Source organism: Oryza brachyantha, chromosome 1 (genome assembly GCF_000231095.2).
Source record: "Oryza brachyantha chromosome 1, ObraRS2, whole genome shotgun sequence".
Taxonomy (NCBI): Eukaryota; Viridiplantae; Streptophyta; class Magnoliopsida; order Poales; family Poaceae; genus Oryza; species Oryza brachyantha.
The window spans coordinates 8,387,125-8,458,887 of NC_023163.2; the positions used below are offsets into that span (position 1 = coordinate 8,387,125).

Sequence of the window (71,763 nt, forward strand, 5' to 3'; positions counted from 1 at the left end):
TTGGAGGAAGGTTGCCAGAAAGAAGGGCCGCAGCCAAGGTGCCAGCAGGGCGCTTTGATCCAACCAAACAGGGTTTTCATACTGGGGACGTGGTTGGTCCCCTATACATTCACAGGTCAGTTGGCAACAAAGGCAGTATGACCAACTGGAACAAGAAGGTGGAAGATCTTGTGAGGGCCAGATCTCAGAGTGGGCCAGATGCGACAAGGTCTGCCTCAGATAGTCGCTTCTGGACCAAGTTTCAGCAGGACTTCTATGAGACAGTGATCATAGCAAAGCAGCACAAGACTGTCCGCATACAGTGGATAGACTGGGATGGTCTGCGCCGGCTGGATGTTCCCGTGGTCAATGAGATCATCAGCATCTGTAGGCGTATGTACCTCTTAGAGATCATGGAACTTGAGCATGATTGGTGTGAGGAAATATTAGCTCAGTTCTATGCCACAGTGTACTTTGGAGGACCTGAGGGGAACACCATGTTTTGGATGACACAGGGAAGGTGGTACAATATCACCTACAATGACTTTGTGGTCCTTTTCGGCTTTGATAAGTACCTTGTCGACATCTACAACAAAGTGCACAACGAAGATGTTCTTGCTGATGGGATGTTGTCCCGCATGTATATTCCTGGAGGCAGTCCAGACTTGGGGGCAGTAAAAGAACTCAAGCCTACCTTTGTCTATCTTAACAGGATGTTGAGTAAGACCCTTACTCCCAAGGATGCTGATGCTAGCCACATCAACTCCTATACTCGCAACATTCTTCGCAGGATGAGGCTCTGAAATTCCTTCAATGTGCCTAGGTTCATTTGAGATGAAATATGTAATACCTCTGTCTCTCATAGAAAGGGTCTGGGCTACTCTCCTTACATCATGTTTATGATTGAGATTGTCACCGGGGCCACCTTTGTCAAGGAAGTCAAGCACACCAAACTTAGTCTGCGCCTGGATCAGCCAATCTATGAGTCTGGAGGAGAGGGGGAGCAAGGAGGCACCAGTCAGGCTGGTGGTTCTAGCCAGGCTGGCAGATCCCGACAGCGTGACATTCCTACTTTCCGGGGTCGCGCCAGAGCTTCGAGTCAGCAAAAGTCCTCCTCCCCAACCAAGTTCCTAAAGAAGATTTTCAACATCTGTTCCTACAACCACAGCATTTTTATCAAAGAAAGGAATGCAAGAAAGAAGAACACTCAGAGGTTGAAGGAGATCCAGAAGCATCTCAACTTGCCACATTCTGACACTGGATCTAAAGGACAAGTGAGTGAGCCAGAGGTGTGGCAGTGGGAGTCTGAAGAGGAGTTTGATCCCGACACACATGCACACCATAACTGAGTTCTCACCATGTTCCTTCACTTCTTCTCTTTTTGGTGTCTTGATGCCAAAGGGGGAGAAATAGTCTATCTTCTATCTTCCTTAGTGTCGAGTTGGTTGGAATACTTGAACTATTTGCATTGCATAGCATTCATCGAACTATCTGCATCACATGTTTCATGTGCATTGTCCATGTAGTGGAACACTTGCTAGTTTCTATTCGTTTAAGACTATGTGATGTGATGTAATATCATTTGTGAGCTTGCTATTTCTATTGCTATATCTATGCTTGTTCACATTTATGCTTACTGTGAGATGCAAGGTGTAAGGGGGAGTTACTCCATGTGTATAATGCATATCTCAAGGGGGAGCTCAATCTTTACCTTATGTCAAAATTTCGTCAATTTTATTCAAATATCTCTTGTGAATCAAATGGTTGTCATCAATCATAGAAAAGGGGAAGATTGAAAGTGCATCTAGGCCCCTAATTTGTTTTGGTGATTAATGACAATCAAATGATGAGGACTAATGATGTGTGTGAGAATATGAAGATATAAATAGTCCTCATCAAAAAGTTGTTGTTGCGCCGCCCATGTGAAAAGAGAAGTAAAGTCAGTATATTCGTGTTGCGTGTGTATTTACTTTGAATTTGAGTCAACTAGGAATGCCGTACTATAAAGAGGGGTGTGCAAATGAAATCTAGGAATGAATCCGGTGCTCGAAAATATTTTTGAAGTGGATCTTTTGCTATCTTTTTGAAGTTGTGTTGAAATTTACGGAAGTTTCGAAGGTACTGTCGGAACTTCCGAAGGGGCCAGAATCGGTTCTGTAAGATTCACGGAAGTTCCGAAGGGTCCAGAATCGGTTCTGTAAGATTCACGAAAGTTCCGAAGGAGACTTTCGGAAGTTCGAAGGAGCCAGAATCGATTCTGTAAGATTCACAGAAGTTCCGAAGGTCTTGACCGGAACTTCCGTTGACTTGACTTTTCATAGTTGACTTAGAATTTTCTAAGTGTTGGGGGCTGCTATTTTGACCTGACCGGAAGTTCCGAAGGAGACCTCCGAAAGTTCCGAAAAAGGAATCTTTTGCCCCCAATGGGTAGAAATTGAGAGGAGGGTATAAATATCCCCCAACCCCTCAAGCTAGGGTTGCTGCTTCACATGTTCATCTCTATGCCCTTGGCTTACTTTTCTTGAGATTCACTTTGAGCCTTGCTTTCTCACTTCCTCCTCTCCACGGATCTCAGTGTTTTGGATTTTTTGTGTGTGAGAGTTGGTTGTTTTGAGTTGGTTTGAGTGCTTGGTGTTGACTTTGTGAGAAATTTCGTGAGCACTAGATTCATCCCAAGATCTTTTTGCTAGCTTGTTACTCTTGGTGGTTGAGGACTCCTAGATGGCTAGGCGTCGTTCCTCGAGCCACCGAAGCTCTTGTGGTGCGTCGGGAAAATGTTTGTGATGGTTAGATCTCACCTCCAAAAGGAAAGAGATACCTCGAGTGAGGGGGAGTGCACGAGTGTAACCCCGAGGAAAGGGTTGTGAAACCCGGCTCAAGTTTGAGCTCCTCAACGGAGAGTACAGTCCCCTTAAGGATTGGAACTTGTGTAAAAAGTCTCCGTCTACACTTGTGGTGAAATCTCTCTAACTTGTTATTTAAGCTTTACTTTTGGTTGCCGTGCGTACTCTAGTTGCTGTTTGTGCAAAGCTTGGAGGTGGTTTGTTTATTTGAGGTTTGGTTGGCTAGATCTACTCCTTTCCCGTTCTAGATCTGGTGCTGTCGGAAGTTTCGACGATCAACGAAACTTCCGAAGGCCGGAAGTTCCGAAGCCACTGACCGAAACTTTCAAAAGTCTCAGCTTCCGCTTTTTAGGTTTATTTTTTAAATCGCCTATTCACCCCCCTCTAGGCCTTGATATACTCTTTCAGTGATGAGACATGTATATTTTTGAATTTTATTTTTGAAAAATCATGAGAAAAGGTATATATTATGAAAAGTGTCTTCATTCAGAGCTAGGGGCAGTCGCCTGTCGGTGCAAAAGATGGGAAGTGAAGGAGAAGATCTTGGCAAATTTGGAAAATCACATTTACTCGAAAAGAGTGCATTGACATTGAAAACTTTGTGAAATTTTTGCAAAGCTAATAAATTTCGGGGCAAATGAAATATGGCAAGCAAATTTGTGGCACACAATACCGTGCCAGCCTTAATTATTTAAGCATTGGCGATGATCATACAAAGGAAAGTTTGACATGGGAGAGGATACTGAAGTTACATCATCTCTAGAGTTCCCATTGTCATGGATGATGTACACGCCAGAACCAAGTTACCTGTTCTTGATGGTAAAATGACGAGATCCATCGATAATCTCCACTGAAAGCACCTACCATATTCCTCATCTGTCCATTGCATGCACATGTCTATGCTACAGTTGTTTGACAGAGCTGTCTTAATAATTGAGCAACCAAGAAGTGGTGGGATCAAATCCCGTTACTTTCAAAAAAAAATATTCATTGAGGTGAGAAAAAAATTGGTACATGCCTATGTAGAGAGTTCATGCAACACGTACAATGCATACCACACCATGATGTGTTTTATGATGATCCCATACTATACTACCAATAGAATTAGTCTGGGCAATCGATTAAAAAGGATATTTTAGTACTTTGTTAATTAATCGATCATTAGTATTTTATAATTTAGATTTTTTTGAAAATAAAAAGGTAATACGTACGTGAGTTTTTGTAGCCTAGCAGAAGAGAAGATCATTTCGTCCGTGTGCGTATCCGCGGTGGCGAGGCTGTGATCCAAAGCAGCCTGGCAGGAGAAGATAATACGTACGTGACTTGCAGGCTCATAATTAAAAGACAATAATACCCCTCTAAATTTTTACTACTCCTAATATCAGTGGTAGTATAATTTAATCACAACTATTCGATAAAGATAGATCAACTATGTTGATTATATTCTACTATTAGCAGAATGTACCGGAAAGGACTCGTTTTACAATGGTCTTTATTGGCAGTAGAAATCAATCTAGACCATTAATTTAGTATTTATATTATGTAGTGTCCGTAGTAATACCTTATATAAGTACGTTCCAAAGTAAAAGAAAAAAAAGAAAGGAGGAAAAACTCAGGCAATACACTGGCACAAATGACAGAACTAGGGAGTACAACGCAGTAAGAAGTGACTACTGTGACAACACAAGGAACATTCCACCTGAACTCTGACAAGTGACAGCACAAGGGACATTCCATTTGCTCCCTGCAGAATTAAGGGCGTTTTTAGTTGGTGAAATGAAAATTTTTGTATGTCACAACAGACGTTTGATCGGATGTCGAAAGGGGTTTTCGGACACGAATGAAAAAACGAATTTCACGGCTGGCGTGGAAACCGCGAGACGAATCTTTTGAGCCTAATTAATCCATCATTAGCGTATGTGGGTTACTGTAGCACTTATGGCTAATCATATACTAATTAGGCTCAAAAGATTCGTCTCACAATTTCTCACATAACTGTGTAATTAGTTTTTCGATTTATCTATATTTAATACTCTATTTAGGTGTCCAAAAATTTGATGTGATGTTTTTGGGTGAAAATTTTTGGGAACTAAACGGGCCTTAATCAAACCTTGCAGCTAGCAGTGGCCTGTATATCTTCACTGCATCTCTGGGCAATATCTTCACAAGGAACAAGGTATATAGCATTATATATATTTATATTCCCCCCCAAAAAAGGGGACGATTCAACATTGCCTCCAAGCAAGCAACCTGCATTATTGGAGTAGAGTTGTTCAGATCATGAATAGGGAATGGCTAGCCCAATCACAGGACAGGACCATACCTCAGCCCTGATCTCTTGCAAGTGTGCGTTTCTGCTCTTTTGCCGCTGTAAGCAAGCAAGCATGCTGCATGCAGCACACCGTGAAGTGGACCACATGTGACTGGATGGATTGGACATTGCCATGGCGTCCAAAATCAAAGGAGAGAGTGACTGATTGGCGCGCATGTTTTCAGCAACCTTCTTGTCGGAAGAATCGATCGCCGATCTGACGGGAAGACTTTGTGCTGTAGATGCGTTTTCCGTGCCTTCAGAAAGTGTTACTGTTCGGTCTATGGCAACTTGCAAGAAAGGAGCTGCAGGTTCTGATTTCAGAAGCTCTTTTCTACAGGTAAAGAAACAACAAATGTTCGTGTGTGCCCGTTATGTAATCACTGTTCTATTGCAGTTAGCCGCGGAAAAACAGAAGTAGAAGAAATTACTGCTAATTGTCCTTATGAGATTCAGGGTTCAGACATTTGTTGGGGACTGCATGGACTGGCCGTACCTGAACTCATCAGATTGCTTGGCTTGCACGAGCCACAATTTTTCTTTTTGTCTGTCTAGCTGTGAGTATAATAGCATCCTTGAACTAATTATTGAATGCCTAAAGCCTAATTATACTTCCTGAAGAGAGAGATGCAATTATCCATGCTGTTGTCTTCATGTAGAGTTACATTCAGATCATAGACATGGTTTCAACCACAGTATGTTAAGCATTATCAAAACAAAGCTTGCATAATGCTGCTGAAAACTTTCAATGATAGGCCTGCACCCAACACCTTGCAACAAACTAAGCTAGATTGGATGAACCATCGCTTGAGCCTAGTCAGATGCCCATAACCGGATCAAAAATATGCAGTAAGAAACAAGCATTGCACAAAAGAGAAGAACAAAATAAGCAGACAAGCAGGTACAGTGACATCAAGCACGGACCGCAGAGCCTGAATGGTGTGCATAAAGGCATTAGAACTTTTGTGCTCTGCTGCCTGCCTCACTGTTTGTTTGGCTTTACAGGCTCTCCCTGCCCCTCTGCTTGCTGCTCATTTCAAAGATTAAGATCAAGCATATGGTAGAGAGAGAGAGAGAGGGAGAGAGGAAGCTAGGTTTGCCAGGGAATGTTTTCTTTGGTGAACAAAAGCTGCAAAAGATGGTCTCCCCCATAAAAACTGAGAAAAGGGGGGCGCCATTGCAGATTAGAGAATCTCACAACCAAAGTTTCACAGGAGTGGGCAAGCCTTCTTTTATTTTGGAGCACTTCAACCACCGGCCAAATATGGACTGTAGCCATTGTTATCTTGGCAAATTCATGGACCGGATTCTGAGATTTTCTAGTACCTGCCTGTCATGCAGTGCAAGGGTTCATCATCATTTTGAAATGCTTCATTTTTTTTCTTTTGATCAGAGGGAGCACCCATCCATGCATGCAGAAAAAGGTTGCTGTTTTGAGTTTCTGCAAAGAAGATGGACGTGGATAATAATTGCATCAATAGAAGATGAACATAAGATCGAGAATGAAACGGTACGCACTGTTATTTGTTTGCTGCATACTTGGAATGAGCGTAGATGGCAACTTTGAGCATAAAAAGTGGAAAGATACCCTGCCGAGTACTCAAACATAGAAATCTCAAATTGTCGTAGCTTACATTAGAAAATGACAGAAAATCATCTGCTTTTTGCATGATTAGGTAGGTATATATACATAAGAAGATCATTCTCTAATACTATTAACCTGTATTATTAAAGGTGTAGTACACACGCAATTAGACGAAGTCCATTCTCACTTGACACCAAAGATCACTTAACGTCCATAATTCTGAAAAATGAGCGATTATGGTGGAACTGTCCACCTGTGGTAAGTCCTAATATTAATATGATGTTCGCATTTATAATTAATAAAGTTTTACTCTTATCCTTCCTTCTGTACCTCGAGGTACTAGTATCTTGAGGTACCAAATTGTTTCTCACTATTGGACCTAGCTAGATAGGATGTGCACTGTTGAATCCAACGATCAGAAACGATTTGATACCGAAAGGAAGGATTGGAGTAAAACTCTAATTAATAACTCTTTTAGTAGTTAATGATGTACACTTTAACAACAAGGCCTCTACGATGACTCTGTACAGAGTGTTAGTGTTATTTCTATGTTCCGCAGATAATTAAAAAGTAAAGCACATTTCAATATTAGAATATATATTAACAATCAAACATTAGTAGGTGATGATACATCCTCATGAACTAGCTAATAAAACTTTCGATAACAAATCATTTCAAAACTTTCAAGGACTATTAAAGTGTAATTACATTGTAATTTATATATAATTATAATATCAGTTGCACGTAAATTTTGAAAAACGCGCACTAGTGTAGAGATAGAGCGAAGAGAGATCGCCGGATCAAATCCCCTCACCAGCGTGTGCTGTGAATTTCTCCATCCCTTCTTGCACAAATCTGGTTCAACAAAATTCAACAACAAATGCTTCCTTCACAAATTTCAGAGGCTCAGAGCAAATCTAGCTGCACAAAACTTTGACAGGTTTTCTCCCGGATTGCTGTCGACATAATTAAATCTACCAATGCCGTCCAAGAATATTTCCACACGACGGCAGCATGCAGCATCCACGTTTTTTCTTTTGTTTTGTTTTGTTTTTTTTTTTTTTTTGGCAGTTTTCGCGTTGAGCTAGCTACCTCGATCCTCAACATTGCTGCGGCCCGCGGGCGCTGTTTCTCGTTCATTTTCAAAGACGAATAATTGGGCCTCCGCTAAATGGCTAACTGGGCTGGTTATGCTGAGCATGACCGGGCAGGCCCAGCCCAACATCCTCTGGCTAGGCTTTAGCAAGGCCCAGGCACCACATGCCCAACTCGCCGGAGGCCCTAACACATACACAAGTTTTGGGTCGTTTTTTTTTTTTAATTTAAGAAACGCCTTTCTGTATCCCAACACTCACTAGGAGGTTGTCTTAAAAAAAAATGCCATTACAGTGGACGTTTTTTGTGACACGGCGAAACAGACGTCAGCCCTGACGAATGGCAGGCTAACGGTGCCATGTATATTTGTAGGTGGCTCTCTTAATGACTACTAGCAAGCTCATCGTCTCGATCGGGAGGGCTGGAAGGACTAAGGAGATGACAATAGTCCTAGTGCTATCCAAACGTAACTTTCACTGCACATAAATTTTGGACAAGTACACCAAGTTTCAAATGGCTAAGGTGAACACTGAGCATGCACAACTGGAGCTCGATGCCACAACACCGGAGGGTATCGAGCTCCTCGGAGACACGGTGATCCAATTCATATTGTGGCACCGTCACGATATTATCCTCCTAGGTTCCTTAGTGTCATTGGGACCATAGGTTCGGATTTCATGCGCCAGTCTCTTATATTCTATTTTTTAGGTTTAGATCTCATATACTACTCAATACTCAGCCTCTATTTCTAGATTGAATTGTACTTTATGTATTGGGCAATACCAATTGATGGCAAAGACCATCCCTGCCCTAGCTCCTAAATCTCTACCTGGGGCTTCATCACCACCACAATGTCCTTCCATCCCCTGCCGAAAGCCATCTCCACTAACAAATCCACCACCCCCATTAACGCCCTGTATCCCCTATTAATAAGAAGCCATCTCTCCCGGCAAGTCCACCATCTATCTCACACCTCCTTCACCCCCAATTTATACAACCAACAATATTTGACGAATGTCATAATGGCGAAAAAGCTCCAACTGTTGAGACGGTCATTCTTAAAAGAAAAACCTAGGTTGACCTCCAAGTAGACCCAAAGTCAATGGATGAGGACAAAAAGAATATCATGGTTATGGCTTTCAATGAGAGAGAGGTAGTCTTGACAAAAGCAAAAAAAATACCCTTAACATATGCCCAACAGTTAGTGGGTTGTGTCAAAGACGAACTACAATCCTAGGTGCCCTGAAGAAGTATGTAAAGGGCAAACCCTTTCTACCAAAAAAACATAATGGATGAGTTGTCATGGCACGCAAGTTTCATATACATGAGGTGAGTAGGAAGAGTCTGAATTACATAACTGTCAAAATACCAGAAAATAGAAAATGCCTTCATGATTAGACCACATGAGCTATATTATATTGATTTCGAATAAATTCAACGTTCCTATACCAATTAGAGGGGATGGAAATTAACATTATCGGTGCATGGTGCTTGTAAGAGAAAAGAAGATTATTCTTTTTACTGAATGCCCTAATAAATAAACAAATAAATTATTGATTATCTCTTTTCTCTTTAGCTCCTAGTTCCACGATACTGATATAACGGTGTAATACCCTGAATTTTGCTAAATTGTAAAATACTGATAAAATGTCAAGACTATAGAAACCACTTACGTACTTATGGCCGATATTCAAATTCGCATTCAAAATGCACGCTAACTGCCGCTCGTCCTCCTCCTTCCCTCTGTTGGGCCAACTTGCCCCCGTGCATGCCACCTGGGCCGGCCTACTCCCCAACCTTCCTCCGTGGGCCACGCGCACCATTGGGCTGGCCACCCGCGCACTAGGCCGCCTCGCGCCGCTCCCCTCTTGGGCCGTGCGGCCGCACTTGGGCCAAAATCTCCTTTCTTTTTTTTTTTAAGGAAACAGGTCCATTATATTTTACTAGTTCATTTTAATTACTCAAAACCCCTTATCTTTTAAACCGTATATCCGTTTTAAGCAAAGTTTGAATCTACATGACACTAAAAATAAAAACTAAATTTTAGACCCAATTTGGGTTTGTTTGGATTTGAACTTTCGTTGATTTAAGTTGAATTCTCATCAAATTCAAATCTAAATTGTTCCTTCAAATTTATTTTTATATCCAAGTGAAGCGGTTGAGTTGTGTGAGGATCAGGACCCGCCAAACTTCGAGCAAAGCAAGTTATCACACCCTTTGACCATATTGTGCCTAAATTACGAAATCATTTTTATTTCAAATAAAATGCATGCAATGATTAATGTCCTACTTTTTATATGCCATGCCTTGATACTTGATTACCCTTTTACCTTGTATCCTAATTTATACAATTATAATTCTAGTTAATTTATGAAAATGCTTAGCTTGCTAATAGTTGCGTTACTTTTATATTTACTCACATGGTATTATTGGGGCAATTATGATCACCGGGACATGACATACAATTGGCTAGACTATCATTTAAACTTGATGGGATGGTTGATGCATAATACTATATTTTGGTCTGGAAGACCATCTTTTTGAGAAGCAAGAAGTTGGTGATCATCCAGAAAATCATGACGAGACAGTGGCGGGAAGCCATCCTAACGAGGATCTTAAATGATGGACAGGACCACCGCTGTAATTAATGAAACCATGGAATAAAATATGATGCTAGCTATAGGTTTTTGAAAGATAATTGTGAACTGGGCTTTTATGCAAAGAATTAAAGCTTCCTTGATAATACCCCTGCATTTTGCATAATTCCGTGGTAACTTGCTGTGAGTATTGTAGTTGTACTTCTTGCTATATTACCACATCAATGCTTGAGGATGATGTTGCAGTGGGTCCTTATAATCACTTTCCAGGGTGATTGGACGACGGCGTCTAGTAGACCTTAATCCCCGGACGTTGCTTGTGACAAGTTTGTATCGTAGGCTTGTAGCCTACCTTTTGTTGTCGTGATTTCAACTACTTTTGCTTGTATCTGAATCTGTCAGACGCTAGAACTTCTACTGGACACGGGGCCCTATGTAATGAACCGTTTGTAATGTTAGAGATATGGATAGATACGGTTAGAGATAACAGAGTCCAATATAAGCTCTAGAGATAAAGATAAAATCCTAAAGAGATACGATAGAATATTTATGTTGTACTTCAAGTTTCTATCTCCTATGTACCCTATAAATATACTCACGAGGGTCAGTATAATATACAACAGAATACAACAGATCATATAGTTTCTCTCCATCTAATATTTTTCACATGATATCAGAGCCTAAATCCTAATAGAAATCGTCGAATTCGAGTCAAAGCCGGCCCGCCGGCGGCAACCCACCGCCGGCGAGCCCATCCAACCGATCGGCAAAGCCTGCTTGCGGCAAGATCTGTTCTGGCGTGCGGTACAACGACGAGAGCTGACCGGCAAGGACGCTAGCCATCCATCGCCGACAACGCACAAGAGGACCAGCAACATTGGCCGACCATTCAGCGACGAGACGGCAACGATGCCATCCGTCCATCCCTACACAACGCACGTCACAGTGCATCTTTTTGTTTTTTTCTTTCTTTAATTAGCTATGTAATTCTCATATATTATCTATAGATTAGATTATTTTTTTAATAATTAGTATTAGATCAATTTCTTTTTAGCCACCATATATCATATATAGATTAGATTAGTTTCTTCTAGCTTCAAAACTTTCCAAATTCTAGCGGTAGAAGCAGAGGTGCGGCGACATCGATCAACTAACAAGCAAACACTACATCAAGCAACAGACGTCTTCATCAAGTCTCCACGTCCGCCATCAACATGGAAGTAACACCGTCGATGATCTACCTCAACATGGGAAAAACACGAGCCGCTTCGTCCATAACGATGGACATTCATCTCGCGTCCTCTGACAGAAATCTCTGCAAGACGCTTCATCGACGACGGCATCGACCGCGTCATCTACGACGGGCAAAGACTGCATCAACCTAGCATCACTATGGTGGTGACCTCCTACACGACGTACGGAGTACAACTAAAAGTTGATGACCCGACGTCAACGGCGTTCTCTGACATCTGCAAGATGACCTAAGGGCATCCTCTAACATATGCAAAGACGTTTCCAATGACATCCTCTGACATCTGCAAGGTGCCTCATCTATGATCGCAGCTCCGTCTTCAAATATTTTTTCGCCTTCGGCTATATGCGGCTACATCAACTACCATATCTACAACGACCACGGCTATCACATGATCGGCTACCTCGACAAAAAATATATCAAATCATCCTAGACAACTCCAGTCAAAAGCGTCCGTGTCACCGCTCTCATCCATGACACTCCCGCTATGACTGCGGGAGGGAATAGAGGAGAGAGACAAGGGACGACACAGAAGGGGACGCAGTCACCAAGGTGGAGAACCGAGACGACATAGAAGGAGACGCAGTCACCGAGGTGGAGGATTATCCATCAGAGATGCAATTGATGATGGAGAAATAAAGAAGAGAAGATGGTGAAACACAAGATTTTAAATCCAGTCGCAATCGTTCGCTTTGCTCCCGTTACGACTGAGGGGGAATGTTAGAGATATGGATACATACGGTTAGAGATAACAGAGTCCATATAAACTCTAGAGATAAAGATAAAATCCTATAGAGATACGATAGAATATTATTTTGTATTCTAAATTTTTATCTCCTATGTACACTGTAAATATACCCACGAGAGTCAGTGTAATATACAACAGAATATAACAGATCATATAATTTCTCTTTATCTAATATTTTCCACATGTAAGACTTAAGTGTATGTGCTATGTGATGCTATGCTTCGAAATTGTGTTACCATCTACTTGATTCAGTAAAATGGTACTGTTATGCATCAGCGTTGTGGCTATAGACGATAAGTACAAGTTTCTAGAGAGTGGGACAAGAAATACGATGATTGAACTATTTTCCCGGTCGTGGCATGGAGCGTTTGTAACCAAATTTTATTGATTTCCTGAGTTTTTCATATTTGTGTCCTTCTGGAAATATTGAAAGTACCAGTTACTTATTCTTTAATATGTATGTTATGTTTGAATGTATATGAGTTATTTATGGTGTAATGGAAGTATTTTAATTTTTTGAGTAAATTATTTATCACAAGACAAAAAAAATTGAGAACATAAAAAACATGAAAAACTGAATTGATTGCCCTAGTCGATTATATTTTGTATGCAGCTGTTTAAGTGGTCCTCCTGAGATAATGGATCTTGGCAGACGGTTGGGTGGTCCGCCTGCATATATGGTCATGCAAATATTGATTCTGGTTGCATGCAAATAAGGTTTGTGTTGCAGTGTTGATGTGCATCTTCTGGGTAACAAAAAGAAACAAATCTTGGGGTTCTCAAGGGCATGATCTTGGAGCTGGAGCTGCGCCAACGCAGACAACGGTGAAAACTGATGCCAAGCCTTTTCCTGCCGAGGAAGCGCAGTGGCTATATATGTGGCCCATGGGGAAGGTCAGTGCTCGTGCCAAGTGCATATTGATTTTCTTTTGTAGGATCTCTTGATTGTCTGAAACAAAAAAAAAAAAAGTAAGATATCTTTCTGGCAACACACACAGTTCATATACGGATTAGTATATTTAATCGTTGGAGTGTAACTGATCAGTAGAGCTGTCTTTCTGTTTCATTTAGTGTCGTATTTCTCTTAGTTAGCTAGCCTGGTCCCGACAAACAACCAACTGTACATCTTTGTCCTCAAATAAGGTACGTAAGGGCATCTATAGTGTATAATTCATTCAGCATATCGGAGGAGCGGGATATTAATTATGTGCTTGGTGCTACATTCTTAAAATTGGTTACCAAGAATTTCTTATTCCATTATGGTCGCGTGTAACACATACTACCACGTCTGTCCCAAAATAAATGTTAGTTTTTAGATAGAATGCTCGACTCTTTTTCTTATTTAAATATTTTATAATTAATATTTTTATTATAGTTAGATGATAAAACATAAATAGTTCTTTATGCGTGACTATTTTTTTTAATTTTTAACTAAAAAATACTCTCTCTTTTTTAGACGGAGTGGTACTATAGATTTGGTGGTTAGAATATCTGATGGTTCATTTAGACTTTTTGTTGTTTTTTACTGTCTAAAAGGGTAGTTAGAGATGTGCCCCATCACTCTTAGCTTTTTGTTTGTTTAAAACCCATTGGTTGTTTGTCTTATGGCATGGGCCAGTGATGCAGAACATTTTCATTATCTTAAAAAAATATCAAACAGCGAAACCTCGAGACACTGTTGTAGTGTGTAAAATAAGCCTTGACATTACACAATTTTGGATTCAGTTGCATTAAAATAAAGCAAAGATAAAGCCATGAGCTTTCTCCAACTTACATTCAGCCAGTAAACACAAACACGTGGGCCCAAGCAAGTTCTCTACCCACATGAATATGCACTATGAAAAAAACACGACGATGTATAGGAGTATAGGTCCGACACTACACTTTTCTCTGTTACTTGATACATTTATATACAACATTGTAGATGTTCTTAAATATTGGGGGTGATTCTTTAGCTTTTGAGAAAAAACCAAACGATATATTTAAAAATAAAAAATAATTTATAAATAAAACTTTGATATGCATGTTCTTAGGCTCCTAGCGATTTATAAGTCTAGTCTAAAAACTTAATTATGATGAAAAACAATCTAAAATTAACTTCTAATTTAAGGTTAAAAATTCAAATTTTAACTCGCATGTATAAGAAAAACGAAAAGATAAGGTGTCACTCTTTAAACATTATATATTTCACATTATTCCGATTTTAGTATACGTGAAAGTTCATTAGAATACGAATGTAACAATATCACATATATGACGATACTATGTACTTTCTTCGGTTATACATATTTAATGTTTAGAAAAAAAAATCTGACCAAAGTTTAGAACTTTGACCTACATTGATATACTATCACATATTAATCTGTGTCATCAAGAGGAATGTATCTGCAATGAAAATTCTGGGTAGAGAATTCTCGCGAATCTGATAGAAGAATAACGGTGCAAGCTGATGCCGGCACGCCGCTCCAGAGTCTGAACCATAATCAGAAATTTAAGTATGGGATTTGATATTTGGAAATTTCGGAAATTAAGTATGGGATTTGATATTCGGAAATTTCGAAGCATTCATAGCCCACAATGGCCCAGTTCCCGGTCATAGAGTCCAGGCCTGTTGCTACTGGCAATAAGTTGACTTGGGCTTACGTTAGGCCATAATCTTGTTGCGACAGAGCATTCCAGCTGGGTCTTTTTTTTAACACACTTTTAAAAATTTGTTTGTTACCTCCAATAATTAGACACTTTATGAAGTTGTCATGATAACTAGAGAAAACATTCGATAGGTTTATATATCGACCCATTTCGATGGGACATAACTGAGTCAGACAACACACGTTCTTATCTTTTCGCTTATACTTATAAGTTAAAATTTAAAATTTTAAAACTTAAACTTTAAATTTATTTTAAGGTTTTTTCATCGTATTTTATTTTCTAGCATTTGATTTTCGATCATTGTGAATATATATATATAAACGTTTTACCTATAAATTATTTTTAAATTGTCAGTAAATCGTTTCGCTTATGTTTAATATGAACCTAGAGATGAGACTGATAGTTTTCCATCTCCTTTTACATTGATTATCATCGTACTACTAACTTGTACTCTTCCATGTTTGGGGAAACAGATGTACTCAATGCACCACTAAACAATTCACATGCTAGGCATTAAGTTTTGTCTAGCAACAATTATATTTACCATATTAAAGGTATTGTTGTCCATCATATCGGCCAACTCCTCTCACGAATCATCCGCCCTATGTGTCTCCTCACGACAAAACAAGAAAAAAAATCAAATGGTTAATTAGTTAAAATACGCTCCATTTCTCCTATTGGCGCATATATGTTGAAATGTGTCTTTGCTTTATTGGACCATGTAGCTCATCTTTACATTCGTACAGGTCTACTACAATATACGGATATGTCACTAGTAGTCACTTTACATACCACCTTTGACTCGAACCACCCGTAAAATAAGACGAAAATGGTTCATAATCTTTTTGGATTCAGGACTAGTTTTTAGAAATGAAAATCATCGGTTGGATTTTTTTAAGAATTTATCGGATACCTATCAGGGTACTACCCATTGAAAATTAAAATCGGTCGGAAACTTTTCGGAATTTTTCTCAGAAATTTTTCAGATTTTTTCTCAGAATTTCCGCTGTCATGTATACCATAAATCCACAATATTACCCCAAATAACCTAGCTCACTTCAGCATATTAACCTTAAGTCCTTAATTGGTCAAAACATATACACAAATATTTTACTTTGTAATAACTTGTATGATGTGCACCCTACTTTGTAATATGATACGTGAACTTTGTAATAATATGTGAGATGTGCACTTTAATATATAATAATTTATAAACTATAGCCCTTATTTGATAAGATCATTATCAAAGTGATATATGAACTTTATTGTAATGCTAAAAAGTGGTATCGTTAGTTGGTAATTTTAGAAATTTTGATCTATTGCTTTAGAAAAAAAAATGGAAGCTCGGTTTGAGGGTTTTTATACTGCGATAAATTTCCGTTACCGTATTCGCGCCATTTTAGTATTCGATTCCTTCTTCGTATCTTATGTCTCAGATATCGATTCCGATTCCAAAGATGATATGGAAATGGAAACAAAAATAGTAATGGTGGTTTCATTCGTTTCCAAGCCGTTTTCATCCATAACAATTCTCTTGTTTTATCTCTAGCCACACTTCTATTCTCAAACATTTGTCATTCAATAAAGAGTATCTCGTTTTTTTTTAATTTCTTACTGGTTGTACCCATACCTTTCTACTATCTCCTTTCCAAAATATTTCATTCTACATCCTTCCAAACATTTTTTATGTTTTTAAATTTGTACCATAATAAATTATTTCTAGGGCATTGCTTTTAGTACACGGAAAAACCCTCATATTTTCAGAGAATCAAGTACATGGAAAGATAATATAGGCAATTCAACTTTTTTAAAAAAATTACTGAGGTGATGGACAAGGAATCTTTGCCTAATCTTAGTATTTACTAAACACCATGAAAACTGTTATATCTTGAAATAAAGCGTGGAGTGCCTAGAATGATAATCGTTTCGGAACAGAAGTAAAAAATCTTCTCATTGAGTTGGAAGACATCGCATGGATGATTTTTTTATACCATGCAATGGGGTGATTGTTTGCTAACAAAAAATAATTTATGAATAAAAATTTTATATACGTACTCCTGGCTATCTAAAATCCAAGTTGAAAAATAAAACTTAGGTTGAAAAACCACAAATCAACTTTAAATTTAAGGTTAAAAATTGAAAATTTTACTTACAATCATAAACAAAAGAGAAAAAATGTTGGTGATATACGTAATCATATATTTATGTACAATAAAGTTTAAACACAGTAGATGTAGTCATGCACCCAGAGCCAACAACCACACAAATAGTGCTTGCTAACCATACAATGAGTGGTTCAGTGGGTTCTTGATTTGGCATGTAGTTTCGATAGCTGAGAGACCAACAAACTACGCAAGATGTTTATACTAGATTTATCTTTTGGATGTACATATAATAGAAAAGATCACTAAATTTACAGGCAAAGAAGCATCTTTTCAACGAAAAAAGAATGCTCGGCATTTCCTGCATCAAATACTATGGGCGGTGATTGTTGGGTTATTTCAGATAAAATGTCAAATGACATATTTATAAATAAAAAATAATTTATGAATAAAACTTTTATATACGTGCTTTTACCGATCTAAAAGTTAATACTGATAAAAAATTATAGTTTTAACTTTAAATTTAAGATTAAAAATTTAAATTTTAGCTTATGAATATAAAAAAAAAAGGGAAAGACGGGACGCAGATCTTTTTTGAGCAGCTATTGCCACTGAATCGAAGAACGTGATGCCGCAATCAGTTTCCTTGTCCTCGCGCGCACGTTCGGCTACACAAGCTCGTAGTCATAGCAGTCAATGCAAAAGCGAAGACGGGACATAAATACAAATCGATCGATCGGTCGAACAGAGGAACACTTGCATGTGCTCCGTTTCAATAGCGGCGTTTATGAACAGCAACAGCCAGATCTCCAGCTCCGTCCAGCTTTCAATTCCTGTCTCTTTTTGAGTCCCTTTTCCCGCGACTTGTTCGTTTCCCGCTAAATACCGTACACTGTTCACTCCTCACGGGAGCAAACCGAGCTGAGAGGGGGACCAGGTGGCCGCCATTGTCTCGTCGTCGCAATGGCGTCGTCGTCCCCTCGCCGGCTCGGGTTCTTGCCCACCCTCGTGTGTGCCATTGCCGTGTCGGTGTGTTGTGTTGCCGGCGGTGGACGGGAGCGCGGGCCGATCACCAGCAATGGCGGGAACTACACCAAGGTGTGCGACCCGGCGAGGTTCGCGGCGGCGGGGCTCGACATGGCGGGCTTCCCGTACTGCGACGCGTCGCTGCCGTACGCGGACCGGGTGCGGGACCTCATCGGGCGGATGACGCTGGAGGAGAAGGTGAGCAACCTCGGCGACCGGGCGGCGGGGGCGGCGCGGGTCGGGCTGCCCGGGTACCTGTGGTGGGGGGAGGCGCTGCACGGCGTGTCGGACGTCGGCCCCGGCGGGACGTGGTTCGGCGACGTGGTGCCTGGGGCCACCAGCTTCCCGCTCGTCATCAACGCCGGCGCGGCGTTCAACGAGACGCTGTGGCGCGCCATCGGCGGCGTGGTGTCGACGGAGGTCAGGGCCATGTACAACCTGGGGCACGCCGAGCTCACGTACTGGAGCCCCAACATCAACGTCGTGCGCGACCCGCGGTGGGGCCGCGCCAGCGAGACCCCCGGCGAGGACCCCTTCGTCGTCGGCCGGTACGCCGTCAGCTTCGTCCGCGGGATGCAGGACATCGACAGCGCCGCCCCAACCGCCGCTGCCGCCGCCGGCGACCCGTTCTCCAGGCCCATCAAGGTCTCCAGCTGCTGCAAGCACTACGCCGCGTACGACGTCGACGCGTGGAACGGCACCGACCGCCTGACGTTCGACGCGCGCGTCCAGGAGCGCGACATGGTCGAGACGTTCGAGCGGCCGTTCCAGATGTGCATCCGCGACGGCGACGCCAGCTGCGTCATGTGCTCCTACAACCGCATCAATGGCATCCCAGCCTGCGCCGACACGCGCCTCCTGACGGAGACCGTCCGCCGCGACTGGCAGCTCCACGGCTACATCGTCTCCGACTGCGACTCCGTCCGCGTCATGGTCCGCGACGCCAAGTGGCTCGGCTACAACGGCGTGGAGGCCACCGCCGCCTCCATGAAGGCCGGGCTGGACCTCGACTGCGGCATGTTCTGGGAGGGCGTCCACGACTTCTTCACCACCTACGGCGTCGACGCCGTGCGGCAGGGGAAGCTGAAGGAGTCGTCGGTGGACAACGCCCTGAGCAACCTCTACCTGACGCTCATGAGGCTCGGCTTCTTCGACGGCATCCCGGAGCTGGAGTCCCTCGGCGCGGGCGACGTCTGCACCGAGGCGCACATGGAGCTCGCCGCCGACGCCGCCAGGCAGGGCATGGTGCTCCTCAAGAACGACGGCGCGTTGCTCCCATTGTCGCCGGAGAAGGTTAACTCGGTGGCACTGGTCGGGCTGCTGGAACACATCAATGCCACCGACGTCATGCTTGGAGACTACCGAGGTAAAAATATTTTTACAGTTTATTCGCTCTGTAAAAATATGATTTTTTCTGCAGAAAAAATTAATTTTTGGTTTGTACCAAGGTAAACCTTGCAGGGTGGTGACGCCGTACGACGGCGTACGGAAGGTTGCAAATTCCGTGGTGCTCCATGCGTGTGACAAGGGGGCGTCGTGCGACACGGCGGCGGCGGCGGCGGCGGTGAAGACGGTGGACGCGACCATCGTCGTCGCCGGCCTCAACATGAGCGTGGAGAGGGAGAGCAACGACCGGGAAGACCTCCTCCTGCCGTGGAACCAGGCCAGCTGGATCAAGGCCGTCGCCGAGGCGTCGCCGAGCCCGATCGTCCTCGTCGTCATGTCCGCCGGCGGCGTCGACGTCTCCTTCGCCCAGGACAACCCCAAGATCGGCGCCATCGTTTGGGCCGGATACCCCGGCGAGGAAGGCGGCACGGCCATCGCCGACGTGCTCTTCGGCAAATACAACCCAGGTACAGAATTGAGTGGAGTGCAGATTCAACGTGTTCTTCGATGCATTTCTGAAACATCTTTTTGATGGGTTGGGTGTCCAAATTGTCAGGAGGAAGGCTGCCGCTGACGTGGTACAAGAACGAGTACGTGAGCAAGATCCCGATGACGTCCATGGCTCTGCGGCCCGACGCCGAGCACGGCTACCCGGGCCGGACCTACAAGTTCTACGGCGGCGCCGACGTGCTCTACCCGTTCGGCCACGGCCTCAGCTACACCAACTTCACCTACGCGTCCGGCACCGCCGCCGCCGCTCCGGTGACGCTCAAGGTCGGCGCCTGGGAGTACTGCAAGCAGCTCACCTACAAGGCCGGGGTGACCTCGCCGGCGTGCCCGGCCGTCAACGTCGCCAGCCACGGGTGCCAGGAGGAGGTGAGCTTCACCGTCACGGTGGCCAACACGGGCGGCCGGGACGGCGCCCACGTCGTGACGGTGTACACCGTGCCGCCGGCCGAGGTGGACGACGCGCCGCTGAAGCAGTTGGTGGCGTTCACGAGGGTGCAGGTGCCGGCGGGCGCCGCCGTCGAGGTGCCGTTCGCGCTCAACGTCTGCAAGGCGTTCGCCATCGTCGAGAAGACGGCGTACACCGTCGTGCCGTCGGGGGTCAGCAGGGTCCTTGTCGGAGACGACGCGCTGTCGCTGTCCTTCCCGGTTCAGATCGACCTGGCAACATCATAGATTCTTGGAATTATTCAATTCTTGGAATTCATCCATTGGATTCTTTTTTACTGAGGGTAAAACTCGAAGCAAGTGTAATTAGTTTACACCACGCTAAAGAGGATCAAAAACACAAGCACATTGCACCATTGGGAATTAATTGGAAACATTTTTTTTTTTACATTTTTGTTCAATGTATCACTGTATTACAGTGATGGCATAGTTATTCACAACAATGTTAGAATCTTATTCAATAATGCAGACCAAGCATTAGCAGTGTTACATCATTAATCGTTCGTACACATGATTATTGGTCCAAACGAGTGTATGCTTTTGGACAAGGAGATCCCAAACACTTTCTGACATAAAAATGCAGTTAGAGACAGATGACTTGTGAACTGCTGCCATAACTTTCGCGCCGCTCGCTCACGTGACACTGATCAGTTTGGCAGCAACCTTTGAATGCTGCCAAAGTCTGAGATTAGTCCTCCACAACTCAGCACCGACGCAGCTGATTCTCCCGTTTCTGTGGGCCTTATTAGTGGGCTAAAATGACTTGCATGAGGGTAGAAGCCCATTTCAAAGGGCCGTCATGTTTTGTTTATGAAATCCGTTAAACGTTTGTGTAAACCATCAAATCCTAGTTAAACGTCTCCTTGAAGGAACAAATGGTTTAGGGAATGGAATTTTTAGGAAAAAAAATTGACAGTAGCCTCCTGGGATGGACTCGCCCCGTTTGAAAATACAATTATTTCTACAATTCAAAATTGGTACAACACTATAAATATTTCTAGCATTATTTATAGTATAATATGTCCCAACAATCATCTTATATTCAATTTTCTTCATATATTACCTTGAGCCATCATCTGACCCCAACCATATTATTTTATGAGGGTCACCAAAATATCTATAAATAACAAGAAAATGCTTATATTTTGTAGTAAGAATGTTCTATGGTTTGTACGGAATTGTTGTTGGAATAGTTCAATGCACATAATTTTGCAATAAATAGTAACAAAACTATAGACCACATGGGAAGTTTCTTTCGGTTTTTATGGACACTCTTTTCGTCAAATTCATGCAATATTTTAGTAGAGCATCTATTTTTGATAAAATAAGTTGAACTAAAAATTAATAAATGTGGAGTTTAATCATATTAGTATGGATGATAATGGGTCGGGTCAGGTACGGGTAGAGCAGGAACATACCTGACCCGATACCTGTATTTATATACCCGACCTGTACCCGAAATGTTTCATGGGTAAAAACTTGTGCCCTTACTCGTACCCGACGGGCGTGGGTACACACCAGCTGCCCGCCGTTGCTCGCTTGCCCGAGTCCGTCGCCGGTCGCCGCTGTCGCTGGCCTCCCCGCCACCACCGCGTTGAGTCCCCGCCGCCGGCCGCGGCGTTGAGTCCCCGTCGCTGGCGCTGCCCAAACTGTCGCATGGAGTCCCCGCCGCCGCAGCTATCTGCCCAAGGCCCCGAGTCCGCCGCCGCCACCGTTGACCGTCGCGTGGAGTCTCACGCCACCGCCGGCCGCCCAATCCACTGCAGCCGACCGCCACGTCGAGTCCCCGCCGTCGCCCGTCGCCTGCCCGAGTCCGCTACCGTCGCCGCTGGTCGCTCTGCCGCCGTCGCTGCATGGAGCCGATGCTACCGTCACCGCATGGCCGCATGAAGCTGATGCCGCCGCCGCTCTTGAGGGATTAGTTGGTTAGGGTGTCCTCTGTAAAGTATTTAGGGTTTTCAAGATAGTATATATATGGTTTTTATATGGTCCATTGGGCTATAATAGAAAAAGTCTATTAAACATATTCCATATAATTTTCGGGTTGGGTATGGGTTACATACGGATAAAATTTAAAACCCGACTGCTACCGGTTTAGTATTCGGGTCACAGGCGGGTATGCCCACGGGCAAAAATTTACTCCCCTACCCATACCCATCGGGTCGTGTACCCACGGGTACCCGTACCCGTGGATAAAATTGTCATCCCTACATATTAGACTTTCAATTTAGCATATTATTAATTTAATTTTAAAACTCAAAATAATAAATAAATAGTGAATCGTATCTAATCATGTAGTTTTCATTTAATCTAGCTAATTCCCTATGTACTTTAAAAATTAACAGATATATTCAGCATACTAATACAATTTAATTTAAAAACATCAATAATAGTAGTCGGTATGATGCATGGTTTTGTGACTAGTTAAATCAACCAGCGCTCTCTCGTTTTTATGTAGAATGAATTGTCATCCGGTCCGTGCACGGTAATTTCGCTCCCGCGTTATTTGGCCAGCAAAGAAACGGTCACCAGGAAATGTGGCAGTTCATTCTAAGATACACTTTATCAAAGAAGAGATGAGTAATAAGAGAGGTACTACAATATAACACGTCGCCAAAGATAGCATGATTCTCATGAACAAATGAATAGTTTATTAAGAGCACAGCATTTACTGTTTTTCATATGAAATTGTAACGCCTGATCTACTGGCTTTTCACTCCTCTTCATATGCCTGAAAATGTTCTCCCATCAGCCTGTATTGCCTCTACAGTCTACAATTCTCTCCCAAGAACAATCTTGTGTGTTATTACCATAGCATTGGTATAGTAGCCACAAGAAGTGCAAGAACTGTTAGAACATTGGGGAGAGAGAGAGAGAGAGAGAGACATATATCATAGGTAGCTTAGCTATGGGGGATGATAGCATGATCACTGCCTGCTTACCTGTCCTTGCCATGGTGCTGGTTCAACTGGCGCTTGCTGGTCTGAATGTGATGTCCAAGCTCACCATGGCCTCTGGCATGAGCCCCTATGTGCTCCTCGCCTACCGGAACTTCAACGCCGCGGCGTTCCTCGCTCCCATAGCATTCCTTTTTGAAAGGTACATACATTCTAATTAGTTTCATGGCAATTATAAGATTTCCATTGGCTTAAACTTTTTATTACTCTTGTCATATTTTCGTAATTAATTGGTACAGTATGTTCTTCCCAACTATCATAGGCTAGTATAAGTGGAGATTTTTTATTCTTAAATATCTATGATATATGTGATTTAGGCCTTGCTGGGCTGCTCAAAATGAGTGAGGAGTTGCCTCAAAATGGAGACGTTGATATGTGGGGCTAGGACCGGGAAGCCATTAATGTCACTTTTGGGTGGCAAACTGATCTCTCCTGTCACTTTTATATGTCGTCTCGAACAACAAAATTATATGATAGCTAACTCATTTTGTTGGTCATCGACGACAAGTATTTCCTTCTAGCGGTAGTATAATTTATTTTGCTAGTTATTTCATTGTGTTCTAGTACTTTAATACATTTGTTTCTTTTGCTTAATTTTTCTTATTATTTGCACTTTTTTATATTTTAAGAACATATCCTTCCAAAACACACTCTAAGTGTGATAACATTATTTGGCCACGCTATTTAGGTGGCATAGCAAAGGTTTTGGCATCACAGCTAAATTGGCATGACAGAAGACACTGCAATACCTACTAGCATGATGTGACAGTGTTGTCTAGCCACGTCAAATGGGTGCATAGCCAAAATGTTTGGATCTATAAATAAGTTTTGGGAGATTTTAGTTATAAAACTAAAAAAAAAGGCTCAATTAATAAAAAAATACTTTCACTTCAAGTTGGTACTACTTTTTTTATAAATTTATATTTATATTATATTTTGAAAGTATAATTAAAAACATGGTATATAATCTTCACATATATATCCAACTTTGCTAATGCTCGAAGTAGTATTTTTAAAGTGGAATGAAATTCTCACATATAAATGCTAATATTGTCATTCAACCTAAATTTAAGCCCTCTTTGGTACTACGATGGATTATGTTGAAGGATTTCTCCTCAAGCAGGGGATCGTGACGAACCCCCCTTTAGGCTTTGTTCGGTTATTCCCCAAAAGAGATGGACTGGAGAGGATTGACGGGGAATAATTCCACACCACAATAGGTGTGGAATAAATTCCTTCCTAATCCCCTTGAATCCCCTATGATTGGCATTAACCGAACAAGGCCTTAGGGTTTGGAGCAACGGAGTTGTCATGGATGAGCTTGAGAAAAGATTTATGGAAAATGGGAATTGCTTTTGGCGAGGAAAGGGAGTCAAGTGAGTACATAGGTTCAGGCCACACGGGGGCGTAATACCCCACTCTTATGGTGTGGATGATTGAGTGTGTAAAAAACATATACCCTTTTCCTTAGGCTTGGTCCTCCTTTTATACTCCTAGAGGTTACCAGAATGCCTAGTTGAGAAGGTAATTATAAGAAATAAAAACAACATCCATGGATTGGACAACTACAATAGGCTATATATATATATATCATTTATGACTAGCCTAGGAGCCATTAAATATCTCCACATTGCTCCTGTTGACGTGCAGCATGAAGGCACCCAAATATAACTGACATACTCTTTCTGCACCCATCCTTTGATAGTCAACGGTTTTCAAGCTAGCTGTCTCTGCCTCGTTGCATCCCTGGATAAGACAGATAGTGCCTCTAAAGTCGGTGGTAATAACGACGACAAGACCAATGTAGTGAGGGTGTCAGTGGCGTTTGAGCTCGTGATCGTCCTTGGTCACTAAACACACATGCCCATTAAATACCCTGTTAAGGACTGACATATGTCATGGGCCAATCTAAGATCTGATATGTCTGTGAAACAACACTCGAATCCTTTGGTAATTAACTGGAAGCATGTGGTTGGGGCGTCGGGTGTTGAGCACCCGACACCCCCTCCTTTGGTTCGTCAAAGTTGAGCTTTGGGCTGCCCGACGCGCCCACTTTTTGGGTTGGCTTTGGGGCAACCCCTATTTTGAGGATTACCTGCCCTTGAAAACAAGGACCCCGGTTCCTATATCACCGATAGATTCAATTCCAGTCACTATCCAAACAACATATATCTATATCTATATCTATATCTATATTGTAAAATTAGAACCAAGTTGACTTTTAATTCTATTCAAATTGGTAAGGTGAGTTTCTTGTGTGACTGCAGGAAAACTTGGACTGCAATTAGTAAGAAGATATTATTCCAGATTTTCGTATGCTCCAGAATTGGGTATGTGTTTTTCTTTTATGTACTTCAATGAAATTATTTAATAGGTACACCACATAGAATTTAATCTAGCTAGTGCCCCTTCTAGTAGAATAAACTAATCAGAAAGATTGTATGTATTCCAAAATTAAGGTTATGCCAAATTTAAACCATTTTCTAAATAATATATGTGCGAACAGATTGAACCATGGCGTAAACACCCAATGCATAAAGGGTATTCTTCCATTACTACAATTATGAAGAAACAAATTTAGCCTCCTTTGATTCCAAATGTAGGTCATTTTAGCCTTTTGCAAAAAGTATTATAAAAGGCTCCAAACTCAAATAAATTTGTTAACCTCTATTTATACTGCATTGAAAAATGAATTATTTATTTGTGTGATACTATATTTATAAACACAAATACATGATAAAAGATAAAAGAAAGTGCACATATGAATTCTTTAATGACTTTCATTCTAATAAAGAGATGAAAAGTATAAAAAAAATAACTTACATTTGGGGTTAACTAGAACAAAGCTTGTCAATTCCATCCTAGTCTATTTTAGTTCGATTTATGGAATGTAACATTGTGATTGTTCCAAGGCTTAATAAACTAATTAATATAAAGTTAACTTGTATAATATTTACATGTAACAATGCTTAAAACACAATGGTGGATCAAATTAATATGACAGATAAATGAGATCATGGTTCAATTAAACATGGCTCAAAACTTCAATGAGCAGCATGTATAGCTTATTTCAAAGTAGGGTCACTCATAGTTAATTGGGATGGTACTATAATGAGTAATACGGTAATCTTGCCATTTCTGCTATACTATAATTGATCAGAACAACCGGAGTTGATTGTACTCGGACTAAAACGATATGCTAAGGGCATGTTTAATGGTAGAATCTATTATGGGCTCTATCTTAAGCTGACTCTTCATAATTACAGACTAATTAATTTTCGTTCGTATTCCATATGTCGGCGTCTCTGATTAGAGTCAGTATACATATAAAGCAGATGTTCTGGTTGTCTCTTCGTTTTATACGCCAAGAATCGATGTTTTGCTTACTCCATACAAAACAACCACTTTTCTCTCTCCTATCCTCTCTTTCTTCCACATCAGCCAGCATGCAGCGATAGAGACAACAATTAGAGCTCTTTGTATGTGCCCTATTAGTTGTGCATAGGTTATGGGACAGAATTAATGACAGACATTTGGGATGTCGGTCAGTACCGGAATGGGTGATTGGTATTTGGCTAATATGCATCTAATCCATATATCTTCATAGCAAATCACGTGTATTTGGCTAGTTTACTAAACAATCTAGGAATTCTTGGAATGGGTGATTGAAAGTAGTAGTATAACTTTGTTCTCTTTCTTCGCTGAACTATATATTGCTCTTCACTTTGCGGCCAAGCTTGTTATATTCACATTATGAGGAATATTGTAATGACTATAACATAATTTTGTATAACCCAACCCATCTTATTACCCAATTGGTAAACATACATTGCCTTGTCCATAGCATGCATGAGAATGGCAGTGTGATGTGGGGGGTTTTAATCCATTTTCCTGAAGAAAAAGTGAGTGTGAAAAATTAGTGATGTAGTGCCGCGTACTTATTTTGAGTTCCAGTAGTCGACACGGCAAGCCAATTCCACTCCAAAAATTCCAAATAATATCAGAACATATACATACACAATACATGTTCGTTCGTTGGCAGTGCAACACTGAACCAGGTGCTCTACTTCGTCGGCCTCAAGTACAGCAGCCCCACGGTGGCGTCGGCGCTGAACAACACGCTCCCGGCGGTGACCTTCCTCCTGGCCGCGGCGCTCAACATGGAGCCCCTCGAGGGGCGCGCCGGCCGGGCCAAGGTGGCCGGCACGGCCGTGTGCGTGGCCGGGTCCATGCTCATGACCTTCTACCGCGGCCCTCTCGTCAGGACCCTGCCGGCTTCCCCCGTCCGCTGGCCGTACGTCCAGGGTACCATGGCCGCCGCGCACGCCGGTGGCCACGCCGTCGTCCTCGGCGCCGTTCTGGTCATCGCCTCCAACGTCGCGTGGGCCATCTGGTTCATCATCCAGGTAATTAATTTCTGATCGTACGTGCAGAAGAAGAGGTGTGTATATATGGATGATCCGATCGTCATGCGTCCGTCCTGCGAAAATGGTGAATTGTTTCTCGGCGTTCGCGTGCAGAAGACGCTGTCCAAGAGCTTCGCGTCTCCGTACACGAGCACGGTGTTGATGGCGCTGATCGCCAGCGTCCAGTGCGCCGCCATCGCCGGGGCGGCGGAGCGGAGGCTCGCGGCGTGGGAGCTCGGGCTCGACATCAGGCTCGTCGGCGCGCTCTACGCGGTAATGGCTCAAGAGATCTTCACATCACGCGCACACACCATGGCCGGAATTAACTGATCGATCGATGAGCACGCATGCAGGGGATCGTGGCGTCAGGGATAGTGTGCACGGTGATGTCGTGGTGCATCCAGGAGCGAGGGCCGGTGTTCGTGTCCATGTTCAGCCCGCTGGTGCTCGTCGTCGTCGCCGTCGTCGGGTGGGCCATCCTCGGCGAGAAGACACACGTCGGGAGGTATATTATATCACTGCATGAGCAGGGTTATCTCACCGTGGAGAGCAAGTGTTATGGTTTTAGGCTGTTCCTAGACACGATCGATTATCATGATAATCACAGTAACCGTAGTGAAGAAACCGTCGATTCGTCTACCATGTGTATGCGTTCTTGAACAGATTACCTATCGACCGTACATATGCTTTCTCACAAATAAATTACTACTAACTGTGCTTAATTTCTTGGTGGCGTACGTGCGGTGTGCAGCGTTATCGGCGCCGCGCTGATCGTCGTGGGGCTGTACACCGTGCTCTGGGGCAAGGGAAGAGACATGGATGCCGCCGCCGCCGCAGCCGCCATTGCCTCGGCCGGCGACGAGGAGATGGCCGGCGCCATTGGCACGGAGGACTTGTATAGCGCGGGTGTCGGACAGACGCGCCATGCATGACAGCATAAAGTAGCAGCGTAGGTGTTACCGCCTTGTGAACAAACATATATATGTCGTGTTCCAATCTCCCGTAGAGTTATAGGGGCTGTTTGATTCGAGGTTTTACATGGTCCATTGACCACTTGGTACTAAGATACTCTCCGTGTATTTTTCATTTAACGTAATTGACTTTCAAATCTAAAATGATGATTCATCTTATTATTTAAAAGCTTGGTACAAATATGCATAATTATTAGTCTACCTTTAATGATAAGATAAATCATAACAAAATGTAATTATTATTATGTAAATAGATGAATAGTTAAATGTAAATGCGAAAGGAAACTACATTAAATAAAAAACCAGATGTAGTAGGTTTTTTTCTTGTTCTAAAAAGATACAAATGTACATGTTTGGTGCCAGTACGTAGCATGTTTGGTGTGAGGAACATAATAAGTTGATCCATCATCATCTCATTCCTCAAAAGTACATCTTCTGTTTTTATCGACGCTGTTAACTTTAAATCAAGGTTTGACCGTTCATCTTATTTTAAAAATTTATATAATCATTAACTTTTTATGATTTAATTTATTACTAAAAGAAATTTACAAATGACTTATATTTTATATATTTGCAAAAAAAGTCAAATGATCAAACATAGATAAAAAGTCAATGACATCAAATAAGAAAAAACAGAGGGATTACTAGGTGAAGCAACATGAATCCAGTCATCTCCGAAATTTTGGAAATGATTCTACAATGGATCATTTTAAATAGATGGTATGGTTCTATCTCCCCGTTGATTCAATTAAGGCAGTAATACTGTAGCTAGTTCATTCAAGTGATCAAGAACAAACGAATTAACTTTTGACTAATTCTTTTCACAATTTCAAACTAGTACTTAGAAATTTATATATAAGATCTACTTAGAATTTTATTTTTTACTACCAAAATAATTAAATATTTAAACAAAAAGTTCAAATTGGTATAGAGCATTAATTTTAGTTTGAGTAGATATAAGGAAAACTTAGGAACCCTAACAATTTAGCGACAAAATCAAAACTAGAATTGGAAAGTTTAACTGAAGTGCACTCTTCATTAATCTATGTATTTATAATTTAAATTAACAAATATAAATTTATACTCTACTTGGAATCCCAAATATTGAATTGGAGTTTAACTGAAGTGCACTTTTAATTGAAAAATACGAAACTTATTTTAGTAAGATGTAAGTAATGTGGGCATACAATCATTTTAATATAATTTGTTGCAATTTGGTCTTACCTAGATAGCTGGCCTGGTTTAGTCACTATTTTGCGTTTAAAGTGAGAACTTTTTGCACTCAATTAATATATTTATATAGAATACCTCTGATGTTTTGATGTGCATGTGTCGATTTACTTTTATTCTTTTCTATCTCACTAAAATCAGTGTACGTACTTTGCGTCAGGATTTTTTCTAAAAAAAATACTTAGTCTATTTGTATCAATCGAGGCCCCAAAGGTCTAGGGTCGGGGGACGGGGTCACTGGGTGTGTTTGTAAAAGTTACATTTTAGACTTTTGTGTGGTGGGATGCCTTTGTTCATTTTCTTTACTTCCGGATTACATAAGATGCATTCCATATATACATCCGTCGATTATTTACCCTACAGTAGCCATAGTATAAAAAACGGACCAGCCCTACAGTACAAGAGAGAGAGAGAGTCAGCTCCTCTAGTGGGTCAATTTGCTTAAAGGACCGGACACACAACTGCACCGGTGAGAAACAAATAACCTTGACGGTTTTTGGTAAGGAATAAGTCTACATGAGATCCCTCAACTTATCATCTGGTCTGTTTTTCATCCTTGGACCACAAAACCGGATATAGCCGGTCCTCGAACTATCAAAACCGGCACAAAAAAAGTCCCTCGGCGGTTTTGAAGGCAGTTTTGGCTGACTTGACGCCTACATGGTTGTAGTGCCCTAAAATCACCATAAGTTTAAAACGTTGTTTAATCCGAATTTCAAGAAATTTTAAAAGATGAAAAGAGCCTCCAACAGTTAAAAATGACCAAGATTGAACTCAAATGGGCTTGTGGGTATTTTTAATAAGTTCCCCATGCCTCAAAATATGTAAGTAATTTTTACTGGAATTTTCAGAGCACTCTAGCTAATTTTAATGCAACAAAAACCATTAAAATAGTATACTAAAAAGAAAAATCAATTTAAATCGCTCTCCCTCAACTTGGGCTGAAAGTTGGCCCAAGTCCTCCCACCCCTCCCCTCTGTGGGCCCTCTCTCCTAGCCGGCGGCCCAACTCTTCCTTCCCCTTCTTCTCTCCCTCTTGGGCCTTTTCCCGGCCCACTGCGCCTCCTCCCGGTGCCGCCCGGCCCAGCTAGCCCATGGGGGAAGCGCAGCACGCACGTGGTCGTCTTCTATCTCCAGACCGGCGTCGACGTCTCTCTCCCGTGAACCCTAACCAGCGCCGCCGCCCGGTTCACCTCCTCCCTGGTGGTTTCCCTCCAAAATAAATAGAACAACGGAATCCCCACCTCTGCCTCTTAATTTCCCTCTTAATTCCACACTCAATCGTGACTTAAATCGCCGGTTGTCCTCACTCTTTATCTCGCCGGCGTTTTCATGGACGCAGTGAAGAAGCTGCCGGCGTTTCACCTCTCCCGCGACCTTCCACCTCCCGGGACCCTATAAAATGGAACACCCTCATCCTCCTCTTCCATTTGCTAGCCCTGGCCCGAGCTCTCGAGCTCTCTGCCCTCCCACCATCTTCCTCCCTCCTCTCCCCGGCGAACTTCGGCGGGCTTTTGCCGCTGCTCTGGACGGCTTCGGAGGACGCCGTCTGCACCGTTGAGTTCGTGTGGTCGAGGAGAACACCAGCCAACCCTCCGTTCACTGAAACAACAACTTTCCCCAGGAACCTATCGTTATCTTTTAGTGGTAAGCCGACGATTTAACGCCCATCTTGGTTATTGTTGCAGCGACCGTTCCGGTCTCTCTTCATCGATTACTTATTATCCAAAACAAAAGGTCTAAATTATCGAATTCACAAATTGTTCATCCGAACAACATATAAAATTCAAATAGTCTTTTCTTGGCTGTTTGAACATCGAATAGGATCTGTTCAAATCACTAATCCCCTCCAAAAAATTAAAGCACCCATTTTTTTCATATTGTTTGGTTCTTAATTTTATTGCTGTCTTAGCCGTTTTCGCTTACTTTTATCGTTGGTCGTGTAGATTCCGCTGTTCCGGAAGACCCTCTCTTCATAGCTATGGAAGCAGAAGAATTTTGGAGCGACCAAGGCAAGTCAATCATCCCTTAAACATATTGATCCCAATATTGTGAAAATCTATGTTGTTTTAATCCTTATGCATTGCTTTATAAAATTATATAATGTTCACTGTTTTATTTAGTTATTATTCCTATAATCTTTGCTTTATGGCCAGTTTGATATTTTTTATCTATACCTTGTGAACCTTAGTAAAATTGTAAAATAAACTAGTTTGACTCCCTATATGATGGACTCACTAGTTGCTTTAGGTTGGCTTATCCATGCTTAGATTCAACATAGAATCACTCTTTTATATTTAAAATGTGGTAATAACTAAAATGTGGTTTAGATAATAAGATTATGGCTGGTATAGCCAGAACTTGATGGATCCCTATTCAAAATTCTGAAAATTGTTTTTGGGTGGGGCACAAGGTGCATGGTTGTGTTAGAAGCACCTCGGCCGATATAAGGACCGGTCTTCGTGCCTCTATTGCGAAGCATATCAGTACAACCACATGTCTAATGGGTAAGGTCTGATCGGAATGGTAGATCATCTCAAAGCATAGGCCACTAGTACGATGAGTCTGGGGCCAGGGTCTACTGATTCTAACTTGGCGCAAGAGGGGGCATATCTCTACCCGGGGATCCGGCAATGGTTTAATTGTTGGGAACTGGCGGGCTGCGAAACCTCAGCGGGTCCTTTGTTTTGGGATGATATGCTTGAAAGGTCTTGTCACAACTTCTATCCAGGCACCGTGGTGGTGTTTGGCGCGTGGTAACGCGTATTGAATGTTGTGTCTTGTGGATAAAGTTGTACACTTATGATCAGAGTTAAAAACTATTCGAATAGCCACGCCCGCGGTCATGGGCAAGCCTAGCAATGTACCCAAGTTAGATTTCTCTCTCTAAATAAAATGAATGGATGGAATTCTTGGTGTGGTAAACAGGTGGTTTAACCTGGGACGAGTGGTTTAACCTAAGGTTTAAGGCCGGCAATGCGTGGTTTAGCGCAACCATGATAAAATTGCTTAGACATAAGTCTGGTTTTATAAATGGCTTTAAAATATTAAAATATTACAAACTTAGCTTTGTGCAAAAATGTCAACCATACTATGCCTTTCCTTTGTTCCCCTATGCATTTATATCATTTTCCGATTGACTTATTGAGCACGGTGGTGTGTACTCACCCTTGCTCCAAAATCCCCAGAAGTTGGACCAGAAGAAGGTGAAGGCTTTGGTTTCTAGTTCGCTCCGCCGTCAAGTGCCTGTGGCTGCCGTTGTTTAGTCTTGCGTTGTTTTATTTGTTTATCTTTGGTTGTAAGGGCCTAAGGTCGCTCATTTTAAGTACTCTATTTACGCTTCTGCAAAGTTTGGCTTGCAATAATCAACTGTGTCTTTGTGTACCTCGCCTTTCCTGGGATGAGGATTAATGCACAAAGCGATCTGGAAAATGGTACTTTTCCAGGCTTGACAATGGCTAGTTTGACTAGGTCTCCACCCACGTGGAATTGACATGACGCTTACGTGGCAATTATATATCAGAAAAACAGTGGTCCACCTGTCAACTGCACACAAAATATGATTTAAAAATAGCAGTCCCACGTGGGTCCACAGTCAGCTACCCAAGAGAAATAAATATGGTGGGGCCCATGGCCCCACATGTCATTCCTTCTCCCCACTTAGCTGACAGGTGGGCTCACTGTCTTTCTGATATATAATTGTCACGTAAGCGTCATTACAATGCCACGCAGGATAGAGACCTAGTCAAACTAGCCATGTAGGTGCCAAATTAGCCGAAACCGCCGAGGGACCTCTTTTGCGCCGGTTTTGATAGTTTAGGGACCGGTTGTATCTGGTGTTATGGTCCAAGGATGAAAAACAGACTGGAAGATAAGTTGAGGGACCTCAAGTGGACTTCTTCCTTTTGGTAAAATCTGTGTGAACTTGTGGTTATGGCAAGCATATGGGCCAGGCTAGAAAGGCCCACTCTCCTCATCAAGGCCCATGACATGCTTGAGTTCATTTATTGCATATAAATGGAAAAAAATGTGCAATAGGACTATAGGATGCTTTGTTCCAAGCCCAGTTACTAACTAACTACTCGTCTTTGTGTTACGTCTAAGATCAGAAAATATGCATTCTAAATAAATCTATGGCCTGACAATTATCGGCTAACCCATCGATCAAACTGGTGACCTAATAAACCAGAACGACTGGTTTAATAGCCAATTTGCACTATGCCAGTAGCTCGAGCATGGAAAATCTGCCACTACTCACCACATCCTAGCCACTCATGTACTCTATCACTAAATATTTGACGCCGTTGACTTTTTTATACACGTTTAACTATTTGTCTTATTTAAAAAATTTATATAATTATTAATTATTTTTATATCATTTGATTTATTGTTAAATATATAGTTTTACATATTTGACAAAAAAATTGAATAAGACGAATAGTCAAACATATATAAAAAAGTCAACTGCGTTAAATATGTAGGTACAGAGATAGTATAATTTATTCCTTGCTCCCTCGTTCCCCACTCATTGCTTTAAGGCCAGTTGCCACTTCCATTGATCCATGACACACACAATGTCTGTGATACTCCTATCAAGTTAACCTCATGCTTTAAGGATGCTCCCTACCCAACCATGCATAAGCGCAAAGTGTTTACCGAATTTCTCAACTATTGTGATGCAAATGAAAATGCTAAGTAAGAGATGGACATGCTACGTGAGTTGCCTACACAAAACGGTTTCAAAATGTTCAATGTTCAAGTGCTTTCCCTTCTCAGGTTTATGCATTCATGCGTAGGCATATCGTGTTGAGCATTAATTCTCTTAAGAATAGGCTTTCACCTCCCACTTCTAGCCTACTAAGAGTAACATGAAGTTGTACTGCTTATGCGCATTTTTACTGAAAAATTTGTGTCGACGATTTGGATGTACCCTACTCCTACTTGGTGAGTGTATTGGATTGTGGACAGATCAACTGTCGACGATTTGGATGTCGGCAATACATATGGGGTGGTTAGCGAGGCGTAAAGATCGATGGTTAGGATGAAGACACAGGGTTACTCAGGTTTGGGCTCTCGACTAGCGAGATAATACCCTATTCCTGCTTGACGATTGTATTGGATTGTGGGCAGATCAACTAGAAGATAGCCGATCTGAATATGCCGTCTGTCTGGCCGTCCCCATGAGGGGTGCCCCTATCCCCCTTATATAGTGGGGGATAGGGCTTATAGATAGAGTCATAATCTGATGAGACTAAGATCTATCCTAATTCGGTTACAACTCGGATCCGATATAGGCGGCATGCAATCCAGCCGTAACCAAACTTCGGTTGATACCATACAGATATAATCTCCTTTCTATTCGGTACCCCTACGACGGTATGTATACATGTAGTCTATGGATACCCCTAGTACAGGTATTCCACAGCAGCCCCCGTAGTCATACATAACTATGCAAATCATCCGTGTAGATTGTTGATCATCAGGCGTATCTTCACACAGTATGCTTGACGTTCTCCGAGTGCTTCCCAGGCGTTTCCCGAGTGATCCCGAGTACTCTATTATGATTGTAGAGGTTGTGCATGGCTCCGAATGGAAGGAATAGGTGCATCTCCGATGCACCTAATAGGTGTAGCCACCGACTCTATGCTTAAATGCGTAACAATTAAACATAGAGTCTTCTATGGATTGTTACCCAAGAGATGTTTCTCGAAGTTTCAAGTTTTCCGACTCGAGCAACACTGTTCTGAGTGTGTCCGGACCCGAGCGGTACCCAGCTCTAGTTGCTCTCTTCGAGCGATTTGAACCCGAGTGGTTTGAAGATGGTTTTTGTACCGTGTCTCCCCAGACATACAGCCTTCAGCTACGTTCTGCCCGTGGGGTAGGTTATGCCAACTGGCTTAACCGTTTCAGCTGAGTAGTTAGTACCGAGTATATTCGGGTTTACTCAAAGTTGAGGCACAGGCTAAAAAGCGCAATTAAGTGCCATGGGCGATATCAACCGACGCATGCCCGAGTGTGGCCTTGGACCCATAACATAGGCGTACCATCGATTCCCGAAATGTGAGAAATCACAAATTTTATGTCACCGTTTGGGCGAACCATAAACTCACAACGTTCTCGTCGACATGGTATCAACTATGCCAGCACCGAGTTTTACGCATCGGTCCGCTAGGCCCACGTAGGGACATAGTAACACTTAGTCGATTTTGGAGATTTTGAGTCGTTGAACTGTTTTAGTTCGGCGATTTTGGAGATTTGGTGTGATAGAGCACCCGTGCCACAGTAGCTGATCTCGAGGCCCGACTTAATGTAGTCAAAGCTACTCGGGACTGGTTTGCTTCTGTAGCCTTGGCGATCTTCGAGTCGTTCGAGACTATGGCGACTAGCTTTAGCTCCATGCCACCCAATAAAATCCTTGAGAGGCTTTAAAGAGGTACCCGGGCACGTGGCTGAGGAGGTGAGTGATATGGCGATGATTGTAGCTCGTCAAGCCTTCGCCATAATGAAGTCCCTTCGCCACCATCAAAGATTTTATAGCCGATTGTGACTCGGAGAAGGTGTTGTCGCTAGTGGAGGAGGCTCAAGTCGGTGCCGACTCCATAGTTCGGACCTTTGACCTGCAAATAGGAAATATAGCCATTAGCAGTAACTTGTCTTTTGAAAGACATTTGTTTGTCGGTAATGTAAATTGTTTTGCTATTGCTTTAAGTCTTTATTCTGATTAGATCTCGCAATCTAAAATGAGCTGTGTAAACTTGTGCTGTGTACCCATCCCGACAGCCCCCGAGTAGATTTAGCCAGTGCGGAGCGTAGCGTATTACTCGGTTTGGTACGGTAAGGGCGTAGCCGCGAAGTTTGTTTAGCTTTAGTCAGATATTGATCTCGTGATCGAAAAAGAGCTTTTAAAAAACAGACTTCAAAAGAATCGTATGACATGATACGATGTAGCCCTCCAACTGGCTTGCTGAGGGTGGAAACCACTCGGCGTAGGTAGTCGAAGGATGGAGAAAGAGGAAACTTTTACGAAAAAAGTACTAAGTACGAAAGGGACTTGCTGTTCGATATTCCACGAGTTCTCTCGTTGATGGCAATGATGACGGCACTTAGCGACGACGAAGTTGATGCATCCAACATGGTGGCGGTTCATGCATTTGGTGTGGTGATAGGATCACCACTCGGTGCGGATGAAGTTAGGGGTGTGGTTGACTTGGCGAAGAGATCTCCATTCGACGACGATGATCTCGGCGGTGACAAAGTTGATGAAGAGCATACGACCTTCTATTGGAAACTAGGGTCATTGGTGACCACTCGTTTCAACTTGACCACTCTGCGGACTTCAATCATGTTTTGGGTTAATCTATTTGCTTGGAGTCTTTTACTATTGTATGTCTCTTAGTCGTGAGATGAGTTGGCTTCGCGGCGTGTGCCCATCCCGACAGCCCTTGGGCGGACTTAGCCAGCGTAGAGCGTAGCGTCGTTTACCCGGTTCGTTACAGTAAGTTGGGTGTAGCCACGAAGTCGTATAACCACATCCAGACGTCGATCCAGTGAACAGATGAAGAGCTCATGAGCAGTAGATTTAATTTTCCCGGTTCATGTCGTCCGAGTTATCGTGCCAGTCGGAACGAGATGTAGAGATTGCATCTGCCGATGTGGCATAGGAGTTAGCCATGTCAAAGAGATCCTTGGCTGTAGTTGGCTCTTTGCGAGTGAATTTCGTGATAAATGGCTCATCTTTCAGGCCTTTGTGAAAGGCGGCGATGACCACGTCATCCTTGATGTTGGGGATGGAATTGCGAACCTCAGAGAACCGTTTGATGTAGGCCCGTAGAGATTCGTTCTTTTTCTGTTGGACCTGGTATAGGTCGTATTTGGGTCGTGGCTATTGTAAGTACCCTGAAAGTTGGCTATGAACTGATTGCGGAGTTCTGCCCAGGAGTCAATAGACTATTTAGGCAGCCCCAACAACCAATGTCTAGCCAAGTCATCTAGAGCAACTGGTAGATAGTTGGCCATCGCTTTAGTGTCGCCGCCGGCTGCTCGGATAGCCATGGCATACACCGTTAGCCAAGCCTTCGGGTCAGTGGAGCCGTCGTACTTCTTGATACCAGTCGGCTTGAAACCAGTCGGCCAAGTAAGCTGGCTCAAGTTTTTGGTGAAGGCCGCTACACCGTCGACCATGTCGGTGTCTGAGCTCTCGGGTGACCGATGCCTAGACCCCCGACTATGGCTCCGTTGTTCGTGGTCCCGACAACGACCTTCCCGGCAGGCTTGACGTTGGCGTCTGATCTTCCGGCGGAGGTTGAAGCTATCTTCCTGGTAGACACGCTTCTTCTCGGCCTCAAGGTCTTGGCGTTTATCCAGTCGGCGGATTTCGTCATTGAGGCGACGTTACTTACTTGCTGTGTCTTTCCTCTGCTCTATGTCAGGAGATGTTCGACGCGATCTGTTACTAGTCGGTGGCCGAGATCCGGATGGTCGTTTGGAAACGTTCGATCTAGATCGGAGTGACCTAGACGACTGAGCCTCCGACCGTATCGGTGGTGTTCCCGAGTTGCGTTGCAATGAGTATTGGATCGCAGTTGTAGTCACCATTGCCTTGATCTTGGTGATGGTTTCAACCATCAGTATATCTTGTTGAGGTAGCTGCTGAACGACGTCGCCGAGTAGATCCGCCGTCGCTTGGACGTTTTGTCGAGGGGTCTTAAAAACTGCATGCCCCTCAACCCAGGTGTGGAGTAGATCGTGCTGCACTTTGCCCGACTGGCTCCTTAGTTGTTCAAGAGATTGATTCTCGCGTTGGCATCTGGCTTCGTCTCCAAGTCGATGACGTTCGTCTTCCTGCCGCTGTCCTCTGGTCAGCTTGGCTGCTTGCAACTCTTGCCGCTTCTTCTCAGCCTCGTTCATTGTTCCTTGAGTGATGGTGAAGACCTCTCTGGGGGGGAACGAAGCTTCCCAAGCTGCTGTAGGTGTCTGATGCGGCAACTTGAGCAGTTGGCTTTGCATTGACCTCAATCCCGAGCGGCGGAAGTGCCGACTCAGGAGACTGCGGCTTGGTGTGGTGAGATCTAGATTGGATCTCATCTTGAAGCAACACCGAGTTGTCTGGTCCGAAGCGACAAATGTCACGCCCGGAGTTTTATCCCAAGCCTAAAATCGTGAAAAGAAATCCGTAAATAACAATTGGTTTAATTAACTCAGGAAAAATCCCTCTAAAAGGAATTAATTTGATTAAATCGAGGTTCCAAATCGACTAACTGGATTTAAATTCAAATTGCAGAAGTATAAAATTTGATCAAACAAATTAATTTAAAACTCGGCAAAAGTGGGGTTTTCCTTTTTCCCTCCTTTTTCCTCTCTTTTTCCCTTCCTTCTCAAATTGGGCTGAAGTCCAATTTTCGTCCCTCTTCCTTTTTCCTTTTTCTTTTTCTTTTTTTTCCTTCCCGGGCCGGCCCAGCCGACCGGCCGCTTCCCCCGCCCCGCGCGCGCCCCCGCCTGGGCCGCCGCCCGGCCCAGCTAGCCGCGTCGCCCACGCCCGCGAGTCCGCACCGCCTCCCTCCCCCTCGCGCCACTGACAGGTGGGGCCCACCTGTCAGTGACCACCTCCCCGCCAGCGCCCGTGCCCACGCCGCGCCGCGCCGAGTCCGACTCTGCGCCGCTGTCGCAACCGCCGTCGCCGCAACGGCCGCTGCCGAGACCGCGTCGCGCCCGACTCGGTCTCCAACCTCCGCCCGCCCTAGCCGGCGCCGCCACTCTATAAATCCCGAGCCGCCGCGCGCCGTCGCCCACTTTCCGCCTCCGCCCGAGCCGCCGCCGCGCTGTCGTCGTTCGCCGCCGCCGGTAGATCTCGCCGCCGGTAGATCTCGTCGCCAGCCGCCGGTCGTCGCCGTCCAGCCGCGTCATCGCCTCCGCCTCGGTGTCGCCAACCCTTCCCCGGCTCTCGTCGCCGCCAGTGGACGCCTCGCGCCCGTCGCCGCTCCTCCGACCTCTCCACCGCAGCACCTCGCCGCCTCGCCGTCGTTCGCCGATCTCGTCACCACGCGTCGCCAGCCACCGCGCGTCTGCGTCATCACCTCCGCCTTGCCCTCGCCGACGCGCCGCCATCCCTGTCGCCGTTGGTGAGCGTTTCCCCTCTCCCTCTCCCGTTACCCCCATCATCGACGCCGAGCTCTCCCCAGCGCCGTCGTCGTCGGACTCCGCCGGTCGCCGGTAGCCCCTGCCAGACCGTCGCCCAGCTCCGCCGTCGTCACGCTGTCCTCGTGCCACCCGCGCCTTCGCGCATGGCCGCTTCCCGCGCCCGCCCGCCGTCGCGCCGTCGTTGCCGTGCCGTTCGCCGTCACCGCCATGCGCCACTGCTCCGGTTGCGCCATCGTCGTGCGCCGCCGCTCCGGTCGCGTCCGCCGCTCGGCCGCCAAGCTGCGTCGCTGCTTGGCCGATGCCACCTCGCTCCTCCCTCGAGCTCCCGTCTAGCTCCTCTGGCCGCACCCGCTCGCGCCGCCACTCCACAGCGCCGCCGCGCCGCCGTCGGCCGGCGCTGGTCGATCTCGTCGCATCGGCCGTCGCCGCCGCGCCACCCCGGTGAGCCCGCTCTCCGCCGTCTCGCCATGGCTCGCCGTCGCATCTCCGCCCTTCGTCACCGTCATCGCGCGGTCGCCAGGCCTCGCTTCCGGCGTCCGTCATCGTCTCTCCCTCCCGCCGCTGTCGTCGTTCGCCGCCGCCGGTGAGCGTCTCCCTTCACCTCCCCTCACTCTCTCCCTTTCCGGCCGACCGCCGCTGAGCCGCACGCCGTCGCCAGACAGGTGCGGAGCTCCTCCTCGCCGTCGCCTGCTGCGGTCGTCGTCGCCCTCGCGAGGCTGTCGTCAAGCCGCCGCCATCCGCGCCCGTCCGCGTCCACTCTCGCGCCCGGCCGTCGTCGTCGCGCCAGTCCGCTGCCGCCGCCTTGCTCGGCTGCGCCGTGTGCGCCGCCGTCTCGGTTGTCCGCCGCGCGTTGTCGCTGGTCGCCGGTCGTCGCTGGTCGCCGGTTGTCGCCGTCGCGCTGTCGTCGCCGTGCCGTGCGCCGCCGCCGTGCGACGCCGCTCCCGCCGCCGGCCGCGCTCTCCCCTCCCCCTCTGTTCCCCTCTCGCTGACCGACGGGGCCCACTCGTCAGTCGCCACCGCGCCCTCCCTTCCTCTCTCCTCCCCGGGCCCGCGTGTTAGTCTCTCCCTTCCCTTCTCTCTCACCGACAGGTGGTCCCCACCTGTCAGCCGTCAGCTCCTCTCTCCTCGCTGACGTCAGCAGCCCCATTAATTGCGCAATAATTGATTTAGAACTTTTCTGTTTAGCTAAAAAACCCAGAAAACTTCTAAAATTCATAAGTAATTCATCTAGTCTCCGTTTAGGCCCATTCAAGTTTCATTAAATTCAGAAAAATGCCAAGAATCCATTAAAAATAGTTTCTTTCTCTGTTTCAGTAGTTTTATAGCCTGTTTTTCTTGTTTTGCCTTGTTTGTCGTAGGTTTTGACCCCGTCGCAGCGCCTTTCGTTCTCGAAGTCGTCGCCGAAGTTCCTCTTGGGTCTAAGCAAGGCAAGTGGCACCCTTCTTTGATCATATTGAACCTATGATTATAAAATCCCCTGCTTTTACATTCAAACATGCATTGTTTTATGCAAATCTATTTACTTTATTTATCTATTGGGCAATTACCTTTATACCCGTTGATCCCCATTTATTATTGTCATCCCAGGGTTAATTTGACTAGATTTAGGGTTAGTCAATGCTTAGCCATGCTTAGTTCAACCAGCTCACCAATTCTTATTTAATTATTGATTAGACTTTGATACACCTTTAATGGTTGTTATCATTATTAATATCCCGTTGAGGATTAATACAACTAAAATATTGCTTATGGTGGGCTGTGGGTGCATGGTTTTGAGAGTCGCACCCATGGCAATTAAGGACCGGTTCTCAGGAAACCCTGAAGGTCTTACACGTACTAACCACAAGCCAGAATGGGCAACGGTGAGACTCGTAATCTAGCTTGTCCCTATTCGACGTACCGAGGCAAGGGTAGGCGTGATGGAGTATGGACGGGCAATCGTGGTGTAACGAAAGCCTCTGCTGCTTCCGGATCTACCAAGGCACAAGAGGGGACTGCCCGACTTGGTGTAAAGGAGGGGGTGAAACCTGAAGTGTGGTGCGATTGTCTAGGGAGGGTTAGGTGAAAGGTCTTATCATGGTTTCCGTACTGAGGTATCGTGGTGATACGTTGGGGCATGGTAACATGCTTGGTAGCCATGTCTTGTGGGTAAAGTTGTACACCTCTGCAGAGTAAAACTATTCGAATAGCCGTGCCCGCGGTTATTGGGCGAACTGACAGATTCACTGGGATTAGTTGAACCATTAATAACCTGATTAATCTTGGAACTGGTTTGACCCTGCGCAACGTGGTGTAACGTTGGCAGTGGTTTGGGTCTGTCGCAACGTGGTTTAACGTTGGGCAGAGGGTTGACCCTGTCGCTATGTGGTGTAACGTTCGACAGTGGTTTGGGCCTGTTGCAACGTGGTGTAACGTTGGACAGTGGATGATTATTTTAAATGTTTACTTTACTTTTATTTCAGTCTATTTTATTTACTGTTTTGCTAAACTACTGCAGCCTTGTGCAATTTAACCTTAGCCTATCCCTTGATACCCTATTGCATTCATTATTCTCCCTCTCTTGGGTGTTGCTTGTTGAGTATGGTGGTTTATACTCAGCCTTGCTTAATTTTTCCCCCACCAGAGCAAGTGCCAGAGCCTGTGTCAGAAGAAGGTTGTTTCGAAGGTTGAAGTGAGGTTCAGTCCGCCGTCAAGAATGCCTGTGGTGTGGAGCCGTCTTTGCTAGCTGAAGTTGAAGATTAGATGGTCTAGTCTTGTTTTCTTTTTCCGCTGCATTTCGATAGATAATTGTTTTTATTTGTTTTTTAAGTCGTGGAACTGTGTATTAATTTGTCATAGTGTGTACTCGGGCTGATTCCTGGACCGAGATTTAATGCATGCTATTGTTCAAAAATTTGGTGTAAATTTCTGGGCGTGACAACAAACCTCCTCCTCAGGCCCAGATGAATCTGAACACGTGTAGCAAAGCGCACCACCCTGATCGGCGAGGAATCTGATGCCGCCAAACTTGAAGGTTTGCCCTGGGACAAACTTTGTCTTCATGATCTTCGAGTTTGGGTCCATTGATCTCGTCGAGGACCTCAGAGTAGCTTCCCTTACCTGGCGCGCCAACTGTCGACGATTTGGATGTTAGCAATATATATGGGGTGGCTACCGAGGCGTAAAGATCGATGGTTAGGATGAAGACACAGGGTTACCCAGGTTCAGGCTCTCAACTAGCGAGATAATACCCTACTACTGCTTGGTAATTGTATTGGATTATGGGCAGATCAACTAGAAGATAGCCGATCTGAATATGCCGTCTGTCTGGCCGTCCCCATGAGGGGTGTCCCTATCCCCCTTATATAGTGGGGGATAGGGCTTATAGATAGAGTCATAATCTGATGAGACTAACATCTATCCTAATTCGGTTACAACTCGGATCCAGTATAGGCGGCATGCAATCCAGCCGTAACCAAACTCCGGTTGATACCATACAGATATAATCTCCTTTCTATTCGGTACCCCTACGACTGTATGTATACATGTAGTCTACGGATACCCCTAGTATATATATTCCACAATTTGAAACAGTAATTGAGTAGAAAGTGCATATTTAATTCTTAAGGACAAAAGGTTTTCACCTATACATGGAACTTTGTTAATATAAAATTTTTAAGCACTTGAAATTTTATTGATATAAATTCTTTTATCTTTCGATGAAGTGTTTTACCAACTGAAAGTATTATTCTAAGTTTTTGAATGAAACATTTGGAAAACAAGGCTTTGTAACTCTCCAAATAGAAATGTTTTTGAATAATTGTAGTTTTTTTAGAATTTGTTGAAAAATTTGATTTTTAAAAATACAAGTGCAAATACGCACACTAACTTACTCTATGTATGTAAGTACGTACGTACGTATATATTTATTACTATATATATAAAGTGTATAAAACTAAAAAAAATCAAAACATCTTATAACCTGAAATGGATATAATAGCTTTTTTGACAATTCAGTAAAAATGAGAGAAAATTTCCAACAATAAGAATGTAAGTCCATAAGTGTCATCCCATTAAAGGGACACACACCCAAATATGAACACACGTGATTGCTTAGTGCTGAAACTTTCTAGCAATGTGCTAAGTGGGGCCAGGAACTACGTATGCAATCTTTTCGTTTATTCTTATGTTTATAAGATAAAATTTGAAATTTTAATCTTATATTTAAATTTGATTTGGGGGCTTTATCAAAGTTTATTTTTAGCCTTAACTTTTAGATAACTAAAAATATATATATATATATTATTTATAAATTGTTTTTCATATGCAAACAATCACCCCTGGGTGTGCATACACTAATAAAATCACCCCTGCTGATCCTCCAGATGGGAAGACAAAGATATCCAATGTTAGTCTGTTAGCTAGCTCCCATTTAAATAGAATGGATTTAGATATCTGTACTTATTTATTTGTTCTGATGCATCAGATGCAGGTGATCTCTTTTTTTTTAACCATGATGAGCCACATGTCAGCGAAAGAATGAATGCAAATAAGATGGGATCAACTTTGATGCAACTGAGAATTTTTATCATTTCAGGTTCAGACGTTTAGTGTATAGAAGTTGACGCTGCTAGTCATCTCTTTCGTAGTCAATTACGGACATCCGTTCCGCCATCGAATTTTTCACATGTGCCGGCTATGACACGTCCTTCGTTTATTTATAAGTTCATTCCCGGAAACTCCTTGCACTACTCCAGTCTCTGTCAGTCTCTCTGTTTGTCTTGGTGTTTGATTTGTTTGCATGGGACATATATACATATGGATGCATGGAAGAACAAGGGCCATTGTTTCATTTCTTAAGCCAAACGTTACACTTAAAAAAATAATAATTTATAAATAAAATTTATATATATATATATATATATATATATATGTGTGTGTGTTTAACGATCTAAAAGCAAAGCTAAAAATAAGGTATGATGAAAAATCTTAAAATTAACTCTAAATTTAAGGTTAAAATTAAAGTCTAAATTATAAATATAATTATAAGCGAAAAGAAGAGATACAGGCCAGGATGAATCACAAATTTTCTTGACTGACTTTAGAGCGGACAAGTCAACTTATGCATGTATCCCCCGGTCCAATAATTGTTTAGGAGCAGTACAACTTTAAGTCATTGTCATGAGTCACAGCGACACCCAAATCTTGCTTAGGTACTAAGCTTCGTGCTTTCGTGGTGAGTGGTGACGAACAGTGGAGGGAAAGACTTGTTCGCGTGCTTTTGCACTTTGATAGCAGGGGGTGTTTAGATTTTAGAAAATTTTTGGTAGAAGTGTCACGTTAAATGTTTGACCGGATGTCGAAAGGGGTTTTTGGACATAAATGAAAAAACGAATTTTATGGCTAGCCTGGAAACCGCGAGACGAATCTTTTTAAGCCTAATTAATCCGTCATTAGCATATGTTAGTTACTGTAGCACTTATGGCTAATCATAGTTAATTAGGCTCAAAAGATTCGTCTCAAGATTTCTTCCATAACTGTGTAATTGTGTAATTAGTTTTTTGGTTCATCTATGTTTAATGCTTTATTTAGGTGTTTAAAAATTCGATGTTATATTTTTGGAAAAAAATTGGGAACTAAACAAGGCCTTAGGTGGTGTTTAGATTGAGAAAATTTTTGGGAGAAGTGTTATATCAAATGTTTGACCGGATGTCGGAAGGGGTTTTCGGACACGAATGAAAAAACAAATTTCATGGCTAGTCTAGAAACTACGAGACGAATCTTTTGAGCCTAATTAATTCATAGCACATATTGGTGACTGTATCACTTATGGCTAATTATGGGCTAATTAGGCTCAAAAGATTCGTCTCAAGATTTTCTTCTACTATGTAATTAGTTTTTTTGGGTCATCTATGTTTAATACTTTATTTAGGTATCTAAAAATTCGATGGGATGTTTTTGAAAAAAAAAATTTAGTAGCTAAACAAGGCCTTAGTTTTATAGGCGGTAAAGACCAATTCTTCTACTCCAAGCTGTTACAACTATTTGATCGATGTCATTACAAGATGGGTTATTTAGCTAATAATACAAATCAAGCGTTAAGTAGTTAGGTTATAAAGAAAATATTGTTGTTCAAAGCAAGACAAGACTCACTGTCAAAATAGACTCACAGTTTACAAGATAAACGGGGAAATGGAATCAGGCCGCATTCGTTCGGCGAAGTAGGTAAACAAGATTTACTCATTTCCACGGGCATATTTGTCTCAACGGCTAAATGGTGTGTTTTTACGAAAAATTTCTATTAAAAAGATACATTAAAAATCAAATTAATTTATTTTCTTAATTCTTTATAATTAATAATTTATTAATCATATACTAATCTATTAATACGTTTTCTATACCTATTTTACTAGTAAACACTACCCCAGTTTTCTTTTCTCTTCTCTCTTCTCCGTAATTTTTTCGCCCTTAGGGCATCGCCGATGTTTACTACCAATTTTGTAAATAAGGGTGGGTTTTGCGTCAGTGTGTGTTAGTTATTGTTGTAGTCATAATGATGATGAAAGAACAAAAGTAGGTAGTAAGCTAGACCTCACCATTACTAGCCTAAGATAGAAAGATGAGAGAAATCATTTATTTATTCCTTACGAGTAAGTAGTAAGCATATTAACCGGTATTAACTATTTACTACTGCCATAATATATACTAGTACTATTTTTTTCCTTACTATCCACTTTATATGCACATTGTGGATGCCCTTAGGAAGATAAATGCTCTATTTTCTGTCGTCAAACTTGACATGCGATAAAACTTTAATATCTTTTAGATACTTGATACTCAGATATATTAAAATTTTAGTACTCGCCCCACTTCTGAAGAACAGTAAAATTTCTCTTGTCTGAATAAAACTACGGAGTATCTCTATATACTAATTATGTGCACTTTCTCGGCCAGTGAAGCGTGCCACGTGGCACGACCCATCGCCCAGCCCCTTCACCGTTTTGCCTGCCACGATGGTCAAGCCCAAGCTGGCCGACCTGCAGGCTGCCCTCGCTGGGCTGACTTGGGCCATCGGCCATCTTCACTCGCCGATGCATATTTCTTTAAAATTTTAATATGATTTATAGAAAATATTGAACTACATGGAAATTAAAAATTTTATTTAGATGCATATTTTTTTAAAAAAAAATGTACCACTGTTAGCTGCAATTTAGGAGTAGTGTCAGATAGACTTAAGCTACTTTTATATTGTTCAATTCATTCCTAAGCAATTGTGAGAGAAAAAAATTTGGTGGTTATTTTGCAAAACAGTTTCTATATTTCTACGCAATCATGAAATAATCTTTGAAAACGTTTTAAACATTTTATTCACAAATTATTTTTTTTAAAATATACTGTTCATTTTTTTCCTAAAAACCAAATAATGACCCCTCTAATTGGTTGAGATAAAAAAAAAAAGACTTAGAACAGACAGAGAGCACTACTCCTATCCAAAAAGTTTATATTTTTTTGCACATCATGTTTGTCTCACGTACACTTCTAAATCATACTATTGCTGATGTATCTATCGACATCGGTTCATTCGTTGTTGCCGGTGTTAAAATATCACTGACTTAACAATCTAATAATGTGTTTTTTCCAAGATCATTCTTGATTCTACGTGCCAAGAAACAAATAATTTATCTATATCTATTTATAATAAAAATTATGAATAAATTAAATTTGCCCAAACTCATTTAGTAGCAGCAAGAACGCTTTATTTCTTCATTTAAAATAATTCATAACAATTCATATAACAATTCATATTTATGGTTATAATTGAAAAAAATGTTCCTGCGTAGTTACTAGCGGCAAAGCCGCGTGGTCTTTCTAGTAATTTATAAATGGGCAGCGCATAAATCTGCACACGCGCAGGTGCAGAGAGGAGTGATGCCATCGCTGCAGCCGTCCATGGCTACGACGCCCGAGCCAGGCAAAGTGATCCCGTGGCGGCGCTGGGCGTTCGCCAGCTTGGGCTCGGTGCTGTCCAACTTCGGCTCGCTGTGGTTCCTCCTGGCGCCGCTGCTCGCCGCCTACGCGCCGCGGCGGCTGTTCAAGACCTACTTCGACCTCTTCCTCCGCCGCTACGCCCGCCGGCTGCTCGCCGTCGTCGACCCCTACGTCACCGTCGACGTCTCCGAGCCGGGCGGGGCGGCCAGCGCGCACTACTCCCGGTACGGCCGCGTCACCGAGCACGACAGCGCCTACGAGGAGGTGAAGGCGTACCTGAGCGACACGTGCGCGGGGGAGGCTCGCGAGCTCCGCGCCGAGGGCGCCCCGGAGGGCGATGGCGTCGTGATCAGCATGCGCGACGGGCAGGACGTCGCCGACGAGTTCGGGGGCGCCACCGTGTGGTGGACGTCGGTGGTGCGGGAGAACTCGCAGGGGCAGCAGCGGCCGCACACCAGGCAGTGCCAGCGCCTCACGTTCCACCAGCGCGACCGCCGCCTCGTCGTCGACGAGTACCTGCCGCACGTCCGCCGGAAGGGCCGCGAGATCCTCTTCAGCAACCGCCGGCGACGGCTCTACACCAACAACAAATCCGGCGAATCCTTGTACGTCTCTCACAACCATCAAATCCACAAATAATCTCGTTCTTTCGGATTGTGTTCCTGAATTGCGCATTGATCAAAAATAATGCAGCCGGTATGATTACAAGGCATGGAGCTACATCGACTTCGACCACCCGACGACGTTCGACACGTTGGCCATGGACGTGGCCAAGAAGAGGGAGATCATCGACGACCTCAACGCGTTCCGGAGCAACAGGGAATTCTACCGGCGCGCCGGCAAGCCGTGGAAACGTGGATACTTACTGTACGGCCCACCGGGCACCGGCAAGTCAACCATGATTGCTGCCATGGCCAACTACCTCGACTACGACATCTACGACGTCGAGCTCACCGTGGTGAAAGACAACAACGACCTCCGCAGGCTCCTGATCGAGACGACCAGCAAGTCGATCATCGTCATCGAGGACATCGACTGCTCCCTCGACCTCACCGGCGACCGCGCCACGCAGCGGCGGAGGCGCCATGACAGGGACAACAGCAACACAAGGGACGAGAACAGCCGGCGTGACGGCAGCATGGTGACCTTGTCCGGCCTGCTCAACTTCATCGACGGGCTCTGGTCGGCGTGCGGCGGCGAGCGGATCATCGTGTTCACGACCAACCACGTCGAAAGGCTCGACGAGGCGCTGATCCGGCGGGGCAGGATGGACATGCACATCGTGATGTCCTACTGCGGCTTCGACGCCTTCAGGACCCTCGCCAAGAACTACCTCGGCATCGACGACCACGCCCTCTTCAGCGCCGTCGACGAGATCCTCGGCAGGGAGAGCATCACGCCGGCCGACGTCGCCGAGTGCCTCATGACGGCCAAGCGTGCCGGCTCCGACGAGCCGTCCCGCCTTCTTGAGATCGTGGTCGACGAGCTGAAGCAGAGGGTGGAAGCGAACGCGAAGGTGAAGGCGGAGGCGGAGGCGAAGGCCGAGGCGGAGGAAGAAGCCGAGGCGGCTGAGATGGACCGTGACGACCGACGGGGAGAACAAAATGGACGAAAATCTCCCAAAATTTGAGCATACAGGAGGTTTTGTAAACCGTCTTTACGGATTTCTAGTTCTGCGATGGACACGCAAATGAGTACTTACTGCTCATTTTAATCTTAACATCTTTGATTTTTTAATATCCATTTGTCCGTTTGTCTTATTTAAAATTTTTATTGAAATATATAAAATTATAAGTTATGTTTAAAGTTTACGTAGTAATAAATTAAATCATAATAAATTAATTAATAATTACATAAAATTTTAAGTAAGACAAATAACTAAACGTTAAATATAGATTTAGAAATCAACAACGTTAAATAAAAAAATAGAGGGAGTAATAATTTTTTCTACGGAGTATTTGAGCGCAATTAGACAAAGATGACGTGCAACATGGAAACCACTATATTTACATTTTTTTTAATTGCAATGGATTGACCTGTTGGAAAGACGAAACCTTGGGGAAGAAGCCTGAATATCTCCCAATCCCATAAGCTTAAAGTGATCTCGTCTCTTTTTGGAGAAGTGCTCTCCTGTTTTGTTTGGAAGAAAAGTCTGTTTTCCCTTTCTTCACTATTGGTTGAGTTTTATTTGTATTCCTCAGCCATAAAACCACGAAAGTGAGTATAGAGACTCTCTTAGTATTAAAACTAGGTTAATTTACACTCTTAGGTCTTTTGAGCGTGGTTTTTGGCTAATATGCAATACATGTCGCATGTTCGCTTGGTCTTCCTTCTATGTGACAGCGACGTGGTGCTTAAATGGCATTGCAAGCAGATTTTTACTTAAAGAATCATGGGGCCCATACGTAAGTGACCTCCGGGATAGGAAGGAATCAGGTGTGAGAAATGGAGAAAGAAGCCAAGGATGTTGCCTAAGGTGAAGAAACAAGAGAAAAAGGGTAGAGAAAGAGAGTCAAATGAAGAAGTTGAGTTGCAGTTGAGAAAGCGATAGAAGAAACCTTCCAACTTAGCCCCTAGTTGAGAGAGGTAAATAGGCATTTTCCTCCGCCTTTTTTCAGAGGAATAAGTCTATTTGAGTTTTTTCGACTTATCGTCCAGTCTATTTTTTGTTTTAGGACCACAAAATCGGGTACAATGTGTCCCTGAACTATCAAAACGGTGCAAAAGAGGTCCGTCAGTGGTTTTGGCTAACTTGGTGTCTACATGGCTAGTTTGATTAGATCTCTGTCCTACATGGCATTGACATGACGTTTACGTGACAATTATATATATTAGAAAAATAGTGGGCCCACCTGTCAACTGTATATAAAAAATAAATTTAAAAATAACAGGCCCACATGGACCCACAGTTCAGCTACCCAAAAGAAATAAATATGGTCACCAGACAATAAGTTGAGAGATCTTAAGGACCTCCCAGGTCATCCCGTTTTCTTGTGTACTTCTCTTCCCCAGCTGGGCCCGGCAGGCCAGCCTTCACTTCCTCGCTGGTCCGGCCAATCCTAGCCCAACATCCTCTCTCCGTTCTATGGGCCATGGCTCCATCTCTAATGTCTCTCCCAGCTGGCCCGTGACGACGGTCCAGGCCCAAGCCACGCACGCATTTATCCTTTCTCTTCGTAATTCTAGTCCCGTGACTCCCGTGTAAATCTTGTTTCATCTCTCCGAGTGTTACCGAATGAGTTAAAAGTACCTCATCTAAAAAAATAGCAATATTTGTTTCGCTTTCTACCAACATTAAACATGTATTTTCACTTTGAACTTTTTAAATTCATCACTTTTGTAGTTTGGATCATCCCAAATAACATTTTTTAATGCAAATCAAAGAACTCCAGCACACCACCTCCCGTAAATCTATATGCAGTCTATATTTTGTCACGAGAGACTACGCATGACTTGAAAACAGAGCTAGGCTATCCAAAGTGAAAAGGTAATACGTTTAAAGGTGCTTCAAAGCTAAACTTAGACAATAAAAGATAGCCAAATATGAAATTTACTTATAAAATGTTTGTACTGCGTGTTGGGTGCAACTCATTCGCATGTGAAATCCTGCGGTGATTCGTACATGGGGTATCAAATTTAGCTTGATGGGTGAACGCTGCTAGTTAAGGATGAAAACAGTTTGACAATGGACGGAAACCACATGTACCGTTTCTGTTTCCATCTTTTTTCAAAGCTAGAACCGAAATCGAAAACCCTGGTTACGAAAACGGAATCGGGCAATATCGAAAACGAACGGAGCAAATACAAAGCGGAGCGAATATGACATCGAAAATTTATTGGAATATAAAAACACCTTAAAATGAGTATCCATATCTTTTCTAAAACAATATGTCAAATTCTCAAATTAAAATATATAAAAAACAATTGGGAAAAAATTATGCCAACCGAATCAAAGAACTAGCCATTTTTCAAGTATACATTGGAGATGTTTCAAGGTGGGCTGCCAGATGGCAGAGGCTGGCAGGGGGCGACGAGCCGGCGCGGGATCTGGAGTCTGGACGACGGCAGCACACACGCACGGACCGCACGGCTGGACTTGATTTCAGTCGTTCAGGTTTGGGCCGGCCTGGCCGGTTGGGCCATTGGGCCAATTTCCGTTGAGTGTACAGTTCGGAATTATGGCAATTTTTTCGTAAAGTTTTTGATTGATTTTGTGTTCCGTCGGATACTCTTATCTTATCCGATTCCGTTTTAAAAAAATATCCAATTTTGATTTCAAATATTTCCAAACAAATCTGACCGATTGTTTTCGTTTATGAAAACAGGTCCGGAATCCGAAAAATTTTCGATCCGTTTTCAACAATACTACTAGTAACAAAATTACAGATATCTTTTGACGCGACAATTTTCTGATCCTTACGAGGTGGGGCAAACTAAGTTAATTAAGTAGTGTGATCTGATTGCAAAATATGCCTACGCCCTCCGTTGTTTGGTTTTCAGAAAAACTCAAATGGTATATTTAGAAATAAAAAAAAATTATGAAAAGAATTTTCATATACAATTTAATATATAGATATGTTATTCCAAAAAATAAATTACGATGAAAAGTTTCATAATCAACTTAAAATTTAAAAATAAATTATAAGTATAAATGGAAGTGAAAATATGATCTAGAGCCCTAACTACCTAGCTAGAATGACAAAGGCAGCAAATGCATGCAACTATATATGCAAACGAAAAACCCATACACGGCTCTTCGTCAGTTTGCCATCCATCGTCACATCACATCCCAGCTACTAGCACTCTTTTGCGCTTAACCGTTCATATTGCGTATTTGCCATATCTATGCTGCTCTAGCTGGTGCAGTTTGCAGACGCCCAGATCAGTTTGTTGCATAAAAGGTTAACAATACAATCACACACATATATACGTGTATTGCACAAGGGAATTGTGTAGCACGGGCAAAACGAACGACACTCATGTCATCTAATTGCCCAATCAACATTGGATTCAGATCACTGACATACAAATCTAATAATACGTGAGCTATTTATATGTGTGTAAATAGTACTGTCTAAATGTCTGACGTCATTGATTTTTTATACATGTTTGACTATTCGTTTTATTAAAAGAATTATATAATTATTAATTATTTTATATTATTTCATTTATTATTAAATATATTTTATGCATATATTTAGTTTTACATATTTTTAAAAAAATTGAATAAGACAAATAGTCAAACGTATATAAAAAAGTCAACGACGTCAAATATTTAGAGACGGAGAGAATATTAAGAAAAACAGTACTAGAGAGAGGATCCCATTAGTCGTTTTGGTTGACACGGACGTCAGATTTCTGCTGGCCATGCAATCCATGACGGCGCTACCGGGATGTGTTGCCTGAACGGCGATTGGTGCGCGAACGCGTCGCCGCGTCAGCTAGCGAAATCGTGATGTCCTTAGCTTGGCTTGGCCGGCTAAAGAAATGTGCACGGCAATTCGGGCATTAACTCGGGGAGCTTTTGTCCGATCAGAAACGCACGCACGAACTCACTCCTCTTCACGATTTCGCATCTCTCTTCTCTCGCACACAAACACGAAACAACAAATAATAGTAGTATATGTATATACCTGGCAAATTTTGCCACATTCGCAATTAATCCTACCCTTGTTTCGCGGCGTATTGGGGGCTTGTTTAGTAGCATCAGATTTGAACAGCTTGCTTTTGATTGCCGGGGTAGAAGAGAAGAGAAGAGGAAGTGATCAAAACCTGATCATGAATTAGAACCTGGCGAAAGTGACATTGATGATCAGGTGAGGAGAGACACGTACGTAGCACAACAAGATCTGGTCGTAGTGTCATATTCATACGTAATACGTAGCACGCGGCACCGCGGTTTCGCGGATTTATTGCCAGTGCCAATTATGTTGCCAAGCCAGCCCAGGTATACCGTGTACGTTTCGTACTTAATTATTTCTGCTGTGATGTTCGCTCTCGTTGTTTTCTTGGAATAAGCATAAATAAAACAGCCAACTAATAATGAGAAAATAATTATAGATTATATATATATATATATGCTCATAGATTTAAGAAAAAAGATAAAAATAAACTATGATAAAATAATTAAACCTAAATCTTTAAAACTTAGATCCACTTATGGTTAATAATTTCACGTTTTCTCCGATTAACATGATAAGTGTTGGGCTCTAGAGTGAATGTGGTACGTTCTTTTAAAGTTGTCTTCAAAACCATAAGGAGTTTGTGACCCTCAATATACATCACTTTATTTCTCATTTATTAATTTATAAAGTATTTTTTCTTCATGTATCAACATTTATACTAGTACTATATTTATTCCTCTAACCTATCAACTGTTCTATTCCTCCCATCACTCTTTGTTTACATGATTTTATATTTTTCTACATCTTTATATTTTATAAAAAATAGTATAATCGGTTATAGTACAAAACGAAGGAAATCGTAATTAAGAAAGCAACAACATAACTATACACGTGTGTGGACATGCAAAAGATAATATAGTCAATTATGTAGGTTGTACTAGTACTATATGAGGAGCTTGACCGATGTCTAGAGACCAGTACAAACAAGTTGTTATTACATGACCCTAATTCGGTTTTACTAACTCCGGCATATTTTACGGAAAATACATCCTGCAGTGACGTAATTAAGGCGCCACCAATCTCTGACAGTAATCCTACGTGGCTAGACTGTGCTCAAGATTTGGTCTAGGTTACGTGCTTCTGCATTTGACATTCACAAATATGTTCACTGCAATCTTTTTGGAAGGATGGGATTTTTGGGAGGGATGGCTGATTGTACGATTGTACTTCTGTATTTGAAGACATTTTTAACTTCAATCCATTTAAGCCACAACTACTTTTGAGCTCTTCAAATCACTTAATACATGACCTTAGTAGATGAAAATAACCCAAATCTTGGTAATACTTGGAATCGTTTTTCATCATGCAACATATTCCAAGTTTTTAACCATTACAACAGTAATCTTAAGAAATATTATGAATAATGGTTGATATTTCAATTTTGGAGATAAATTTCAATGCTTGGAACAACGGTTTATTTGGAAAAAAATCACACTAGTAACAATTAGGTTTCCTTAATGTTAGCTAGTTACCACAGTATTACTGAGTTTACCACTAGGGTGTGGTATCTATTAATAGCCTAGTAGTCCTGCTAACAACCCTATTTTTCGCTACTTCTTATACTTATTGACAAAATTTAAATTCTATAATTTAAATTTAGAGTTAGTTTTATGTTTTTTCATCGTAGTTTATTTTCTAGTTTTCGTTTTTATATCACTCAGAACACGTATATAAAAGTTTTATTCATAAATTATTTTTTGTTTGTAAATATGTCGTTTGAACTTTTTCATTTAAAAAACAAAAATATGACCCTCGAAGTTTTAAATAAAAACTTAAATTTTTAGTAAATTTGGTCTAGGGTTTCCACTTTTCACCACGGTAACCGTACGTTTGTCGTAGTTACCAGATTTACCATGTCAGAGTACTATAACGCTTCCTCTGTAGGTAAGGTAAACCTTGCCGTCGATATGTATTTTTAATGCGTCTTTAATTAGAAAAACAAGAGATGATATGCAAAAGAATAACCAAAACCAGCAATATAGTGATCAATGATCAAACGATTAGATAGTATATTTATTTCCTAGGAGGGGAAACCAAATATATATACTCCTCGTGCCAACTTTTCTTTGCCTAATTATAGCCAGCTGTCGTCAACACAAAAAGAACTTCTCTAAGCAAGAAATCCCCCCTAATTGGGGTGTTTGGTGACAATGATAAGATACCAATGATATCATAAGATAGGCAATATTAATGAGATGATAAAGCCATATCAATACGATAAAATCACTTTTTTTTTCTAAATTACTATTTTCGTTTGGATGGTTATAAGCAATGATAAATGAAACTGGGAACAACCCAATATTATCTCCCGAAATTACTTTCTACTTCCTCCGTTCCATAATGTATGACTTTCTAACCTTGAAGATTTTTATAAATAATATTTAATCTAGATATATATATATATATATATATATATATATAATACATTCATCAATTGATGAATTTAGGTAAAGCTAAAAAGTCTTACGATATAAAATGGATCGAGGTAGTACCTATTAACTTGTACACTTATAGATGCTTAAGTTTAGCGAATAATTTCTTGTTTTCAGTTCAGTTGCATTAAAAGGTCAAATTAACAAATGAAAAGTTCCATTCTGCATTTTTTTTCAAAGTTGATCCAAAGGTAGGGCCCGGTTAACGTCTGATTTTGGCAAATTGACGTTATGAGTTGAAAGTACAGTTAAAGACCGAATCGGACAACAGGGGGTCGATCGGCCAGAGGCAAGAATTCAGAAGCGGTAGAGTTGCAGCCGATGGAGTCTGAATCGGACAAGGGGTAAGTCCGATTAGGATAAAGCTTAGAGATAGATTCGGTTTTAATTATGTGTCCGTGTAAGATAATTAGGTTTGTATTAGATTACGGTTCGGATTCTTTTATCCGATTAGAGTCCGAGCCCTTTAAGTTAGTTAATAGCAAATTCTTATCCGGATAAGTTAGTTAATACCCGGGGCTATAACTATGTGTGCCCGGGGATCGTGTACATTATCAGCAGATCAATTTAATTTGGCGCATTGCCTCAAAACCTTCGACTTGCTTGAGCTTTCGGTACGGGGTTTGTCAGCTTCGCAATGTAAGTTCTGGTTCGTCAAAATCCGTTGGTCAACTAAGACAGAACTGTCTCGGTTAAGTCCGATCTTCTACCTGGTTGATCGGCGGATTGAGTTCTATTACTGCTTTAATCTGTTTTAGCTTGAGGTGGTAGTAGTTCTTGATCAAGGCCTCACAAGTCTTTTCGTTTGATCTGTTAGCATGATTTTGGTTGACCTGATTCTGTCTCGGTTTAGTCCGATCAATCTGGTTAACCGAGTTCGTATTATCAGATTAGATTGATGGCTTGCGGGGGACTTATTGCTGGAGTTCTAGCCAGCATTATCTTAAGTAATCCGCTGATTGGCTTGTTAGTCTCATGGATCTTCATGTTTCTATGGTTATATCATGCTAGATTGCATACTGTCTCAGTTAGATCTGATCTATATATGTTTGGTATGATCTGTCCATAGAAGCCTGTCCGATTGGCCGAGCCTAATGAATCGATCGGTGAATTCCGCTGGTTTGTCGTCTGGTTATTTACATATTATAATGTTTAACTGATATCATGTATGATTATGCCTAGATCTGTACTGTCTCGATTAGGTTCGATCTTCTAGGTCTGGCATGAGTATTCATGTAATTGGTTATTATTGTTTTCTGTTAAATAATTGGCATAGCATCCCGGTTTATACTTAATTCCATGTTTAGTCTCGTATCGGTTGATTGCTTATGTGTGATAAGTACTGAAGCGGTTCGATCGGCTGATTAATTCAAGACTGTCTCGGTTAGGTCCGATCTTTTGAGATTAATCCGTTGGACGGCCTGATTAGTATTTATCTTGCTTCTAATTCAGCCGATTGAGCACATTTATAGCTTTTATCGTAAAAATCCTGTAAAGCCGATCGTCCAGTCTATCGGCTAGGGTCCTGGGACAGTATCGGCTACTTGGCCGATAGCGATTTCAGGCTTAACTGTTTTCCATGTTATATCTTGTCAGTTACAGGATTAAACTGACTAGCACACCCGGTATTTCTAATAATTAGGTCCTGCACTGGAATGGTCTAAGATTGATTCCCAGGCCTATATGTGTGACCGTTGATTATTATTTTCAGCGTCAACAGGCCCTCTTAAGAATTTTGGTGGATTTATTCCTATAGGACTTTTCTTTTCCTATATGGCCTTTTGAAACAAAGAAATAAACACTATTGAATCATGCATATGAAATTTGCAGAATGTATTGTTCCATGCAAGTTTGAAGAAAAAATTATAACATGAGGTCCAACCTCATAAAAAAATTCCTGAGTATTTATTCCTCAAATCTATGTATTTTTTCTCACGGTCTAATCTTGCGGTCCATTCATGTATTTTATAATTCTCTATTTTACACTTAATTACATTGATGTCAAAGTCATTTGTTTTGTCCTATTTCTCTTTTTTTAAAAAAAATATTTTTCTAGTGTAACTGGCTAACTGAGCGATTATAATGGAAATATAATGTTTTTATGTCAAAACTAATGCGCTAGAAATATATTTTACGCACACATGTGACAAACTGGAACGCTTCTTTTTTTCTGTATTAGTCTGATCGCACGCACGCCCAAACTGGGGCTTTTTACCTAGAAATGCAGGTGGCACTCGTTTTCTTTGGGGCCAGTGTTCAAAACAGGATTCATCATTCATCAGATGCATGATGCTTCGATCGATCAGTTTTCTACTTGGAGTTGAGGTTGATGAAAGCTAGCTCTGATTGTCCTTTAGTCGTTTTTGAGGTTGCATGGCAGTTTTCACAGGACACTTTGGGATGCCACAGTTTACACTTGTACCAATCAAAAGAGCTTAGGCTATATTAAGGTTAAGCTATATATATAGCTAATAATAAGTGCGATCTATGCAGGCAGCTCGAATCTTTGTTACGGGTCAATACCATGATTTTCGCTAGCGGCGTCCAGTGAAAATATAAGGCCTAGTTCAGAGCACTATGTAAAGGCCTGATATCTAGGACTAAAAAAAAAAACCAATGGCAAATATCAATCAATATATTACTTATATCACAAATTATAGCAGCATAATCAAGAATTATACATGTTGTATAACTATCACTTGAAAAGCAATATTCTTTTAACATTCTTTGAAATGAAATATTCAATGACATATTCATAATCAATCTTCTCCAGCACGTCACTCTCAAGTGCTATTAATGTCAATGCATCAAGTCTTTTTTGTGTCATTGTAGTTCGCAAGTAGGTCTTCAATAGCTTCAATTTAGAAAAACTCCACTCTGCCAATGCAAATGGTCAATAGAATTCTATATGCAATGGTGGAAAACACTCATGTCACTTCAAGAAATTTAGAACTTCGACCAGACCTTTATTTTCTTATCGAATAAAATCTTAAAGAACTAAACTGTTATATATACTTAGTATACAAGAAACTTAGGTTGATTCTAATTAAAAAAGACCAAAACTATTATATATACTTAGTATACTTTATAACTCTTGGAACCTATGGTTTTTGGGGGTCTTGTTCGGTCGCCCAACCCGCACAAGCCCACGGACATCCCTGCTTTCTGGGGCATATTAAAGAGGCTCGAAGTTATATTCAGTGGGGAATCTAGCTCCTAGACAGATTAGATGGTCATCCGGGCTTCGGTACTGTTGCCTCTATTATAAACCACCTTCAATATTTTATAAAGTCATGGGGTTTGATAGTTGTTGCTAACTCTACGCGTCTTTTTTTATATTTAACATTATTGACTTATAGACCTATCTTTGATCAACTTTTTTATTTAAAATTTTGTGTAAATATAAAAAATTTATAAGTAATGCTTAAAGCTTACTTAATAATAAAAATAAATTATAAAAAATAAATAATAATTACATATATTTTTTTGAATAATATGAGAGTGACTAAACGTAGATTCAAAATTAACGGGGTGAAATATAATAGATGCGAGCAGGGGTGGCAATGAGCCCAACCATTTTGCCAATAAAATTTAAGGGCCGGGTTTAAACGGGATGAAAATAAAATTATACAGAGTTTTGAGCTAAATTTTTTTAAGAATTAAATAAGGTTATAAAAGAACCCATGGTCTTACTTCATTCCCACCGCTACATACCAGTGTTCTTTGTTTTCTCTAAAAGGAGTACGCATGCTTAGAGACACACGCAAAAGGAATAAATCAAAGGTGGCAGTTTTGGTAGTGGAAGCCTTTCGGAAACGGTTTCGGTTCGTGTCGCCATGAGACCGTTGGCAGGAACGACACACGATCGAGCTAGCCATGCACGCTAGCTCTGCAAAAGTGCATGACACATCATATCTGTCACTTGCAAACGCCCTCGCGCACGTATGTGGTATGGGCGCAGACACGGTCAGAGAAACCAACAAGGAACAGCCCGGACAATCTGAAAAAAAAAATGCTATTAGCAAATTTAGCTTACGAATGGAAGAGGCTCCTCTCACACGAACTTCTCTCTAACTTTGTTATTGACATACGAGTCTCAAACAATATGACTCATATGTTAGTCATCAAGTTGAAAAGAAGTTAAATTAGAGAATCGTAATTCAGTACCTAAACGATTGAATCATCGCTAATCACTGTTTCCTTGGGGCTCCCCGGCTAAATTTCTCGTGATCAAATAGTTCAGTCCTCCTTGAATATCTGGATTTTAAGGGATTTCAAAGAAATTGAAGTAAGGTAAAGTGCAATTTACCGATCTCAACTTCAATACAGGATATTTTTTATTCCCTAACCTCTTGTATCCGGTGAATTATGGCGATCACATAGTAGTTTTAGTCCTAAGTGTCACACATGTGACAATTCGGTCAACAACATGATTAAAAATTTGAAAGTTTGATTGGTCATATATTTTAGTGCCTTATCCACCTTTCTTCTTCCCATATCTTCACCTCTCCCTCTTCCTTTTTCTATCTCGTTCTCGTACCGAGGCAATCTAGTCATCCGTAACATTGTATCCGGGGGTTGTCTGAAGAAAGCGAAAGTGGGTGGGAGGAGGCCAGATCTAGTCAGTGATCTTTCTAAGCGTCGCCAATTTCATTGATTGAACACTGTGTTGAATAAATGGGCTAGGCCCAATTAAGTTTAATTAAAATCATATTAGCCCACAATATCAACTTAAATAGGAAGTTATTGGAGACTCCTTGTTGACTGCTTAAGATGGAGGGAAGACTGCCACACATTGCGAACGCGTGCCGAGCTGAGCCACGGAAATATCAAACAAAACAATGAGAAAATTGAAGATCTCTCCTGGAATAGAAGAGAGAAAGCAGTCAAGCAGTGAACTTTTTTCAAGAACTCACCAGTCTGTCGCTAGATCCAAACCAGAGATACGGAACCTGCAAGTTTGCAACTGGCACCAAGGAAACAAAAGCTCTGGGAACTGCCAAGAGGGAGACACCAAACAAAGTAGGCTCTTATCCATGTCCTGCCGCTAGTGGTAGTAGCAGCTTGGCAAGAACCACCACACCAGGAGATAGGTTCCGGAGGTATGGGCAGGAACATCTGCAACAGCCATGCCCGTGCACTGTTGTGCCATGACAATTGTGCTATGTACAACTGGAACAACGACACCACACACTCTACCGGCTACCTCTCCGCCTCCCTCCGCATCTTTGTTGCCGTGATGTTTATGTTTGGCTGCTTCGTTCACTTGTGGTAGGGGATAAGGAAGGATAGTAAGGAGATGAGCCGGTCAATGTTGGGTAGCCATTGAGGGGGCAACTGCGTCACTGGCCATGAGAGATATGGTGGCTGTTTAGGGGCGGAGCGACAAGCGGCGGCATGGAGGGGGGAGGGAGACATGAAGAGGGGGGCAACAATAAGAGAGAGCGAGGAGAGAGGGGAGAGGGAAGAGGACTAGAGGAGATAAGGACTTAGAGAGGTGTTTCAATGGGATTGGCGGTGTCGATGGGGTTAAAAAAATCAGCTCAATTCGACTTATTTTCAATAGATGTCGATTTTAGAAAGCACATCACCTATAATATATTATATATACATTAGTTCTCTTAAAAACCGACACATATATAATATAGATGTCGGTTTCCATATAACGTGTTTATAGGTGTCCATTGGTATTATAAACCAACATATATAGGTATTTATATGTGCCAGTTTATTACACGTATGAGCCGTCACCTACTAAGGTTTCTGTAGCGCCAATACCACGTACGGCACCATCGACTAGGGATGGTAGTGGGCCAAGGCCCTTGGGTTCTTTTATAGCCTTATTTAATCCTTAAAATATTTTAGTTCAAAACTCGATATAATTTTATTTTTAACCCTTTTGAACCCAACCCTTAAATTTTGCAGGCAAAAAGCTTAGGTCCATTACCACCCATAGGCACGGCACGATCTCGTGCAAGTTTCTCCCACACATCATCAGCTCGATCGTGCCGCATGCGCGCACACACAATCACAGGAGCCAGCTGGTCCTTCGCGCGTACGTGCGCAGCTAGCCGCTCGAATATTTGGGGAGGGAGAGGGGTTGCTTGTCCGTTCGTTTGGTAGTAGTAGTAGCTGCTGCTAATAAGCACGCTTTGCGTTGAATGAATGCGCCGCTAGCTAGCTCTACCTTAATTTGCTTCTGCACTACCCTTTCCTGTCTATTTACCACGTTTCACTGCAGCAAGTCATCACCACCACTGGCCTCCTCATCCTCTCTCTCTCTCAACCTAGTGCATGAATCACACGATCACCTATATATACACCCAAGAATTCTCTCCTCTCAGCTGCAACCTAGAGAGCTACTGCACTAGCTTCTGTCTCTGTCTCTCTCTTTCTCTCTCTCTCTAGCTTTGCCAGTGATCAATACGTACCACCACCGCCCCCCAAAACCCCGAACTCTTTCTTGATCTGATCTCGTCTCTGCTGGAAGCTAAGTTTGTTGCTTGCACCGTCGAGAAGGGAGTTTAGAGAGAGGGAGAGAGAATTAAGGAAGAGGGTGCCGAGATGGGGAGGGACAGCTTGCCTACCTTGGCCATGGTGATGGTGCAGCTCGGCTTCGCCGGCATGAACGTGGTGTCCAAGCTGGCGCTCGACACCGGCATGAGCCCCTACGTCCTCATCGCCTACCGGAACATCATCGCCGCCGTCTTCCTCGCCCCCTTCGCCTACTACTTCGAGAGGTAACAACCATGCTCACCGGCCTCACCTAGCTAAGTTGCACGTGCGCCGTTGTTCTGACGATCCTTGTGTTTCTTGTTCTGAACATTCATTCATTCGTGGAGTTTTTTTTCTTCCTTTGATATCTATTCATTCCTGCATATCGGGGAGGACATGCAGAGAAATGACTGTTCTAGTGTCACTATCATGCTTTGAATCTTGATTTGTTGATTTGTTGTACCTTCACCATAAGTAAGAAACAAGGAATGAAATGAACTTTGTTCAGAGAGTATTAGTTCAGCTCATCTCGGAGATGTCTCTCTGCTTAATTATATCAGAAAGATTGCATGCATCGGTTTTTCTTGGAAACAATTAATCAATCTTGTGACTTCTCCTAGCAATGGTATGAAACAATGCTAGGAAAGAGTGTGTAGTCAGTCCCCTCTTGTAGCCGATGTTCTTCTTGACCTCTTGTCCTGTCGACTTTGTACTGTTCTGAATACAAAAGCAAGTCAATCTTTGTTTTGCAGCTGATCATTCAATTGGTATAGTCATGGATTTGCAGTAACTTCCAAACATATGTTTTCCATGCCAAGTACTACATGTAGTACACACCTGGTGCCAACTAGGATTACAAACCCAATGAGCTTCATTAACTGTAGCAACTTACTACTAGCATATATGTCATTAAATGTTCATGCACTTAGCAACTTTATTGCTTCATGAGTCTGTTCTCACAGCCAGCTGTATCAAGCTCTTGCGTGGAATCAACACTTGAAATAACCAATATTTCGTTTGTTTTGGAATAAACCGTTTTGAATCAAGTTTGGGAGTGGCTCTAATCAGTACTCCAACTACATGGATGCAGGAAGAGTGGGATGATGATCACCAAGAAAGTACTTGTCCAAATATTCTTCTCCTCCATTTTTGGGTACGTACACCATTTCAATAATAGATCATCTCTTCCTCATTAACCGTAATTACTACTACTACATGGCAGTCAATCAACTGAACTTGCAGAAACGATCTCATGAAGTTTTATTTATTTCTGAAGAACACAAAAAATATCTGAATAGTGAGCTTGTCCATGAAAGGAGCCAATTACTTGCGACAATTTCAGATCCCATATTTGTGCATTACACGTCTGCTCCTTGTTCTTCCAGGGACAGGGAACATGCTTATTCTGTGTTGCCTCCTGAGCATGCCTTTTGCCACTCTGAAAAGAACTCTTCACAAACTGAATTGTGAGACTGCACTCCAGTTGATCACCACAACCCCAACCAGGCCATTTGATCATAGATTGCTGCCAATGCTAATTACTCAATTAGTAGGTTAACTAATTGCTTTTTGTATGGAACAACGGGCGTTCCTCGAATTTATTTCAACCCTACACAAGTTTTTTTTTATCTGAATATGTATGCAGTTTGGAAATTGAACACAACAGGCCACTTGTGCCTCACTTGTTCTGTCAGAAACTTGGCCATTGTCGCAGTTAACCTTAAATCGACTAGCAAATTGAACTATGTTCTGATCATGTCACTAGATTTTACCCATTTTTACTATCTAGTCAAATTAGGGACAAACAATTGTCGCCATGACCAAAATTTAGCACAAAATTTTTGCCATATTGTTTCCAAATTAGCGTGATTTACTAATTATCTCCAAAGTTAATGTGATTTAACCGCAGCTGTCAGTGACTCATAGTTGTCATGTGTTTCCATGGTGTGATGTGTGTGTGCAGCGCGACGCTGAACCAGGTGCTCTACTTCGTGGGGCTCAAGTCGACGACTCCGACGGTGGCGTGCGCGCTGAGCAACACGCTCCCGGCGCTGACGTTCGCCATGGCGGCGGCGCTGCGGATGGAGTCGGTGCGGCTGAGGGCGGCCGCTGGGCAGGCCAAGGTGGTCGGCACGGTGGTCTGCGTCGGCGGCTCCATGATCATGCCGTTCTACAAGGGCCCGCTCCTCAGGCTGTGGGCCTCGCCCATCCACTGGCGGTTCGCCGAGAACGCCACGTCGGGCGCGGCGGCGCCCGCGGCGGGGCACGCCGCCGTCCTCGGCGACGTCCTCATCATCCTCAGCTGCGCCGCGTGGGCCGTCTGGTTCATCATACAGACCAAGATGTCGGAGCGGTTCTCGGCGCCGTACACGAGCACGACCATCATGTGCCTGATGGCCGGCGCGCAGTGCGCCGGCGTCAGCGCCGCCATGGACAGGACTGTCGCCGTGTGGAAGCTCGGCTTCGACATCAGGCTCTACTCCGTGCTCTACATCGTAATTAAGCTGACACCCAACACATCCAAAGCCGCGATTCACGTTTCCTTTTTTCTCTGACGCGAGAGCTGTTCATGGTGATGATGCGGTGCAGGGCGTGGTCGGGTCGGGGATCGCGTTCGCGCTCATGTCGTGGTGCATCCAGGTGCGCGGGCCGCTGTTCGTGTCCATGTTCAGCCCGCTGATGCTCGTCGTCGTCGCCGTCGTCGGCTGGGCCATCCTCGACGAGAAGATACACGTCGGCAGGTACCGTCGACTCGCGTTGTCTCCGGCGCCGGCGATCCTCTGCACGAACGTACGTGCCAGTGCAACTGACCGCTACCTACTCTCTGCAGCGCGATCGGGTCCGTCCTCATCGTCGCCGGGCTGTACGTGGTGCTGTGGGGGAAGGCAAGGGAGATGGACTCGCCGGCCGACCTCGACGGCGTCGGCGTCGGCGGCGTGGAGCTGCACGGCAAGAAGGACGCCGACGCCGCGACGCTGCCGGTGTTCTGCACCACCACCACCACCACGACGACGGCTCCCAAGCACGAAACCACCCGAAACGGCTGCACCAACTGACTGCACGCAAACGCAACACGTCTCACGGGAAGTTCCATGTGTAGGAGCAACTGGAGTGAGTACGTGCATCTGATCTTGCTAGCGATATTGGGGTTTGGGATATAGACATTCGCAGCTAGTTTGTTAGCTAGGTAAAAGGAGGGAAAAATGTTGGGAGCTGTGAGAGTGTACCTGTGTGGAGGGATCGATGGTTTGGTGGCTTGCTTTTCTTGACATTAAAATGGAGTGGTATTTGGGTTCATCATCGGGCTTAACCAGAGTTGGGCCTCCAGAAGTCTGGAGGCCGTGCTCCGCAGTTTTTGGGAAGCCGACCGACCGCTTGGTCTTAGACTAGTGATATGTCCGTGCGTTTAACGGGTCTTAAATAGATCATATAAAACGGCTTAACTTGAAAACATATTTAATAATCATGTACTCCGTACATTATTTGTGTGAAGTATATGTTTAAATTGGCTAAGTTACCGTGCATTGCAACGGGAGAAATTAAAATAGTGAACACTAATTATCAAATGATTACCATGGTAAACAATATTTGGGGTCAATATCAGGGAGTGTTGGCAAAGGTTCTAAGGCCTTTGTTTAGTTCTCAAAAATTTTTTTCTAAAAACATCACATCGAATTTTTGGACACCTAAATAAAACAATTAACATAGATGAACCAAAAAATTAATTGCACAGTTACAGAAGAAATGTTAAGATGAATCTTTTGAGCCTAATTAGTCAATGATTAGCCATAAGTGCTACAGTAACCAATATGTGCTAATGACTGATTAATTAAGCTCAAAAGATTCGTCTCACAGTTTCTAGGCTAGCCATGAAATTCGTTTTTTCATTTGTGTCCGAAAACCCCTTCCACATTCGGTCAAGCATTTGACGGGACACTTCTCCCAAAAATTATCTCAATCTAAACACCCCCTAAATGAAAGAGAAGTGTACACGCGTGGCATCAGAAAGTAAAGACCTCAATCTTTCCATTTATATTTATACTTATAAGCCAAAATTTAAATTTTTAATTTAAATATATAGTCAATTTTATAGGGTTTTTTACCGGACTTTATTATTCAGCCTTATCTTTTATATTACTCAGAATACATAGATAATTTTTTATCCAGAGATTATTTTTTATTTGTAAATATATAGTTTAACTTTTTCTATAAAACACATAAACAATCACCCAACTATATTTAACGGTGATTGAACCGTTGGTTTTTGTTGGTTCGTACCATGTATTCTGGTTTACCCTTTTCTGTTTTAGGAATGGATAACTAGTTTTGGGTCGTAGTGGATGATATCACATGGCCTGTGCTTTGTCCGGGTGTTTAGGCCGCGTTCGGTAATCCGTATAAGTTATCTTATCCCTCTTGTTTTTCGCGCACACGTTTTCCGAACCGATATATTTTTTACAAAATTTTTCTATAAAAAAGTTGTTTTAATAAATCATATTAGTCTATTTCATATTTTTTTAATAATTAATTAATCATGTACTAATCTATTGCTACGTTTCTACACCGGATAAGTTAACTTATCCCTTTACCTAACAAACGCGGCGCATGAACGCGGCTCCATGCGCGACATTGCAACGGATGAAGTCCTTTTTTTGAAGTATTCCATGTTAAGATATTTTTTAAGCCACAACGGGGTGTCAATATATTAATTAGAAGGGGCGACCTCCTTTCTTCCTTTTTTATGTTAAGATATATGACATAAATTAAAAAAGTAAGCATCCTCTCAGAAATATATTTTTAATGATGAATAGCTGATTATTCATTTGGAAATATGTTCCAATTTTCTTCCTTTTTATGTTAAGATATATGACATAAATTAAAAAGAAAGTAATCGTCCTCTCAGAAATATATTTTTAATGATGAATATGCTGACTATTCATTTGGAAATATATTCGAATTATGTTACTACAGTTAATGAAAAACAACATATATAAATTATATATGGCGGAAAACGGCTTGAACAGAGCCTGCAGTGGACAAAAACCGTGAAAATGGGCTGACAACAGTTCCGCACGATCTTTCATTGGGCCGTTGTTCAAGTGGCTTGGCCTTTTTGTCCAGCCTAACCAGGTCTGCACAGTGGGCTTTTTCGATGAAAAATAATTTGTGAATAAAATTTATATATATATATATATATTCTTAACAATCTAAAAATAAATATTGTAAAACAAATTGTAATGAAAAAACTTTAAATTCAAGGTTGAAAATTTGTATTTTTGCTTATAAGCTTAATAAAAAGTGAAAAGATATTGTGAGAATCATCTCTCCTATTTATAATAGTACAAATACAATATTTAGTTATTCCGATTGTTGAAAAGCAAGCCATAGTACTCGTATAATGGATTTAAAGACTAATAGGCTATCTTTGGGGTGCAGATTAGACAACTTGTAACTAGAAAATAATCAAATTTCATGCCAAACACTAAAATAGTTGGTACATATTGTTGACGTCAAAATGTGAACGTGGACGTGTCACGCCTAAATCTTAGAAACCAGTCGTGCAAGTCAGTTTGATCCTGTAACTGACAAGATATGAAAAAGACAAGAAAAATTGTTAAGCCGAAAGCCTCTTTCGGTCGGATAGCCGATATCGATTCAGGACTCTAGCCCATACGTTAAACAATCGACATTACAGGAAGTTCATGATATTATATGAAAATATGCCTTATCGGTTGAATTATGAGTAGGATAACCTCTAAATAGTTCAGCCGACTCATTTATCTTAAAAGATCAGACTCAACCGAGACAGTATTAAGATTAACTAGCCAATCAGACCGATTTAGCACTTATCGCACATGCAATCAGCAGCCGGTAGAACGTTAAACGTGTAAACTAAAGTAAAACTAGATTGTTAGGCCAATTACCAGCATAAAACAATAATAAATGACCGTATACATATTCATGTCAAACCTAGAAGATCGGACTAAATCAAGGCAGTTCAGATTTAATTATAACCATGCATGAAATCAATGTAATATTGCGATGTGTAGGGAATTAACTACCAAACCAGCATAATACATCGACTCACCTGTTAAATCTAGTATATCGGACGAGCTTCTATAGGCAGATCGAACCAAATTTATATAGATCGAACCAAAACGAGACAGTATGCAGTCTAATTCGATATAACTATAGAAAACATGAAGATCTATAAACTTAGCCAGCAAACCGATGAATTACTTAAGATAATACTGGCTCGAATTCCAGCAATAAGATCTCACGAGTACTCGATCTGATCTTGCTAAATCAAACTCAGTCGACTAGATTGATCAGACTAAACCGAGGCAGAATCAAGTCAGCCAAATTCATATTAACAAGCCAAATAAAGAACTCGTGAAACCTCGATCGAGAACCTATTACTACTTCGAACCAAGAATGGATCAAAAACAATAAAAAGCCTCAAGTAAACTCGTCGAACCACCAGATAGGAGATCGAATTAAATTGAGACAGTCCTATCTAGCTGATCGACGAGACGACTATCACGAACTACATTGTGAAGCCGACAAACCTCATGCTGAGAGCTCGCTCCTATTGAAAAAGATTGACGATGCGCCGAATATGTGTTGATCATATGAGTGTTGATGTCTTTACAAAGCTACGGGGTGCTATATTTATACCCCGAGAAATAACTAATCTAACTGGATATAAATCTGTATCTAATAACTAATCTATTATACACGGACTCTAATTAGAGATAAATCCTAAACAAACTCTAATACGTAGATAAACTAAGTTACATGGACTCTATTCGTGCCCGAGTCTATCTGCATGGTTTCTAGGCTCAATCAGTATGTCTCTCGTCCGAGGCAAACTATATCAGTTGTATCTGAGTCATATTCCAATTAATCCATGTCCGATTGTCCGATTTCCTATCAATTCGGTCATTAATCACGGTTTAATCCCCAATAATAATTTTCTAAATTCTAGAGTTAACACATATATACGCCTAAGATGGGCAGCCAGACAAGTAGTCACGTATAGGGTACAACCAATGTTTCACTCATAAACCAAGAAAAATTCGAGTAATACTCTTATCCCATATGTACATGTCTATCATAAATTATAGTATAAAAACATTATATTTACATATAAATAGAATGTAGTTACACGGTAACTTAAATTCACTCCCTCCAGTTTAATAATTCTTGTCATGCCACTGTCTTAAATTTATCTTTGATTATATTTACATCTATATTTATATTTATATTTATATATTGAACAAATATATGCTTTTATTATAACTCATCTATACATGTTGTCACTTTTTAAACTAAATAATCTAAAAGTTATTAAGAGCCAAAGTTTTAAAAGTTTGATCCTGAACTTGTCCAAAACAACCATTATTGTGAAACTGGAGGGAGTAATTTTCTTTTTTTTATATATAATCAGAAAGGCATGCTTGCTCGGTTAGGACTTAGGAGAGATGTTGCTCTCTTAGCAGCAAAGGTCACTGGATCGACTCCACCGTACTCATCTCTTTGCTTCTCCTTATATTTATACCCAGAAATTAAACTTTTAGTCTTAAATTTAAAATTGTTTTTAAGTTTTTTAATTATTATTTATTTTTCAGTCTTGACTAGATTACTAAGAGCATATATATATATATATATATATATATATATATATATAGTCTGATTTTGACCTAAAAATATGTCGACAAATCAACAGGAAATTCACTGATCTGACTAGAATTCTATGAAAATAAGATCATATATGTGTAATATTTATATTTTCTATTGAAAATCAGTAATCTTACTATAATTCTATTGAAATATAATCATGTATGTGCAATATGTATAAGCTCAGTCAGTTGAGATTTAAACCCTATCGAGCGAAGTTTCACACGGCTATCAAGAACAAAAAGAGAAAAAAAAAAGCATTGAGAATCTGAAATAATGGGCGCCGCCTTAGCCTTCAAGCCCAATAATCAACCCAGAAATGACAAATCAGAAAGGGGTTAACGAATAAAGGCTCTTCATCGTCGTCTTCTTCAGGCGTCGTAGAAAGGTCGTCGCCCGGCAGGTCTACGTTCAAACCCCAGCTCGTCACGCTGTTTATTGTGCTCGTCCGATCGACTGATTTGTTTATAAGTTTTGGCCAAAAGCTGGAGACGGATCCATCCAACCCAACAACACAACGCTAAAAACTATCGCTATTGCGGCCACGTGTGTAAATATTCCCCATTTGACCACCCCACCATGCAACGCGCCGCCAACACGACGCGCCTTCCCCTTTCCCCTATATAAGTCCTCGCCCACACCAACCTCTCCCCCCCCATCTCGACTCAAGCTCACTTCACTCACTCCAGCTAAGCTAAGCTCTTCTCGATCCGAAGAATGGACGCGCGGTGTGGGTGGACGGCGGCGGCGGCGGAGATGGCGGAGGAGCTGGAGGATGGTTTCCGGAGAGGGCCGTGGGCGGCGGAGGAGGACGCGGTGCTGGCCGGGCACGTGGCGGCGCACGGGGAGGGGCGGTGGAACGAGGTGGCGCGGGCGGCGGGGCTGAGGCGGACCGGGAAGAGCTGCCGGCTCCGGTGGCTCAACTACCTCCGCCCCGACGTGCGGCGCGGGGACTTCACCCCGCAGGAGCAGCTGCTCATCCTGGAGCTCCACTCCCGGTGGGGGAACCGCTGGTCCAGGATCGCGCAGCACCTGCCCGGGAGGACGGACAACGAGATCAAGAACTACTGGCGGACCCGGGTGCAGAAGCACGCCAAGCAGCTCGGCTGCGACGTCAACAGCGGCCAGTTCAGGGACGTCATGAGGCACCTCTGGATGCCACGCCTCGTCGAGAGGATCCAGGCGGCCGCCGCCGCCGCAACGGCGCTGGCCACCTCGCCGGACGAGCACGCCGCGCCGGCTGTTGCTCACGGCGACATGTGCCACTCACCCGACCC

At 42.6% G+C, this 71,763-nt stretch overlaps 5 protein-coding genes across 5 annotated transcripts in view; all 5 read left to right on the forward strand.

Moving 5' to 3' along the window:
• Positions 1-17,744: 17,744 nt before the first annotated feature.
• LOC102716275 (probable beta-D-xylosidase 2) lies at positions 17,745-21,034 on the forward strand. The gene is made up of 3 exons (XM_040520580.1): positions 17,745-19,553; positions 19,636-20,040; positions 20,130-21,034. Exons 1-3 carry the CDS (start codon positions 18,125-18,127, stop codon positions 20,753-20,755), a joined length of 2,460 nt encoding a protein of 819 aa, XP_040376514.1. The 5' UTR covers positions 17,745-18,124; the 3' UTR covers positions 20,756-21,034.
• Positions 21,035-23,450: 2,416 nt separating this feature from the next.
• LOC102716553 (WAT1-related protein At1g09380-like) lies at positions 23,451-37,921 on the forward strand. The gene is made up of 7 exons (XM_040519870.1): positions 23,451-23,626; positions 25,752-25,814; positions 27,527-27,890; positions 28,005-28,163; positions 28,244-28,395; positions 28,642-28,711; positions 37,832-37,921. The coding sequence occupies exons 1-7, from the start codon at positions 23,451-23,453 to the stop codon at positions 37,919-37,921; spliced, it is 1,074 nt and encodes a 357-aa protein (XP_040375804.1).
• A 10,212-nt stretch (positions 37,922-48,133) lies between these two features.
• Positions 48,134-49,941, forward strand: LOC102722153 (AAA-ATPase At3g28580-like). The gene is made up of 2 exons (XM_006644033.2): positions 48,134-48,800; positions 48,889-49,941. Exons 1-2 carry the CDS (start codon positions 48,136-48,138, stop codon positions 49,823-49,825), a joined length of 1,602 nt encoding a protein of 533 aa, XP_006644096.2. The 5' UTR covers positions 48,134-48,135; the 3' UTR covers positions 49,826-49,941.
• A 12,804-nt stretch (positions 49,942-62,745) lies between these two features.
• Positions 62,746-66,103, forward strand: LOC102722431 (WAT1-related protein At1g09380-like). The gene is made up of 5 exons (XM_040525334.1): positions 62,746-63,051; positions 63,897-63,959; positions 64,770-65,301; positions 65,396-65,547; positions 65,637-66,103. The coding sequence occupies exons 1-5, from the start codon at positions 62,876-62,878 to the stop codon at positions 65,860-65,862; spliced, it is 1,149 nt and encodes a 382-aa protein (XP_040381268.1). The 5' UTR covers positions 62,746-62,875; the 3' UTR covers positions 65,863-66,103.
• Positions 66,104-71,203: 5,100 nt separating this feature from the next.
• Positions 71,204-71,763, forward strand: part of LOC102722711 (transcription factor JAMYB-like) — a 1,038-nt gene continuing 478 nt past the window's right edge. Inside the window, exon 1 of the mRNA XM_006644035.2 lies at positions 71,204-71,763. This exon is cut by the window's right edge and continues 478 nt beyond it. Coding sequence (XP_006644098.1) covers positions 71,204-71,763 — 560 coding nt within the window.

Excerpts from the sequence above, each read along its gene's own strand:
- LOC102716275 (XM_040520580.1), top strand. The coding sequence starts at position 18,125 with ATGGCGTCGTCGTCCCCTCGCCGGCTCGGGTTCTTGCCCACCCTCGTG. Across the intron at positions 19,554-19,635 it reads CATGCTTGGAGACTACCGAG|GTAAACCTTGCAGGGTGGTG; the intron begins GTAAAAATATTT and ends GTTTGTACCAAG. Across the intron at positions 20,041-20,129 it reads CTTCGGCAAATACAACCCAG|GAGGAAGGCTGCCGCTGACG; the intron begins GTACAGAATTGA and ends CCAAATTGTCAG.
- LOC102716553 (XM_040519870.1), top strand. The coding sequence starts at position 23,451 with ATGATCACTGCCTGCTTACCTGTCCTTGCCATGGTGCTGGTTCAACTG. Across the intron at positions 23,627-25,751 it reads ATAGCATTCCTTTTTGAAAG|GAAAACTTGGACTGCAATTA; the intron begins GTACATACATTC and ends GTGTGACTGCAG. Across the intron at positions 28,712-37,831 it reads GCAAGGGAAGAGACATGGAT|GCCTTTGTGAAAGGCGGCGA; the intron begins GCCGCCGCCGCC and ends CTCATCTTTCAG.
- LOC102722153 (XM_006644033.2), top strand. The coding sequence starts at position 48,136 with ATGCCATCGCTGCAGCCGTCCATGGCTACGACGCCCGAGCCAGGCAAA. Across the intron at positions 48,801-48,888 it reads AACAAATCCGGCGAATCCTT|CCGGTATGATTACAAGGCAT; the intron begins GTACGTCTCTCA and ends AAAATAATGCAG.
- LOC102722431 (XM_040525334.1), top strand. The coding sequence starts at position 62,876 with ATGGGGAGGGACAGCTTGCCTACCTTGGCCATGGTGATGGTGCAGCTC. Across the intron at positions 63,960-64,769 it reads TTCTTCTCCTCCATTTTTGG|CGCGACGCTGAACCAGGTGC; the intron begins GTACGTACACCA and ends GTGTGTGTGCAG. Across the intron at positions 65,302-65,395 it reads TCTACTCCGTGCTCTACATC|GGCGTGGTCGGGTCGGGGAT; the intron begins GTAATTAAGCTG and ends GATGCGGTGCAG.